The 72,089-nt window shown below is 37.0% G+C and overlaps 2 protein-coding genes and 1 long non-coding RNA gene across 3 annotated transcripts; 1 reads left to right on the forward strand and 2 right to left on the reverse strand.

The window, feature by feature from the left end:
- Positions 1–23,073: 23,073 nt before the first annotated feature.
- Positions 23,074–32,297, reverse strand: LOC147515888 (uncharacterized). Its single transcript, XR_015213546.1, has 3 exons — positions 31,968–32,297; positions 23,311–23,353; positions 23,074–23,125 (listed from the first exon to the last, which is right to left on the reverse strand). It is a non-coding gene; the product is annotated as an uncharacterized LOC147515888 (long non-coding RNA).
- Positions 32,298–37,931: 5,634 nt separating this feature from the next.
- On the reverse strand, positions 37,932–38,447 carry LOC147515889 (uncharacterized). The gene has a single exon (XM_086593089.1). The coding sequence runs from the start codon at positions 38,445–38,447 to the stop codon at positions 37,932–37,934; it is 516 nt and encodes a 171-aa protein (XP_086449215.1).
- A 10,491-nt stretch (positions 38,448–48,938) lies between these two features.
- On the forward strand, positions 48,939–49,747 carry LOC147515890 (uncharacterized). Its single transcript, XM_086593090.1, has 2 exons — positions 48,939–49,079; positions 49,196–49,747. Exons 1-2 carry the CDS (start codon positions 48,939–48,941, stop codon positions 49,745–49,747), a joined length of 693 nt encoding a protein of 230 aa, XP_086449216.1.
- Positions 49,748–72,089: the final 22,342 nt, after the last annotated feature.

Here is a 72,089-nt window from a genome sequence, read left to right on the forward strand (position 1 = left end):
ACCACAGTAAGTCAAAAAAAAAGAGTGCAAACAGAGAAAACAAGGAAAAATGACGATTTCTATAGATTGGGCTTTAACTGCCCTTAACGCCCATAAAGCTTGGATAGTTCAATCTCAATTTTCAGGATTTCAACAGATTTTAATCAATTTTAATAACAATAGTTTTACCAATGACAGGACGAATATTAATAACATAATAATTAACATATTTCGTGAAATAGAAAACTAATCTACTCACCTGTATTAAAACCTGACAGGACGAATATTAATAACAAGTTTCTAGCTCTGCCTCCATTTTCATTATTTTTTATTATCTTAAAAACCCTATTCTCTAGAACAATGTGTTTATATACTTGGGTTCGAAACCCAAGCCCAACACAGACTCGGGCCCAAAAACCAGGCCCACGTATCACAAATCCAATCCAGCGAATTTTTAAATAAATAAATAATAAATATGTATTTTAAATACGGGCGTTACATCATTTGTGACACGTTGTGGTTCCTATTCTTATACAATTGGTACTGAAGTAGTTTAATGTCTCTCCTCTCAATACTTCTAGAATAATATTACTCTGGGTAAAATTTAATGCACTGTGGGTGGAATAAGATTAATGATGTATAAATTGCCTTCTAATGTACCAGAACAGATAAAAAGTTTATTTTTCTTAATGACAATCTTGTCATTTAAAAGAAACAGAATATCCATCCTTAATTAACATAGAAACTGAAATCATGTTCTTTCTAAAATTAGGCACATAAAGACAATTCTTTAACACCTTAGTCTTATTTCTACCAAAAGATAAACAAACATCTCCCACTGCAACAACTACTACTCTAGTAGCATCCCCAAAGATAAGGAAATCTTTCCAGCACTAAGTTTTCTGGTTTCTTGGAACCTCTGCAACGAAATGCAGACATGGTTAGTGGTTCCCGTATCTACACACCAGGTTCTGGTAGATAACACCGCTAAACATGTTTAAACTACTAGTGCATGAGACATACCTCCATTATTCTGTTTGTTGATAAGAGTATAATCTGGCTTCTAGTGTCCTGACTGCTTGCATTTGCCCTTAGGCTTTTTCACAGCTCCTTGAGGTCCCATGCCCTTCTTTTCCATATTCTTATGCTTCTGAACATTATTCTTCTTCTTTCCACTATTAGGCGTAGAAGTAGAAACCTTCTCAGTAGCATAAACCTGAACATAACTCTACTTAAAGAGACTCTCAGCTGATTGAAGTTCTATCATCAGTTTCGCCAAAGAATACAACCTTTTGTTCATGTTGTAGTTAAGGCGGAACGGTTCAAACCTCTCAGGCAGCGTCGTGAGAATGATATCGACCTGCGTTTCCGCATCGATATCAGGTCCAAGGATCTCCAACTCATTCAGATAAGCCATCATCCTGAGTATATGATCCCTTACAGGAGTCCCTTCAGTCATAGTTGTGGTTATCAAGTTTTTCGTGGCAGTTTGCCTAGCAGCCCTATTCTGGTGTCCGAAGAGTTCCTTGAGATGGAGCATCATATCATAAGCCGTGGTCATGGCCTGATGCTGATGTTGCAGCACACCTGACATAGATGCCAGAATGTAACACCGCGACATCCCATCTGCCTTGTTCCACTTCTTATATGCTTCTTTCTCCTCTTCTCCAGCAATATCTTCAGGCTTAGGTGGGCATTCTTCATTGAGTACATATTTGTACTCTTCAGCAGTAAACACAATATCCAAGTTGCGTTTCCAGTCTATGTAATTAGGGCCAAGAAGTTTGTTTTCCTTAAGAATAGTTGCTAGTGGGTTGAAAGTAACTATTTTGAAAACCTGAGAATCACATAAAATAACTATTATGTAGGGCAAAAACTTCTTGAGTTAATAACAAAAATTAATTAATTAATAAACCATCACTTGCACCTTCCACACCGAGAAGTAATAACCTATGATAGTGTGGACGTTTACCATTCTACATTCATGGAAATACTTATGGAGTTAACTTAAAAATCAATTAATTAATCTGTCAGCACCCTACACACCGAGATGTAGTAAGCCACGATAGTGTGGACGTTTACCCTATCTACATTCGTGTAGAGAGGTTTTTCCTATTAGTTATACTTCTCGTCAACTTAACAGCACACCACTCGTTAGAGTGGACACATGCCATCTAGACAAGTAAAATTAAAATGCTGACCTTCTTTGGTCCTACAAATAATAGCAGTGACTCCGATGGGGAGGATACCATTACTTGCATCTAAGTGTATTCCCTTACTCAACTTCTTAGTCCATTATTTGTAATGAATCCCTTCAGATGGAGAAGTGAATCCATACATTAATAACTTCATATAGTTGTCCTTTAGAAGTTTGTTCTGGTAATCCGTAATTAGACTCATCCGATATGGAGGAAGGCACTAAAACCGACGCGCAAGTATAATTATATTACCAACAAACTAGTAATGGAGACTGTGGGATTTATACGAAACTAAATTCCCGCTCCCACTTAGTTATTTAGAACTGAAGATCTTTCTGTTTACTGGTCAGGCCTATGTCAATGTTATCTATTATTCATGTGGGCTTAGTTTTTAACAAACATCAACAAATAAAAATATGCAAATAGAATAAGCAAATATGAACAATAAAATGGAAAACAAATTCCCAATTGTTATGGGCCATATTCATTGCTCCATCATGTTCACCGAACTCTTTTAGTTGCCTGCGCAAAGTCCGACAGGGTTCGGGGCAGCGCCCCAATTTTTTTATTTTTTTTTTAGAAATCGTGACCTGTTTCCTTCACTGGAAACCTTACGAAATCAGTTCATAGACCCCCGAACAGCAAACAAAAATCATCTCATCTTAGAGAAAAAAAAAATTCTCTTTTCGCCTTTGAAGGAATGACGACCGGCCCAAATATACAGATAGAGGCGGGCGGCGCTCATACCTTCAGCGACTTCAAAGATCATCAGACGCGACCAGCTCCACTTTTGCTCGTCCAAGGTGCGTGGCGGCGCTCACTTCAATTTCTCTCTTTGGTTAAAGGGCATAACTGGCTCGGTTATTGCTTTTGCATAGAGGCGACTGCCCCCCCCGCGCTCTAGTGGAAAAAATTCAGATCTAGATTTGACCAATCCAAATCTTGATCTTTTTAATCTTTTGATCTTTACAATAGATTACATCAATGATAAAAACAATAAAACGATACATACGGTGATTTAAATTACATCCATTGATAATTAAAACTTGTAAAAACGATCAATTTTTCATAAAATAAAAAACGATGCATTTCTTTCCAAAAATCATTCTGACCATAACAGTTTGTCTAGATGCCTACAAAAACATGTTGGAACAGTTCTACATCTACCAATAAATCAACCTGGCTCCGATACCAATTGTAGGAACTGTTATTTTCAGAATGAATATTTCTACAAACCGCGAGAACCACCCGCAGCGAAATTAATGGGTTCTCACGATTTTGGATTTGAGAATATACCTTTTAGAATCGGCTAAAATGTAATCTCTGAGAATCAAAGCTTTATCAAATCCGAAATCAACCCCTTGATCTTCTGTTGTATTCCTTTAGAACAGATTGGACATTTTGTGGGCACCGATCTACCAATCCCCTTCTTTCTCACAAAGCTAGATCCAATTTTGGATCTATCTTTCCTTGCCTCTTTTTCTAATACAGTGAATAGTGATTTTCGGCAAGGGAGAGAGTATTCGATTTATAGGCTACAACAGGGACCATGAGGAGAAATTAGGGTTGGGCCTCCTAACGGACTTGGGCTTCCCATGTTCGCCCAAAACACACAACCCAAGTCCGTCAACAAATGGCTTATTCCACTAAAGGCCATTGTTGCACTACCGCCCTAATCCCAAATTACGTGTCAGCATTTATGGGCACCATATTATATACTCGTTGATCTCCCAGTGTTTAAGATATCGAATGTCCGTTGATTAAGTTAAGTTACTGACAACTACATTAATCAACTTCTTATGTCATTGAGTAGTACCACTCAACCTCATTGTCATGTCGGAATAAATCCACCTGCAGGGTTTACATGACAATCTTTTTGAGCTCCTCAAGGGGACATCATCAACCCGACTTCTTGCGGGACACGAATTCCTTCTATAATCAACAACACACCTTACATACAATGTCATTACCCAATCCATCGAGTTTGTTGATTCACAAATGAATCTCACTCATTGATGATTTAAAGCAATGTACAATGCATGTAAGTGCCCGTTATTATATCCGGATTAGGAGGACAGACATCCATACTAACAGAGGCGTTTGTTCTCTTATACAGTCAGTATAAAGAAAAATAACCTCACTTGGTCCTGTTCAATACACACAAAGTGTACTAGTGTAATCCTATAGTCAAGATAGACTAATACCAGATTATACTACAACCGTACTAATGATGATATGATCTTCTATTTGTTCACACTATATCATCTACAACATAAAGTATTAGACACATGCATATAACTAATAACATATATAATATGCATAACATTTGCCCATATGCTTCTCATTCAAAATATAAAGAATTAAAGTTAATACAAAAGTAATGCTTTTAGTATATAACCCTATCAATCACAGTTCAGGAAATGCTTTTGTAGGACCATACCAGCGAATGCTACATATGGAAAATGTTGTACCTGGATTAGGAATCAGAAAAGTGAAGGACAGAACGAACAGGAACTACCAAGGTGTGTTAGACACTGTCCTTAAAGAGAGATTCGCCCCCCTCAGATGGTGCAAAAAGGCTTCAACAGACGTCTCCTCTCACAGGATTCAATAGTAGAAGTAGGCTGATATGCACTCAAATAGACTACTCTTCTAGAACGACAACACAACACTCTCTGGCGGCTAAAAGGAGAAGAGAAAAAATAGGGTTTAGGGTTTGTAAGAAACTGTAATTACATTTGGACGTAAGTCCTGCTTTTATAGGGAACAAGTCTGTGTAGTTTCTAAAATAGTATTATAAACCTACAGCTAATAGAAGACTAAAAACGTGGTGGAGAAGCAAAAATTAGTTTAGGGAATTGGCCAAGCCCACTAACATATCACACACAAGAAGCCTAAGCCCGACATGACTCGGCTCAGCTCGGTTCGGTGCGGGCGCGCGCGTGTGTGGATTTGTGTGTGGTCCCCCCTCCTAACACAAAAACATTTGTACCCTAAAAGCTCGCCCTTAGACTAAGCATAGTCTAGATATACTTACAAAGTTAGTGGTAGTTTACCAATGTGGGACTATCACAAAAGCACAAAGTGAAGAGAAACACTCAATGTTCTTCTTCTCCACTTTGCACACACAAGTAATTTGAAATATAACACAAGGAATTCCAACAATCCCCAAGTATTTCAAAATACTTATAGCCCCTCACTATTTTGGAATATGATATTACAAAAAGGGTTTACGAAGTGCCAGAGAGAAACGAATTGACAGTGCATCGGATAATGGTGCCTTGCGGGCTTGAACCAGTCTTAGGGTAACACATCTTATCTCACGTGAAAGTGGTAGATAGAATATTTGAACCAACTTCCCTTATAGTGAAATAGATGACATGCACCCACATTACTCTTTCATTATGTTGCATATATGTTTTGCGGTGTTGTGCTTTTTGGCCCTACGCTACCTATGATTCATGAATGCTTTAGAATACATACCCAAATATCCATAAGAACAACCCAGTTCTACATTCATATAGGTGGATTTCCATCAAGTGTATATTGCAGTTTAAATACACCATCTCATAATAAAATGGACTATAGAATCCAATAAGAGTAATTAACTCATCCTTACTCACTACAATTCTAGTTATACAATGTATACAATTGTACCATCTCGCCATAGGGTGGGACGTCTCAAATAAAATTAAAAAGACGATAGTATATCAGGACGACGAGGTGACTTGTATGTTTTTCCCTTTGAACCTACTTCATGGGATCACCAATGACATAGGTAGGGTTGCCATCAATGTCACCATATATATTAGGCAAAAGTCCCATCCCCCTCGACGTTTCAACCACTTGCCTCATTCTAAGCGGTTTTGTTAGAGGATTGACCAAATTTAACTCCGACCTCACATAATCTAGAGCCACAACTCTAGATTTCAACAATCTAACAGCTGCTTTATAGAATTGTGTCTCAAACGCATATGTTTGCTTTTTCCCATTGTATAGTTTGCTCTTTACCTTTGCTATTGCGGCCTGACAGTCACAATGCATAGGTACAACTGGAGGTAGTTTTGAACCAAAAGGAAGATCTGCGAAGAGGTTTCTAAGCCACTCAACCTCATCACATGTTTTATCTAAAGCAATAACCTCGGACTCCATGGTTGAACGAGCTATCAAGGTTTGCTTAGAAGATTTCCAAGGGACTGCACCTCCACCAAGAGTGAAAATATAGCCAATAGTGGACTTGATATCAAGAGAATCAGGTATCCAGTTTGTATCACAACAACCTTCTATCACAGGTGGAGTTCATCTAAAGTGTATGTCATAATCCATTGTTCCTCTTGGCTACTTGGCTAGTCTCTCTAAGGCACTTCAATGTTCTTGACTGGGACAATGAGTGTATCTATTTAACATGCTAATTGTATAAGCAATGTCAGGTCTAGTGAAATTCATCAAGTACATGAGACTACCAATAATTTGGGTATATTTAGACCGAGAGACATTATGTTGATTATTTTTCTTAAGTTCAATATTTGCCTCATAAGGTGTCGACACAAGCTTACTATCATAATAATTAAACTTTTTAAAAAAATTCTCAACATAATGCTTTTGTGAAAGCGTATAGTTATCACTATTTCTGATGATTTTGATTCCAAGAATCACATCAGTTTCTCCCAAATCCTTCATCTCAAATTGGGAGGATAAGAATATTTTGGATGGTGTTTATCACAAGATCAAGGCTAGGAATCATGATGAGCATGTCATCCACATATAAACAGATAATCACATATGCATTCACATCAAAAGATTTAAAGTAATACATTTATCAGCATCATTAATTTGATATCCATTGGACATCATCATTACACTGTCAAATTTTTCATGCCATTGTTTCGGTGCATGTTTCAACCCATATAAGGACTCAACCAATTTGCATATCTTATGCTCATTCACTGGTACAATAGTATCCTCAGGTTGAATCATATATATTTTTTCATCAATATCACCGTTAAAAAATACAGTTTTCACATCCATTTGATGAATAAATAAATTATGAATAACAACTAGAGCCTTTAGAATTCTTATAGAAGAAATTCTAGTTATAAGAGCATAAGTATCAAAATAGTCAATGCCCTTTTTTATGGAAAAATCCCTTGACTACTAATCTAGCCTTGTACTTACCAATGGAACAATTTGTTTTAGTTTCTTTATGAAGATCCACTTGTAAAGTATAGGTTTCTCCCCAAGAGGTAGATCAACTATCTCTCATGTATGATTAGATATAATCAAATCTAGTTTTTAGTTGATTGCATCTTTCTAGAGAGGTGCATCTCTAGAATTGATTGCCTCATTATACATTACAGGATCATCATCAACAAGAAACATATAAAAGACATCACCAAATTAAATTGGTGGATTTTATATCTCTTTTACTATTATGAATTTCTTGTTTAGAAATTTCAGGATATGTTGATTGTTGTCCATTAGGAGCAACCAACCTCTCAATGCCAATTTTTAAAGGAAACACATTTTCAAAGAAATAAATATTTTTACTCTATATAATAGTGTTAGCATCCACAAGGTTATTATTAGATTTTATAACTAAAAATCTATATGCAGCATTATCAAGAGCATAACTAGTGAACATACAATCAACAGTTCTAGGCAGTATTCTAAAAAATGCTAGGCGGTAGTCGGGGTGGTGGGAGAGCGCATAGGCCTTCTAGGCAGTGCCTAGACGAGCTAGGCACTAGGCGTTTTTTTTTAATTATTATATATATATATATATATATATATATAATAAAATCAACTTTATATACTTTTTAAAAATGGATATTAGTAATCCAACCACAAAAGTTAAGTAAAATCATAACATGTCTCCTAACGTCATAACTCAAACAAAATGGCATAAGAGTTTCAACAAACCAAACGTGTCTCATAAAGTCATAATCATCTAAATAAACATACAAAAAGATAACATTATGACTTATGAACGGATCAACTCCCAAATGTGTGTTTGATTACTCTTACATTACTACATGATAGCCCTTCTTACGGATAATGAGAATACAACTCATAGCTTTTATTGTCTTTTTCAGGTTACAGAGCAATTCAGACCACTTGTCATAAAAGTTGCGTCTTAGCACCTAAAGGAGCCTTATTTACGCTTATTATGAAGACTCGAAGCTACTATGAAAAAGTTAAAGTCAAAGGTCAAGGACTCCACACCAGAGAGCTGAAAGTCAAGTCCTTCACTCATAAGACCAGAGATAGATGTCCTTGACACAAAAGAAGGCTTTCTCTAAACCTAGCTTGATCAAGAAGATATCAAAAGCAAAAGGAAAAAAGCAAAAAGCAACCTTAGTGAGGTGTCTCAAATGTAATGGAAGAGGGCAAATCAGTTATTTGCATAAAGTAGGGGTATAAGAACTAAAAGTTAGGGAGAGAGAATGCACCTAGACTTATTCTAGTGTCATGTAGGATTTATTTTCTAGTCATTTTTCATTTATAGTTATTTACTTTTTGTTATTCATTTTCAATCCTGTTATTTACTTTATGTTCTTCAATCAATCAATCATTTCTTATTTGTTGTTCTTTCTTCCAATCAAACGTTTTATTTCTTTCTTTCAAGTTTGTGTTCTTTCAATCACTTAAACAAGTTAAGCTTTTTCAAGTTTGTTCAATACGAATAGAGTAAACCAATACAAGTCCTAAACTAAAGAAAACTACCTTCTTTTCTTCTAAAACTCCCAATCATTCAAGCTCCAAACAATTTATGGTGAACCACATTAACAACTTTGAGATACTTAACACTACATCTACTTCAAATGGTACCGCCATCATTGATTGGAGGAGCATGAACTTTGGTTGAGTATCTAAGGAGGGAAGCATCACTCTTACCATTTCATTTTTTTTTTTCATTATTTTTCGTTACTGACTTACTTTCTTGCAAATCTAGGTTCGAGATTGAACAGATGGAGATGAACTGAAGCTGCTGACGGAAGTCGGTCGAACTTGGTCAGAATCAGACGGGCGACCGTGCGCGCGACTGCGCCACCCTAGAGTGCGACCACCCAGCCACCTCAGCAGACCAGCATCCCATTTTTTCACAGTTCAGTTGTTTGGTAATGTTTAGTTGATCTATAGATATGGATTTTGTAATAGAGTAGGACAAATCAGTGGACCTTGTTTGTATAGATAGAGATAAAGAAAAAAAAGAAGAAAAAAAAACGATAAACAAAGAAAAAATGAGTTTTTTGATTGATTATGTCGATGAACATGAGTGAGCACTTGTTTGAAGTTCTAAACTTACCAAGAGATTGAAGTTTTCATTTCCTTAGGAAGCTCAAGTGTACGAGGCGAGTCGTGAATCATACGCTCGCACACTTTGAATAAACTTGGTAATCAACACTCAAACTAAGTTTAACTCTAGTTAATCTAGGTAATCCATCTAAACTAGTTAATCTATTAGATTAGTTTTAGTGTTAGTTTACTTTTAAGTTTTGGGCTCTTGAAGGCAAAGTTGTTTAATTATAAAAAAAGGTAGGATTGTGAACTTTTTTAAGTGGACTTTAATTGTAACATAAAAAAGGGAAAAACTCAAATGGTTGGGCCTGATTATCAGATCACGCATAAACCAACGTTGCCTTCTCCTCAAGAAAAGTGTAAGTATGGCTTGATAAGTAAATTCTAAACCTCTTCGAAGCCGAAGTAAGTGGATACCTTGTGTGTTCAAGCATGCTTACGTGATTATTTGAAATTTAATTTCCGCACTGTAATTTACATTCACACATAAGGTTGAACCCGAGCCAAATAACAACCAATGGGAAGTCATTACCCAATGTAGATAAATTGGACGTTGCTTCATTTTTGAAGCACTAGACCAAAAAAATGAATTAAAATCAACCAACTAGATCCTAAAGTAGTCACACTCCTCTAGAAAAGGACAAAAATATAACCACGAGGATTTATAGTAATCAGTTACCAGATTCTGGTGGACCAACTACCTTCCTCACTCCCCTCTGCCATATTCGTTGTGAGTGAGATTCTTGGTAGCACACTTATCAGCTCCTAAATGTGCATTTTATTACCCTTACATTACTACATTACAACCATTTTTACGTTTGATGAAAAGATAACTCATAGCTTTTATTGCCTTTTTCAAGATACAGAGAAATTCAGACCACTTATCATAAACGCTGCATCTTAGTACCAATACAAGCCTTAATCACGCTTATTATGAAGACTAGAAGCTGCTATGAAAAAGTCAAAGTCAAAGGTCAAAGTCAAAGTCAAAGGTCAAAAGTCAAGGACTCATAACCAAAGAGCTAAAAGTCAAAGTTCTCAACTCAGAAGACTAGAGATAAATGTCCTCAACTCAAAATATGGCTATCTCTAAAACCTATTTTGATCAAGAAGAAAAGAAAAAAGTAAAAGCATAAAACAAGTGGTGAGGTGTCTCAAATATAATGGAGAAAGGCAAATCAGTCATTGGCATAAAGTAAGGGTATATAAACTAAAAGCGAGGGAGAGAGAATGCACCTAGATTTAATCTAGTGTCACGTAGGATTTATTTTTCTAGTCTATTTTCATTCAAGTCATTTTACTTTATTGTTTTTCATTTCAATCTTGTTATTTTTCTTTGTTATTCAATTAATCAATCTTTTTTTTTTATTCTTTGTTACAATATTTTGTTTCAATGTTTGTGTTATTTCAATCATTTACAACTTAAGCTTTCAATGTTTTTCATTACTAGCAAACCAATACAAGTCCTAAACTAAGAGTCTACCTTCCTTTCTTCAACTCCCACATTCAAACTCTAAACAATCTATGGTGAACCACATCAAAATCTTTGAGATACTTAAAACTAAACTACTTCAAATTGCGCCACTGTCGTGGATTGAAGGAGCAAGAATGCTTGGTTGAGCATCTAAGGAGGAAGCACCATTCTCACCCTTTCAGTTCTGTTTTCCTAATTTTCATTCATTTATTTCGTTGTTTTTCGTTATTGATTTACTTTTTTGCAAATCCAGGTTCAAGATCAACATACTAAAGAGGGGCTGAAGCTATGGCTGAAAACCGACACAACTTGGACAGAATCCGACGGGTGACCGCGAGGCCACCTCATCATTCTAGTGTCCAGTTTTTCCAATTTCAGTTGTTTTGTGATGTGTAGTTGAATACCATATCTGGATTTTGTAATAAAGTAGTATAAGTCAATGGAACTTGTTTGTAATAGATAGAGATATAAGAAAAAAAAAAGAAAAACGAAAAAATCGAAAAAAAAAAATATAGAAAATATGAGTTTTGATTGATTGTATGGATGAACTTAGGTGAACACTTGGTTAAAGTTCTAAACTTACCAAGAGATTAGAGTTTTCATTACCTTGAGAAGTTCAAGTGTGCGAGGCGAGTCGTGAATCATACGCTCACACACTTTGAATCAACTTGGTAATTAACACTCTAACTAAGTTTAGCTCTAAGTTAATCTAGATGATCTATCTTAACTAGTTAATCTATTAGATTAGTATAGTATTAGTTTCGTTTTATGTTTGGGCCCTTGAAGGCAAAGTTGTTTAATTATCAAAAACCCAAATTGTGGACTTTTTAAGTAGACCTTTATTGTAACATAAAACAGGAAAAAGCTCGAAAGGTTAGGCCTGATTCTCAGATCATGCGCCAACCAACGTCGATTTCTCCTCAAGTAGCATGTAAGCATGGCTTGAGAAGTAAATTCTAAACCTCCTCGAAGCCGAAGTAAGTGGATACCTTGTGTGTTCAAGCATGCTTACGTGATTGTTTGAAATTTAATTTCCGCACTCCAATTTACATTCACAAATAAGGCTGAACCCGAGCCAAATAACAACCAATGGGAAGTCATTACCCAATGTAGATAAATTGGACGTTGCTTGATTCTTGAAGCACTAGACTAAAAAAATGAATTAAAATCAACCAACTAGAGCCTAAAGTAGTCACACTCCTCTAGAAAAGGACAAAAATATAGGCATGAAGATTTAGAGTAATCAGTTACCAAATTCTGGTGGACCAACTACCTTCCTCACTCCCCTCCCCCAGATTCATTGTGAGTGAGATTCTTGCTAGCACACCACTTGGTGAAGTGATTGCCTACTCGTTTGAGCCATGTAGTAGATCCATCCTAGTCTCGCGCCCAATTGTTCCTTTGAATAGGGCATAGTAATTTATAGACTATACAGATATTTTCGAAAATCTAAAAAATGAATTTCTACCGTTTGTGCATCATCATTGAGTAAGCATTCATGTCTTATCAGTATGCATCACAACCATCATGGAATTATAATGCAAACCCAGAACCTTGTTCTTTTTTGTGTTAGTTCTTATCACTGGTTATCGATCTCATTGTCCATCATATACCAAATTTGAGTCTACTACGTGAATCCTTATGATTATGAATCTCAATTTTCAAACTGCCCGAGTACCCAATACACTCAAGAGTTTTCCAGTCATGTCGACAATTCATTGAATTCCACTACAAATAATCAACTACCATTCATATATCCACCTGGTCAGTCAGAGTATGGTTTCAACCAAAACCAATTATCATTCACATCACCATCCATATCAAATTCATATCCTACTCCACCATCCATCACAGACCAACTCTACTAGGAAATGGCCAAGCATATAATACTAACTTAGCAAATAGCAACTACCTTATATTTTCTCCAATCCGATTCAAATGATGTCACATCTGAGACTAATATTCTTCCCACCAATCTAGAACCCAACCGAAAAGAGAAACAGGTGTTACTTAACAAAGCCAATTGCTAAAGCGCCTCCTGATACACGTGACCAGTTAAATCCCCATCATCCTCCATCTAACTATCGTGTGAATTCCAGATCTTATGATAATGACTATATGCCCAAAGTCATAGTTTCTTTCACATGCCTTAATGCATCATTACCTATAAATGAGAAAACTCCAGCAAAAGAAACTCAAGACCATGTATTAGACTCAGCACATTTAGAAAATGGCATTGAGAAAGTTTATGAAAATCTAGGCAGAGAGGATAAAGAAATTGAAGTGCTTAGAAAAGAGGAAATTAAATCTATGGTGGAAAAAGGATTTTAATTTAGTTTGGCAGTTAAAGACTTATCGATGGAACAAATTTGTAACATCCTTACTATTACAGATATGAACCACAATCTTGTGGAAATTCCAAAACTAGATGAAGAATTCCCTGAGTCCTCGGGATCATGTGAAGAACCACCACCCAACCATCACCACCCCAATTTAACACCTCTTGAAATCTGTCCTCCATTCATCAAAAATCCACCAAATTCTGAGGACTGCACCATGAAACCATTTCAAAGAAATCTTAAATTTGCACTTAAGCCAATTGCCTTTGAGATCATTCATAAATTTCTAAACCTTCCCAGTAAAGAGACTTTGCCCAACATACAAACTCAAGAATCCATCAATTCAGTAGTCGAGAAACCTGGTATATCCTATTCCCCACCATTTGAGTCTCATGAAGGACATCTACTACAAACCTCTCACTCTTTTGGACAACTCAAACATGATGGATTATTGCATAAGTTCTATAATGTGTTACATAAGCATTCTTTTATCATTCTGCATCTTACACTGATTATTAGTATATAGTTAATAACATATCATCTATCTCATATGCATAGTCTTGGGGAATCTGAATAGTCTTGACTATAAAAGACACATCGTGTTTTCTCGATGCATTCCATAGGAGTGCATCCTTAAGGTAACTGGGCTGTCCTCTTGGAGTGTGTGGTTGTAAGTGTTGGAACCTTAGTCCACATATATCTTGCATATTCATTGTAAAATACCTTTTTACTCATAATTTAAGTAAGTGCATGTGAACCTGTGGAGCGAGTATACAATTTTCTTTTTCTTTGTTTTACAATTCTTTTTCAAAATAGTTGTTTTTCTCCATTCTCATAATAGATGATTCTCGATACATCAATAGTGATGTGATTTTCCAAAAATAAAATAGACAATGGATTCCACATAGACCAACCTTTAGAAGTACGCAATCTCCATTCTTCTAAGGGTGGTTTGAGAATCAATTATGTGTTACTAAGGGTTGCCCATATCACCATGCACTTTCTGTCTCAGCTTAAACCATATAGATACCAATTGTCCTTTGCTCACCAATATATCATCATGTCAACCATCAATACATTCAGACAAGGACAAGGTACCTACAACAATCAGAACAGAGCATTGGTTCTCATCCTATTTTAGCCAGAACTATCAAAATCCACCAAAGAGACCTAGTTCCACCACCCACTAGTGACCAATCAGCTAAACCCTTCCATTATGTCTTGCACAGTATACCCCCCAACACACATAACTGAAGCCATAATATGACTAGATTAGGTTCAATAAAGAGTCGACACAAAGGTTGCATGAGATTACTTGTTATGATTTGTTTTCAAAAGCTTAGCGTTTAGAATCACGGCTTTTGAGTACGAGTATCTTAAAACATCTCTCCATGGTTTTCAAAACTAGAGGATATAAAAATAAAAATTATATGCCCCAAATTAACCAAATGATACTAGATCAACATATAATTTTCTCTTACTGTCAAAACCCTCTATATGGTTAGAGATACATTTTAATTGAGAAAAACAATTACTCTAAAAAAAAAAAAAAAAAACACTCACACACATTTCATGTGTCTGTATAGATAGTTTATAGTCTATGTTTTATCTTTAGTTGTTGTTTAATTTTCTTTTTATTATGATGTTTAATTTGATGTTTAATATTATATATGCTTGTTTTATTTGTTTTCTTGTGGAATTTGGTATATGAGTAGAAGGTAATACAAATACATCATATCATGCAAAAAAAATTCCATTTTTCTTTCATGCATTTTATATATGTTTTCAAAAATACAAAAACCCAAAAAGATTTAATAGTAGAATAATTATCCCTAGTATAATAAACCATGATTTCTCGTTCTATATTGAACAACCCTTGCCCAAACTTATTTGGGGGTGGTAATAAGACTCCAAAACTGTAGTTTTAACCCTTTAACAATATTGCTTTTTGACCAATTATGTGATTAATAAGTAAGAGTGAATACTGTTATCGTGTTCTTATGTATTTCAGGTATTGGAGTCGAATATGTGTAGAAATGTCCTTTTTTTGCGAGATAATAGAGCAAAAGTTGGTTGTTAAGAAGTTCTTTGATTAAAGGCCAAGTTCCAAGGAGAAAAAGCCCATTTAAAGCCCGATTAAAGCTAAAAAGTCAAAGTCAACGCGAGCAGAAATAGCGCACAAAAGTCAGTAGAACTTCCAGAAGCCGTATCTTTGGACTCAAACCTCGGAATTGTGCTACCTTATGTCAAAACGACCGGATCAAAACGAGCTTTCTAATGGTCTAAGTCTTGACCCAATCAGAGGAGTAGAAGTGGACAAAAAGGCTGTCAAAGTCAAATCCAGTTGAAAACCCCTTTGTGGACTGAATAAATTGGGTTTTGGGATCGATTTTTCAGTCCAAAACATAGCTCCTCAGCCCATGCACGAAAAAGTGGATCTTGTCTCCTCCATTTGTAGACACAAGACTTAGCTCTTAACCATCTAGTTTTTTTTTTTTTTTTTTTTACTTTGGAATTATCCAAGAACTTGTTTTTTAGATCTAGTTTTTACTTCATAGAATTAGTTTTCCATTCTAATAGATTAGTTAGAACAAGGAATGAATATTATTTAGAATCAGATTTAGTTTTATAATAAATTATTAGTTTTTCATTTCAATTTAGTTTATTGATTCAATCTTTATTTTGTTTTAGTTGTCTTAAATTCATAATTAGGTTGTCTTAATTTGACAATTAGTTAATCATCATCTTAGTTCTAGATTAGGTTTAAATCTTGTTTTAATTCATTTGGAATGATTATTATTATTGTTCAATTAGATTTATGAGTTTAATCATTTATTCAATAATGGGTTGTTTTATGTGTCTTGTGTTAGAAATGATACTGTAATGATTCAAGGCTAAAACCTCCATTAGAGGGGTTTGAGGAAGCTTTGATGAAACTTAATTTCGATTAGCGTATAATAGATCGTAATATTCTATTCCATTCTAGAAAGTAATTAGTTCACCATGAGAATGAGTTTGATTGCTTCACATGCTAGTTGTTAGTTACTAGAGATTACCATGAACAATTAGGGATTAGAATGACCCAATTGTTATGTGAAAGCATTGCAATTCGGATTACAACAATTCTTCGTTAGTAAATTAAGTCGAGTTAAGGTGGAATCAAATTCCCCTAATTCTTTATCTAGATTCGAACCTTAGTATTTTAATTGCCATCTTATTATTTAGAATATTTCAATTACGTTATTTCCCATCGTTGTTAGCATAATTATATAATCCGTACTCTCAATGACTTTGATAGAATTGATAATCTTAGTTAACGTGAATTCTAAAGAACTAGGAGTGGAACGAATTTTCTATTCCAACTATATTGCAATAACATCAAGAGTAGAGAACTTTTATAATTAAGCAGAAATTAGTTTTAGTTTTACTTACGTTTGAGTTTCATCGCTTATTCGTAGGTAGAACCGCTACCATCTTAGCTCCGTTTAGAATTGTTTTCAATAGTATTGTTAGTCTTCCCAAAGTCCCATTAAACCCACCCACCCTTGTTTGGTTCTAACAGTGATTGTTTGGTTCAGATTTTTTTTTTCCAAGAACAAGCCTGAGTGCACCCCGCCCCCATACAAGGCAAAGTTTGAGTGCCACCTGTGCTGAAACGCCTGTAACTCGAGCTAGGAAGAAGCGCGACCCGCGCCCGTACAAGGCAAAGTTTGAGCGCCACCTACACTTAAAACACTGTAAGTCGAGTTCCACCTGAGCGCGATCCGCGCCTTACCTAGGCTATTTCTGAGCGCGACCCACGCCCTCTTCTGGAGCAGCCTGATTTTAATAGGTCAGTTCAAAATTCTATTTCTTCAAGTTATTCAGTGTTTATAACTTGTTAAATACACTGAGCTCGCGTATACAAGATGATATTCATAAGCGAAGCAAGGAGGCATTCAGGTACTTCTTTCTTCCACTCCTCGCATCTCCTGTTAGAAGATTTATACTAGCATATTAGGGTAGTTTCGACTATTGTCATGTTTATTTAATATTGGACTTAGCCTTGTATGAGATTAAGGTCAGGTAGAGAAAAAATGACTAACATAATCTATCGTGAACGTCAACACACACACCTATCTAGTATACCACACACCACACCTGAAATAATGGCTGAAGAAAGAGAGTCTCCTCTCTCTGACTTTTACAAAGCCTTGAACGATAGCCCAAAATCTTGCATCGTTCTTGCAGACCCAGTGGGGGATTTTCGAATCCCCCCAAATATATTTAATTTGTTACCCGTCTTTCATTGGTTAGACCATGAAAAACCTTATTAGCATATGCGTAGGATTAAACAAGTCCTTACCACATCCTATCATCCTACAGTTGGTGTAGAACAAATTAAACTAAGGGTGTTTCCTTTCACCCTAGCTGACAAGGCGGCGTCTTGGTTAACTTCCCAAACGCCTAATTCTACGGACTCATAGGCCAAACTTGTTCAACTATTTATGGAACATTTTTACCCACCACTGAAGACAGATGAAATGCTTTCCAAGATTCACTTTTTTTGACAAAATCCTCATGAATCCTTTTCAGAGACTTGGAATTGTTTCACTGACCTTCTTACAGAGTGTCCACATCATAACCTTGCGAAAGACACGTTAGTTCGTGCCTTTTTCAAAGGACTTTTATACCACCATAAAGAGGTCCTAGATATAATGAATGGGGGTAGTTTCCTCAGTAAAGGAGCCTCAGAGGCTTATAAGTTTTTAGAAGATCAAACAAAGCGTAATTAGCGTAATAATAACATGGGGGGGTAGTGACGATATTTCCCGCTCCATTAGTTCTTCTTCAACTATTAAAGCTACCAGTATGTTCAAGGTTAAATCCGATCCTGAGCTTAAAACTCTAATTGAATCCCTCACTAAAAAGGTAGAAGCTATTTTTGTTCAACAAAAGCCTACCCCTGTCATGAATATCAACTCTATTCCATGTAATTTCTATTTGAGTCCTGCGCATCCCGACTCCTATTATTCTCTAGCCTATGAACAACCATCCACATAGTCAGACAATGTTTGTTCCATTAATAGCGAACCTAACGCACCTTGGCGCCAAAACCCCAACTACGGTTGGCGAAATAATCAACAAGTTACACCTCCAGGGTATAATAATCAAAATGTTAGGCCAGCAAACAATTATAATCAAGCTCCACCAAGACAAGGACAAGGACAAGGTAATTATAATAATTATAACAATAATAATTATAATGCTAATAGAGGTATCGTTCAGGTTAATCATAACTATCTCAACCCACTTGTTAATAATCAACGTGACATAGTTCCTATCACACAACCTATAGCAAACACTCCTCCACAACCGGATCATTTTGACGCATTTATGCACACCCAACATCAAATTTTACAGTCCATCCAACTTTCCTTACAGCAGTTAGCCCAAGAGAAAGTACAACCCAAAGGTGTGTTTCCAGGTTAAGCAATACCTAATCCTAAAACAACAAACACAGCCTTTGAGGTAAACGGTAATACTAGTAAGGACAATGCAAACGTAGGTGAGCTAAATGCCATCACCACTCTCTGTTCTGGCAGAGTGGTTGATAATGTCGTAACTATGCCTGTAGTTACCCCACCAGTAGCCCCTACACCGGATATTGTATTAGATAATGAAATAATAACTGAAGATCCTGCCCTAGCAGAGGTACCAGTTAAACCACAACCTAAGAAATAGAAAGCCAAGGTTAGACATCCTATTGATCCATATGCTAAATATAAAGAGAAACCACCATTTCCACAGAGATTAGAAATGTTAAACAAGGATACAAACTTTGATGAGATTAGGGAAGTTTTCAAAAATCTAACGATAAACCTACCCTTTCTTGAAGCAATTAAAAAGTTACTTTACCATGCTAAGTTTCTTAAAGAGTTGTGCACTACTAGGCATAAGACAAATATTCCTAAAGACGCCTTTTTAACTTAACAGTTTCCAACTTTATCAGAACATAATGGAATCGTTAAGTACAAGGACCCTAGTCATCCTACTGTACAATGCACCTTAGGAGATTCCCACATGATGACCGCTTTATTAGACCTGGGGGCAAGTGTTAACTTACTCCCTTATTATCTCTATAAACAAATAGGTCTACAAGAGATGCAACCTACTAAAATGACGTTGCAATTAGCTGATCGGTCTATTAAGTATCCTAAGGGTGTGGTTGAAAAAGTGCTTGTTAAGGTTCATGATTTCTACTATCTTGCTGATTTTGTTATCCTCAATACAGAAGTCGCTAACAACTCTATTCCGATCATTTTATGGAGTCCTTTCTTGGCTATGGCCAACGCACTCATAAACTGCCGTGATGGTTGATGTCCATGTCTTTTGGCCATCTTTCTATTGAGGTAAATGTTTTTAAAACGACGAAAAAGTTCGCAGATATGACTTCGAATGGAGAGGTTAGCATGATCAAGAGCTTGACCCAAGGTTATTTTAAAACCACGTTTCCTGATAATCAGATGCACAAATTTCTTTCCTTTGGAAGTTCCAACTTCGACGAGAACTCCCTGGAAGTCGAGGAAGATTTCCTTCGACTCTTTTGCAACTCTTCCTTGCCACCTCGCGAGTCTCTCCCTGTCAACATCCATTCATCCCTTGACGCTATGATGGAAAATGAATTTTTCAACCTCTATCCCAGTGATTCTTTTGACCCACCTATTGAGGAATGTCTTGCATATCTCGAGGCTTCTGATGATCTAGACCTGAGAGCTCTAGCCGAGCCTCATTCATCCACCTCACATCATCTTGTCACTCATTCATCTTCCATCACCAATTTTTTCCACCTTCCACCTTTTCAAAGGAACCTTGAGTTTGCAATTGACCCTCTTGTTTCTCCTGCGCTTCATGATTTTCTAAATCCTCCTAATACGGAAATAATTCCCAAGGAAAAGGCACTTGACACCTTCATTTTCAGAATTGAGACAGTTCCTACCTACACCATGAATGAGTTTTGTGCTAAACCTACATTCCCATTTTTTCCATTATTTCCTTCTAAAACTTATACATATATAATATATCTTCCACAAACATTCATTTTCTCACGATTATTCACTTGGACACCCTTTTGTTCAAAGATGAAGAAGAAGGTATATGCTCGGTTACGTTCTAGGTCTATCAGACTTCGCTTTCATTTCACTAAGTTGCGTCGTAGAAAATCTTGGTGCTTGATTCTGTTTGGGGGCGCATTCCATGTTAATTATTTATGGCAAGATCCACAACTATTTCGGTTGTTGATATATAGTCAACTGCATGTTCATTATATACATATGTTAGAGATGAAGTCTCGGGAATCTGACTTTAAAAGACCCACGTTTAAAACAAATTTTCTAAACTCTATTCTATAAAATTTGTTTGGGGGTGGGGTGTTGGTATTTCCATCCTAAACTCTGTTCTATAAATTTGTTATTTTGATGTTATTTTTATTGTGTTTAGTAGATTGGATGTTAAGTTGTTAAATTTAGTAGTTAAATTTGAATTATGCAGTTAATTGTTTTTTGAATTTCTATTTTAATTTAACTTAGGTTTTGTCTAAGCATGCGATGATTTTTGCGTAAATCCCACCTTCCCGAATTGTTTGGGGGTGGTATTATTATTTTTAGCATTACCTTTATCTGATCCACCATTTTAGAAGTAATTTTGCAATGAGTTAGTCGGGAATGTTGCTATTATTGGTGTGGCTATGATTAGATATTGTGGTAGGATGAAATTTCAATGAGTTAGGAAGTTGCTATTCTAAATTTAATCTAAAAGATATTAGGTTGGTTTTGGAATAATGAATCTGGGTTGTTTCTGTTTTAGGTTTTGGAAAATTTTTGTTTCCGGCAATTGCCTTAAAATTTTTGGGTAACTTGTTAATTTGTTTTAGAAACTAAAACCCTATATATACTTGATTCATTCTACACACAAAACCCACACATCTCACTTTCATCTCTCACCCTGAACCTCTACATTTTTCCTTTTACTTTTCACTTCATCCTGCTCTTCACACACGGGGCCCCTCAGCTCCTACACATAGGTTATACGAAGGCCTTAGGCTGAAGCGCTGGAACCGTGTTCTGAGAGGAGTGTGACCAGCATCAACCTTGGCTATTTCTGAGCACAACCCTTCGCCCTGACCTCCGTGGCCCCTGAAATTTTTGATTTTTTGTGAGTTGTTCCAGGGTTGTTTGCAGCAGTTAAAGAGAGTAGTTATTGTGATGACATCTCCTATAGTCATACCTGAGTACCTGAGCAGTCTTTTGAAGACTTGTTGGGAAGCGACACCTATGGTGCTTGGTTCCGCGAGGTGATCATACACGTAGGCTGGGAACCGCTAATGGTTGCTCCTTACACCCCATCAGACCGAGTAACACTAGATAGGTTAGCACGGGTGGACGACACATGGCAAAGGGCTTGGCAAGTTATCATAGTGTGGCAGGGCGCAAAAGAGCCTTGGTCCTATGAAGAGGAGGAGGATGATGCTTAAACGATGCAGTTAAGGTAAGTTTTTAGTTTCAGTTCGTGTCTGCTTACATCCCAAGCACTTTACTTCTTGTAACCCCATAACGGGTGGAACTCATATAGAGTTGCGTTTGTTTTTCTTTATCTATATTAGTATGTTTTAACTTGGTTTTGCAGATGTTCCAAAATTTCACGCATTTCCATGGTATTTTTCTACCATTTTTATTTCAATACTTTGAGGACAAAGCATGCTTCTTGTTTGGGGGTAGCATAGAAACACGTATAATTTAAGGCATCTGTTAGGATATAGATATGTACAATATGCACTTGTTTTCTATAAAAAATTCAAAAATTCAAAAATAAATAAATAAAATAAATAAAAAGTGATGCTGTACACTTAGGAATATTGGTATTATTTTCTTTCTCTCTGCTCTTAATAATCTAGAAGTTTCACCTTAGCTTTTGCTTTAGAATAATTTTTAGAAACTTAGGTTAATATGTAGGTAATAATTTTTGCATCTTTCTATAAATATATTACATGAGTATCTATGATTGTTTGGCAGTAAGTTTATGAAATTTAGGCTAGAGTACTTATTCTACAAATCCTGTGAGAGTATAGCCTAAACACTACAAGAAAAAACGCTTTATATCACTGTTAAAAACAGTGACAAAAAGTCTTTTGTCACTGTTTTTTTTTTCCCAAGTGAGAGTCATTTTTTTCCCCAAAACCATCACAAACACTCTTTGAAGAACAGTCACAAAAAAGTTAGAAACAGTCATAATATAACAACCTTTTAGTAACTGTTTTTACTGAATAGTGATAAATATTATGCATAACCATCGTCAAAAGTAACCCTTTTATACTTGTTTTCACAAAACCGTGACAAATGGTTAAAATTTTACCAAAAAAAAATAGAAATTCACTGAATTGGTTCTGCACTCCATATCTATACTGAATGCTTATACACCTTAAAAAAATCTTAACAAACATAATCCATTAAATTTCCAAATATCATTCACAAATACTAATTCCATTGAACCAACCAAATCCAAACTAGACTTAGATAATTGTTACATGTATTTAAATCAAAATCAAAATGAAACATTTCAATAGTTAAAAAAATAAATCATCCTAGCCCGTCGGAGTTGTCACATGAATTTAAACACAGTTATCGTTCGTTTTGAGCATAGTCCTCAACACGTTCTTGGACGAAGCCAACAAACTCGTATCCTTGCTTCTTAGCATAGTACACTTCTAACACAACTACAATATTCTAGAGTACCTCACAAGGTGGGAACTACTCTTAGTATAGTTCCCTCCATAACTGACTTATGATATTCAATCCCTCCTGTAAGTAAAACAATTAGTGAGCGCAAATCAAAACTTCTATTGTGTAGAAATTACAAGGCAATATCTTGAACCATTTTATAAGATTCTTGTTTGAATCAAATAGATTCACAAGTGTGAATTTCAAAATATAGAGAAAACAACGAATAATCTCAATGGACTAAGAAAAGGTTAAAGAAAATATACCTTCAGCAAGTCACCGGCCACAAGCATTATAACGGTTCTCATCCTGAAAAAGCACCATGTCAATGAGGCGAAAAACAGGAAAAAATAAAAAATTATTCATAGCCTAGTTATCGCAAGATAGAAAACTTAATATTGCAACAATGAACTCACCACCTAAGTCATAATGAAAACGTGTTCCTGTAAGAACCAACCGAACTCCAAAAATCATAATGGGTGTCTTAAGATTTACTAAACAAGTGTGGTCAGGGATAAAGAGAACCATGGGACTCATCACAACAGTAATGAACTCTAATAACTTTTAATGTTTTGGCTACTTAGGGCAACAAGGAAAACTCAAGCTAAGCAGATTCTGAGATCACATGGTGTGTGCAAGTGTATAATATAAGGAATGAAAGGAACTGCCGAGTGTTTGAAGGAGGAGGGCATAGTGTTGATGTAGTGTGTACTGACATTCTTACAAAAAGCTATACAGGAACCGACTCGTACTAGTGCTGCAAGAAACATTATTATCTCCCAACACAATGTACATGGAACAAACCACCTGTAGGCACTATGAAAATAAATGCAGTCGAATATATGAAATAAAATGGAACAGGTTATGGTGACCTAATTGGAATCCATAATGGTGAGACTATCTTAATGTTTTGTGTAAGCTAAGATGCAAGATGTTGACAATTTTAATCACTACACCATAACAGCTTTTTTGTGTGATGCCTATTTGGAGTCACAAATAATTTTTGTGACACCAGGCTTGGTGTTGGCCCTAGTGATATGGCATATAAGTGACTTGGATGCAACCTGACATGGCCTAATACGGCCTGGTGTTGGCCTAGTGCGGCCTGGCAAGTGGCTTTTATGACCTGGTAATGTGGCTTGACGCGGCCTGTTGATATGGCTTGACACGGCCTTGTTGCGGCTTGATAGCAGCCTTATTGTGGCCAGACAGCAACCTGGTGGTCGACCTGGCACAGTTTGACAGTTTGTTCGATCATAATAACTTGTATATATATAAGCTAATAATTAATAATCAACTTAATGTGAAATAATATATTTCGCAAAACACCATCTCCATATATTCTAATATCTAATATACAAATTTCTTATAAAATTAATATTAGAAACGGTATTGCTTATACTAGCACAAACAATTAAATTAAAATATAATGGACTTAGCTATTACTGTTCAGAAAAAGATAATGTAAATGGAAACACAATTCACTTACTTGATGACTAGTGTATGTGCCACCATATCTGCACCCTTATAAACAACCATCGTTGGGTACCATTATAGTGCCACTCACTACTAGGCACGATGCCCAAGATTATGGCATGCCAGCGCCGCCCAAAATTATGGCGTGTCTGCACTACCCAAAATTATGGCGTGCCTGTCCTGCCCAAAATTATGGCGTGCTAGCCCTGCCCAAAATTATGGCATGCCTGCCCTGCCCAAAATTATGGTGTGCCTGCGCTGCCCAAAATTATGGCGTGCCTGCCCTACCCAAAATTATGGCGTGCCTGCCCTACCTAAAATTACGGCGCCATAAGCTAGATATTGCAGGTTTAGATTTAGAAAACATATTTGTCAAGATATGCTTCCATATTAAGATTTTACATAATTACATAAGATTTTCTAGCAATTAAGGAAATGATATTTCTCATTATTATCCTATAAATACCCCATTCCTTTGAAACAAAGAACTACGTTCATTTGAGAGACTTGATTCCAGAGAACGATTTGGATACGTAGGCAGCCATTGAAGGTACAGTCTCAACAATTCATTGCAACAACCTCCCTTACGAAACCATTGGTGTGTTTGGGCGAGTTTCTACCCAAAACATAATTGGCGCCGTCTGTGGTTCTTACCAACGAACTTTCATCCACGTTTTTTCTTCCAAGATCAGGTAATGGCAAAAACAACAAGATCTCAAGTGAGCAAGAACGCAAGATTAAAACAAGAAGAAAAAACAACTTACCGAATCCTGAAGTTCTGACTAATTAGACCTTGATGAATCAACCAGTCGCTCCAGATCTGCAAGCTCAGCCTTCAAACCTCCAAGTGCCACGACAACACAGATCTAGACGTACACGACTTCAGGCTCCAATAACTCATTCTCAAGATCTAGAGGCAAGCAAAGCGGATTCAGAGAATATGGAGATAGGAGATGAAGATGTGCCTTTAGAAGTATTACATCAGAGGTTCATAAGAGAGAAAGAACATAACAACTACTTGCAGAAGCAACTGGACAAAGGGAAGCAAGTACAAAGGGATGACGCTGATGCTGCATCTTCCACACTGACAAGAGCCCCCAGATCTGGTGAACAACGGAGTGTATTCAACCGACTATAATTTAAGTACGGTAAATCCCATCCATTGGAACCTATCCCTGAGCATCATCAGAATCACTCAAGGTCAAGCAGACATTCATCCCATTCAAGAAGGCGATCCAAATCTCAAAATACCAACAACACTAGGCGTAGCAGTGGTCATAACATGACAAGATCATTGAGGGTTGATCATAGCGCATCAGAAAGGTGGACAACATCCACCATAAGACACAATGATAGATGCCAAGATCAGGACCTTAGAGACTAATTGCAACATGACCTTAGACATGGCTTGAATGCAGCAAACCGATACAGACAGGTTAACGAAGGTCAGCCCAGAGTACGATGTCACCAAAGAAGCGGCTCCCCAGTTCAACAGCCTAGCCCTTTTTATCAGCATAGGTCTCGTAGCCCAAGGAACCAGCCAAATATAGAAGCAAGCAATAGTTGGGGGTGACAACACCATGAGATGCAACGTGGTGAAAGTACTCCTCAAATCGGAAATCTAGAAGTCACAGGAGCATCATTCACGGAACAACAAATCGAAGACATTGTCAAGAAAACAATAACTAATGTGGGTGTCGCTGACGCATGATGGAAAGACCTTGCAGTGAACGAAGATGTCGTTGGGAGATTTTCTCTAAAGATACAAAATACAGAGCATCAGGAAGGATTCAAACAACTAGACCTTCCTACGTTCAAAGAAGGAGGAGGTGACCCGAACGATCATGTTATGGAATTTAAAAGTAGGCTAATTCTCTGGCGCAGAGATGACCCCCTCTTATGCAAACTTTTTCCGTCTACGTTAAAAGGAGAAGCTTTACGTTGGCTTTCCAGCTTGCCAGCTCAATCTATCGTGTCATTCCAGGAATTAGCAAACCAGTTCACAGATCGGTTTAGGCATAATTGGACACGTCCTAAGGACGTCAACATCTTGCTTAACACCAAGCATCAAAAGGATGAAGCACTAGCAAAGTTCGTAATTCGTTTCTGCCAAGTACAAGCAGAGGTCACCGATGTCCCTGACGTAATGATCATTCATGCATTCAAGGAAGGAGTTTATTTTGATAAAAACGGAATCTATAACTCCCTTGTATGGGACCCCCCATAATCAAAGTCCGATTTGTTTGCACGAACGCAATAGTTCATTAATGTGGAAGAAGATGTTAGATCAAAAGATTCCAGAGATAAAGACTTTCAGAGTAAAGACTCAAATGAAGGTAAATGAAAACATAAGCAAAACATATCGGAAGGGCAACAACAGAAATTTGAAAAGGTTAATACAGTTCGTGAGGAAATGAAGCTCACTCCATTAAATACCAAGTATGATGCGATATATGAGAAGATCAAGGGACGCAACTTAATTTTTCCTCCGATGCCCTTACCTGAACACACTAAGTTTAAACGTGACAAAAATTTTTGGTGTCACTTCCACAATGATTTCGGCCATGAAACAGAAGAGTGCAGATCCCTCAAGGGAAAAATACAGAGACTAGTCGACAAGGGACAATTAGACGAGTTTTTTCTTTCAAAAACTGGGAAGCAAAATTTAGCAATGACTAGCCACAATGTCATACTAGTTGGTCATGCCAAAATCAAGGACATTTCACAAGCAAGGCAAAAGTGTGAACAATGAGCCAAGTTCGGTTTCTTATGTGAATTTTATCACGTCAATAACATTGATTTTGTTGAAGGAATTCGTTCAGAAACTACAGAGCCTAGTCCCCTATGTTTTAGTGATAAATATCTAATTGGTGACCATCATCCTCATTATGATGTTGTCGTCATCTCAGCTTTCGTTGGATTATGGTGAGTTCAGCGCATCATGATAGATATTGGAAGTTCTATCAGCGTCGTTTTTGCAGATTGCTACAAGAACATGCAGCTGTCAGAAAATTTAATTATTACAGAAAATAATCCAATCATTGGGTTTGACGGAACAACAACAACCCTAATAGGAAGAGTCTTTTTACCAGTCATGCTAATGGACAAGTCAATCGACATTGAATTCCTTTTGATGAATTGCAAATCCCCTTACAATGCAATCCTAGGAAAGGACTGGCTCCACAGTATGGGCGCAGTAGTCTCTACATTTCACCAGGCAGTAAAGTTCCCATCTCTTGACAAAATTTGTAAGGTGCGCGGCGACCAGATGGCTTCCCACAGCTGTCACGAAAAGGTCTTGGAGGAATATCGTCAGTTGGATATGCCGGGAAATACAATTCTCAGTAATTCGCAAGAAGTATGTAAATTAGATTCAGTCCCACACAGTATTTACACTGCTAGTTCAAGAAATAAAGGACTGCCGACCATAGACCGCCTCTTAGAAGTTCAGATTGGGAATTTAGGCGGAGAAACAACTTTCATATAGGCAGAACTTATGGAAATTGAACAAAAGGAAATGGTAGCACTCCTCAGAAAGAACAAAAAGATCTTTGCTTGGTCAGTCAAGCAGATGCCAGGAATTAGCTCAGAAGTTGCATGCCACACAATTGACATTGATCCTACCATCAAGCCAGTTCGGCAGAAGCCTAGGCGCATGGCCCCAAAAAGAAAACTCAAAATCAGAGAGGAAATTGATCGTTTACTCTCAACTAAGTTTATTCGACCAGTTTCATATCCGCAGTGGTTGTCTAATGTGGTTGTAGTACCTAAGAAAGAGGGTAAAATGAGAGTGTGCATTGATTTCACGAACCTTAATAAAGCTTGCCCGATTCATCCCTACCGATTCATCCCTACCCTTTCCCATGAATATCGGAATTGGTGGATGCCACGTCTGGCTACCCACGATTATCATTTATGGATGCGTATTCGGGTTACCACCATATCCCATTAGCTGTAAAGGACCAAGAAGCAACTACATTCATAACTGACTAAGGGATTTTTTGTTACCAAGTTATGCCTTTCTGTTTAAAAAACACAGGGGCTACGTACTAGAGGATGATCGACACCATATTCGGAGATATGTTGGGCAAGACAATGGAGGCTTATATTGATGACATGGTTGTAAAATCCAAACATAGTGGAGATCACATCTCTGACTTACAATCAATTTTGGACAGAATTGATGAATTCAACATGCGGCTAAATCCTTTGAAATGTGCTTTCAGACTTGTATCAGGGAAATTTCTAGGGCATTTGATGACTCGTCGAGGCATCAAAGCTAACCCAGAACAGATCCGATCCATTCAAGCCATGCCCTCTCCAAAAACAAAAAAGGAGATTCAATAGCTCACAGGGCACTTAGCAGCACTAAATCGTTTCATCTCTAAGTACTTGGACCGGTGTCGTCCTTTCTTTCAGACGTTAAAAGACTCAACAAGGTGGAATGATGATTATGAAAATGCCTTTCAATCAATCAAGAACTACCTGGTCTCGCCAGCAATCTTGGCGGCCCAAATTTCTGAGGCAACTTTGTTGGAGCTTATTTGCCGCTACGATAATCGCAGTAAGTGCAGTCCTGTTCATTGATGGAGAAGATGGTCGTCCAATCTTCTTCATTAGTAAAATAGTAACGGGGGCGGAAAGCAGATATTCAAAAATTGAAAAAATTGCTCTAGCGTTGGTTCATGCTGCCAGACGCCTCAAGCCATATTTCCAAGGAAGACTGGTCAAAGTATACACGAAATATCTTCTACGCAAAGTTTTTCGAATTGCCCAGGAATCAAGTAGACTCGCAAAATGGGACATCTACTTAAGTGGTTATAGCATCAATTTTGAACCTCGCATTTCAGAAAAGGGTCATGCACTAGCATCCCAAATGGCAGATTTCCCTATCGACGATTTCGTCTCTGAAGTCAACCAAGACGAAGGCATCTCTAGTGAAGCACCAATAGTTGGGGGCGAGGAAGGCCTAACAAATCTTACGGGGGCCCGATTCATGGATGATTTACACAGATGACTCAGACAACAAATCTGGCTCTGGATTAGGATTTGTTTTTATCAAGCCAGACAATTAGTAGTTTGGGTCAACAGTTTCTTAGAACTGGTCCTTGAAGTAATCTTCTTTTGTTTTTCAGATTAGCAATCATCAATAAAATGCATTATTCCATAGTTCTTTATTTTCATTCAGTTAGTTAGTCAAAAATAATATATATCAATTACTCAGTTACCATTCTTAAAGACAAACAGTTGATATGAAGGCTCAACTATACAAAACATATATAAATTCAAAAGTCATGGAGTTTGCATTTGCAGCACCTCTCTCCATGCACCAAAAAGTCATGGAGTTTGCATTTTCAATACCTCTTTCCATGCACCAAAAAGTCATGGAGTTTGCATTTTCAATACCTCTCTCCATGCACCAAAAAGTCATGGAGTTTGCATTTTCAATACCTCTCTCCATGCACCAAAAAGTCATGGAGTTTGGAGTTTGCATTTTTAATACCTCTCTCCATGCACCAAAAAGTAGTGGAGTTTGCGTTTTCAACACCTCTCTCCATGCACCAAAAAGTCATGGAGTTTGCGTTTGCAACACCTTACTCCGTGCATCACCAAGCCATGGAGTTTGCATTTTCAACATCTCTTTCCATGCACCAAAAACTCCGTGCATCACCAAGCCATGGAGTTTGCATTTTTCAACATCTCTCTCCATGCACCAAAAAGTCCGTGCATCACCAAGTCATGGAGTTTGCGTTTACAACACCTCTCTCAATGTACAAAAAAGTCATGGAGTTTGCGTTTGCAACACCTCTTTCTCCATGCGCCACAAAGTCGTGGAGTTTGCATTTGCAATCCATGCACCAGAAAGCTCAAGTTTTACAACAAAGCTCAAGTTTCACCAATATTTTATGCACAACTTAAAACTTCGGGTAAGCATTGGTTGACATTGAATAGTTGGAATATCTATCCAACTGCCATAGAACATGGTTGTTTCAACAGTGAAATGCCAACAATTGGGGGCGACTGCAATACGTTTAACACCCAAAAGTTTCTCCATCTCATTAGTATTGAGTGTTTTCATACCACTGGTGTTGCCTGAACTAAGTAGTGAACAAAAACAACGATAAATTTCATGGCCGTACAAACAGCCTTAGGCAATCATGCCAAGCAAACAACCTTTGGTTGCTTTCTTTTCACAATCATCACCTCTATCTATAACTTCCACTATCGCATCCTTTTTGAACCAGTTTTTGTTATTATTCTTCACCACAAGGAACTAGTTCCATCCGGGAAAGAGGGGGTGGTGTATGTGCCACCATATCTACACCCTTATAAACAACCATCGTTGGGTACCATTATAGTGCCACTCACTACTAGGCACGATGCCCAAGATTATGGCATGCCAGCGCCGCCTAAAATTATAACGTGCTTGCGCTGCCCAAAATTATGGCGTGCCTATCCTGCCCAAAATTATGGCGTGCCGGCCCTGCCCAAAATTATGGCATGCCTGCCCTACCCAAAATTATGGCGTGCCTGCGCTGTCTAAAATTATGGCGTTCCTGCCCTGCCCAAAATTATGGAGTGCCTGCCCTGCCCAAAATTATGGCGTCATAAGCTAGATATAGTAGATTTAGAATTAGAAAACATATTTGTCAAGATATGCTTCCATATGAAGACTTTACATAATTACATAAGATTTTCTAGCAATTAAGGAAATGATATTTCTCATTATTATCCTATAAATACCCCATTCCTTTGAAACAAAGAACTACGTTCATTTGAGAGACTTGATTCCAGAGAACGATTTGGATACGTAGGCAGCCATTGAAGGTACAGTCTCAACAATTCATTGCAACAACCTCCCTTACGAAACCATTGGTGTGTTTGGGCGAGTTTCTACCCAAACAACTGGTATACATATGCCTTGGAAATACATACTTAATAATTCCAATTTTTAAAGCTGCCATCACCTTACCATACATATTAAAGCACTACTCCACCTGATCTTCCCTTTTACCTAAGAAATTGTTATCTCTCCTTATATGTGACCCCTTAACTTAATGACTTTCATATTCAAATGAGCTCCAATAATGACACCCTAACAAATCTATTTTCATCAAATTCATGGACCAATAAAAACAACTCAATCCAACATATAAGTATAACTAGCATTATTTAAACAACCTAAACTCTTGAATTCAATAAAAAATTGCAACAACCATACCAATCCCAAGCTTTAATCAAAATTACAAAACCGAACGAAACAAAGTAACATACTTGAAATATGATAAACTTGTTCAGGAGTAAGCTTAGCAGAAAATCCACTAGCAACAGCCTTATAACTGTAAATTATAGCATCTTTTGCAGCTTCCTCACTATTTTAACCAAAATAAAAATAGCTCATCGTCAATTAAACAACCAAAAATGCAAAAACAACAAAAAAACTAACCTTCAAAAAAATCTTACTTGCCAAGAACAGAAGCAAGAGTTCAAATATGATAAGCTTCAGATTCTTCTCCTTCAGGTTTTGAACAATAAACAATAGAAGGGGTTGTAGAAACTATGTCACCCACCATATCAGAGCCTCTTCTTCATCGAAAGTGGAAAGGTATTTACAGATGAAATCGATAGCACGTGTAGTAGGTAAAGAGAGACGAGTTTTGCTATCTGCAGCTATAGAAATGGGTATGGACTTTGATGGTTCAGATTTAATGAGGTTTTTCAATGAGCAAAATGCTATTGCTTAGTTCATTTTCGCAGGAACTTCTCCCACTCAATAACTCTAATCTCACCACTCCCCTCCCCCCCCCCCCCCACACACACACACAATAAAAAAAAAAAACTTTCCCACACTAAAGAGTTATGAAAAGTTCCCACAAAACCTATCAAGATTGGAAGCGGTTTCAATAAACGTCAATTAAGTTAACCAAATCAAACAACCCAATCTCTAATTCCTCTTTTATTGTTCAAAACATGGTATAAGTGACGACTTTATTTAATAAATGAAAAGGGAGAAAAAGCTTGAACCTTGGAAGTAAAAGAGATCTTTGACGTTGCTCAAAGCTCGAAATTCGCAACAAAATGGCGTATAGAAGATAGAAAAATCATTTGTTGTGAGAAGAGATGAGAGAGATAAGCTTGTAGGAAATTGATTCGGAAGGGAGAGCTTGAGTTTGTAGGATTTTCCATTTGCAGGATTGGGGGGAGAGAGTAAAGGTGAGAGAGATGAAGTCTATGTTTGCTTGCTCGTGTTAAATGAAAGCGATGAACGTATTCAGAAGCCTTGATGCTGTAGGAACCGTTATTTCAGAATGAATATTTCTACAAACTGTGAAAAACACGCGCAGCGGAATTAATGGTTCTCATGATTTTGGATTTGGAAAACATACCTATAAATCCGGTTGAGATAACTCTGAGAAACCAATAGCTATGAAATCTGAAATCAACCTCTTGATCTTTAGTTGTATTCCTTTCAATAGATTGGACGTTGTGTGGGCAACGATCTACTAACCCCTTTCTTTCTCACAAAGCTAGAACCGATTTGGATCTATCTTTTCTTGCCTCTCTTTTCAATCTGAAAGAATAGTGAATTTTGGCCAAGAAGAAAGGTTTCTATTTATAGGCTACAACAAGGACCATGAGGAGAAATTAGGGTTGGGCTTCCTAACGGGCTTGGGCTTCCCATGTTCGCCCAGAACACACGGCCCAGGTCCGTCAATAAATGGCTTATTCCACTAAAGGCCATTGTTGCACTACCGCCCTAATCCCAAATTACATGTTAGCATTTATTGGCTCCATATTATATGCTCGTTAATCTCCCCGTGTTTAAGATATCGAATGTCCGTTGATTAAGTCAAGTTACTGACAACTATATTAATCAACTTCTTATGTCCTTGAGTAGTACCACTCAACCTCATTGTCATGTCAGATCAAATCCACCTGCAGGGTACATGACAATCCTTATGAGCTCCTCAAGGGGACATCATCAACCCGACTTCTTGTGGGACACGGATTCCTTCTATAATCAACAACACACCTTACATACAATGTCATTATCCAATCTATCGAGTTTGTTGATTCATAAATGAATCTCACTAATTGATGATTTAAAACAATGTACAATGCACGTAAATGCCAGTTATTATATCCGGATTAGGAGGACAAACATCCATAATAACAGAGGTGTTTGTTCTCTTATATAGTCAGTATAAAGAGAAACAACCTCACTTGGTCCTGTTCAATACACACAAAGTATACTAGTGTAATCCTATAGTCAAGATAGACTAATACCAGATTATACTACAATCGTACCAATGGTTTGTCCAAATCCATCTAGGTTGTGAACGATTACTTGTACTTTATAAGGTACTAATGATATGATCTTCTGTGTGTTCACACCATATCATCTACAACATAAAGTATTAGACACATGCATATAACTAATAACATATATAATATGCATAACATTTGCCCATATGATTCTCATTCAAAATATAAAGGATTAGAGTTAATACAAAAGTAATGCTTTTAGTATATAACCCTATCAGATGCTGGTCTGCCGTCACTTTATTTTTTAAAATTTTAACATAATTCCTGCAATTATCTAATTATTAGTTACGACAATTAGAAAGAAAAGCTACAGTGAGAGAGAAGAGAATGAAACCTAGTTGTGGGAGATCAAAAATTTGATTTGTGTGTAGAGGATTACGTACCTGGAAATGTTTGAAGGAAGTGGGCTGTGTTTCTAAGCAGTTACTTTTTAGTGGGGTTGTGGTGCGCGAGGAGTACCCAAAATTCAATGGATCTTCTGTATTATCTAAGACGTCACATAAAGTCCGGTAGTATGTAATTGTTGTGGGGGAATAGTCACAAATAATCCTCCACACATGTGTCCTTCTCTAGATAAAAAGATTTGTGATAGTTCTAGAGTAGACAGTCACAAAAAATATTTCAAAACAACCACAAAAACCCTTTTTTACCATTTGTGACCGTTCCGAACAGAACAGTCACAAATAGCATTTTAAAACAGTCACAAAAGCCCTTTTTTATATTAGTGAAAACCTTATATGAGTTTTTTTTTTGCTTAGTAAGTTTAAATTTATTACAAAATTTAAATGAAACTACAAAATTTTCCTTTTCCTTAAATGAAAAGGAAAGTACAAAATTATGTGGGCGACTGTGGAAATAGCTCCCTTCAGACTAAATGAGACTAGAGTTCATTCCTTTCAAGGCTGTGAAACTCTTTACAACAAGTATTTTAACAAAATCTATAGTAAACTTGAAATGGTACTTCCCAATTGTGCAACCAACTTGGTTTACCCACATGAATCTCACTATGACCTGATGGCATGGATGCGCCCATCTTAGGTGCACAGTCTGCGAAAACATTTGCTTCCCTGAAGACATGTGTGATGGTCATATACAGAACTGAGTGTTGTATATCTATCCATCTCGCATGAAGAGCCCAAGGTATGGAGCTGTTAGCAAAGGCAGTTACCGCAGCAAGGGAGTCAGATCGATTCCAACCAAATGTGCTTCCAACCTCTTGTAATTGCTGTTTCTACACCCTCAATGATTGCCACGCATTCGGCATTGTAGTTATTATCCACTCCTATACTCTTGCAGAGGACAAGAAGGAATTCACTATCTGCGTTTCGAAATGTTACCCCAATTCCAGACGGACCAGGGTTACCAAATGAAGCTCCATCAGTGTTTATCTTGATGATATCGTTGTCTGGTGGAATCTAAGTACAATCCTTTATTCTTGGAGCTTGTTTTGGCCTCACTGCTATATTCCAAGAGTCTAGGATGATTGTATCATGAGCATTGCTATTTGAGTGTCCTTTCGAGAGTCTTGCAGTGCAAGCCACTTGTAGTTTAATAAAGTACTTACATTTGTTCAGATTGGGTATCTTGTCATCATATGTTGCCCTGTTTCGTTGTTTCCAAATTGCCACCATACCTGCAACCAGTGCCGCATTCCAGATATGTCGAACAATGGGACTCCAATATTTTGCTTGTCTTATACCACTCATCAATGAAGAGATCGGCTGTTGAGTTCTGAAAGCTTCTAAGATCCATTCCCAAAGTTGTACTGCGAAAGGGCATTCCCACAATATGTGATCCAACGTCTCACTATTGTTATTGCACATTCTACAGTTCGAGGCTAGCTTGACCCCCACCCGTTGCACTCTGTCATCGGTGGCTGCATTATTTTGTGATAGCTTCCATGCAATAGCTGAAATTCTTGGGTGTAGGTAGGGCCTCCAAATACTTGTAGCCCAGTTTACATGTTGTCTCCTATTTCTGATGGCATCAAAAGCTGATTTAGTCGAAAAGCGACCTTTACTGTCATGACACCACACTTGATAGTCCTGATCACCAGACTTGGCTCGCATAACTAAACTTAAGTCCACCCCCACTTGATTCAGAATTTGCTAGAGTTGTTGTGGAATACTTAGTTCATTATTAACAATCAGCTGGTTTACCTTTGCAGTACAACCTTTTAGGTCCTTTGAAGTGAGCTGCATCAAGTCCTGAAGAGAATGATTGCGAAGCCAATTATCTCTCCAAAAATCAATGGAGGCTCCCGTACCTACAATCCATTGACTTCTTGCTTTGACCTCAGTTAAAGCTTCTCTAATACATGTCCATATCAAGGTCACCTTATAGTAATTTATCAGATTCCCTTCCTTTGTAAGGTATTTGTGTCTCATGAAGAGAGAGAAATCATCAGTTCCAGTAAGAATTGATCAAGCTAGTTTCATGAGCATTGAAAGATTAATCTCCCTAAGCTTTAGGATGCCAAGTCCACCCTCCTCCAAGGGTTTACATGTTTTTTCCCAACTGGTCGTGATAGTTTTTCTAATCGAAGGATCTCCAGACCAGAGAAAGTTTCGAATGATACATTCAGCCTCTTTAATGATCACATAAGGCCATTTGTATATAGCCATATTGTATATGGGAATACTGTAAAGAACGAATTTCACCAAAATAGCCCTCCCTTGGAATGATAACATTTTACCTTTCCAGCTAGTAAGTCTCTTCTTGATCTTGTCCAACACCGGAGAGAGAAGGGATCTTGAGACCTTGCCACAAGAAATTGGAACACCTAGGTACTTTTCAGGTAGAGATCCTTGAGTAATCTCCAGTGCTTGGAGTGTTCTCAACCTTCTGTTCAAACTGAATTTGCCCATGAATATCTTGCTTTTCGCCTTGTTGAGGTTATGCCCTGAGACAGATTGATATCTCTCAAGCAAGGAGTTGATGTGAGTAATATTTCTAATGTCTCCATTAGAAAAAATGATGATGTCGTCTGCAAATAGTCGATTGCTTGGAGTGTCAAAACCTCGGACAGTGACCATAGGTTGAATGAATCTTTGTTGTCGCAAGTAGTGTAGACCCCTACTAAGTGTGTCCTCGGCAATGGCAAAAAGGAGAGGAGATAAAGGATCTCCCTGTTTGAGTCCTCTCTCCATGCAAAAGTACCCAACAAGCCCTCCATTGAAGAGAATTGAGATATATGCCGACTTCATAATTATTTTGATCCAGTTGATCCAAATATTGCAAAAACCCAATTTTGCTAGGACTTCATATAGGAATTCCCCACTCATAGTGTCATAGGCTTGTGATATGTCGAGCTTGATAGCTACATTACCTCCATCCCTCTTAATCTTCAACTCATTGATCAATTCCGAAGCTAGTGCAATGCTAGACTGTGATGATCTCGAGGGCACGAAACTAGTTTGTTCCATGGTGATTATTCTTGAGGCAATCTTGCTTAGTCTGAGCTGTAACAACTTGGAAATAATCTTCATCAAAAAGTTCCCCATACATATAGGTCTAAAATGACTGAGTTTTTTAGCACATTTATTCTTGGGGATGAGAGTGATAAAGTTTGAATTAAGCCCTTGAGGAATGAAAGACTATATAAAAAAAGATTGGACAGCAGCACATACCTCCACCTTTATTATACTCCAACAGCTATGATAGAAATGGCCTTGGAAACCATCGGGACCAGGACTACTATCAACTTTCATATTGAGCACCACATTCTGAATTTCGTCATAATCCGGGATCACTGATAGCATGTAGTTATCCTCTTCATGAATAAGCTTTGGAATGAGAGACATAAGTTCTTCATCTGTGTTCACTAGAGATTGCTTGAATTTGGCTTCATAGAAACTCACTATATGTTCTTTCATTTCTTCCTGTTCAGACAGTACGGTTCCATCCTCCTTTATGAGTTCAGTGATTAGGGCTGCTCCTTGTCTAATCTTATATGTATTCTGAAAAAAAAAAGCCGTGTTTCTATCCATTTCCTCATCAAAATTCAACCTGCTTTTTTGTTTGAATAAGCTAGCTCTATTGTTTCTTGCGGTATCGAGCTCATTCTCCATATCTACCACCATTGCTATGGATGTACTGTCATTTGGACTCTAATCAGCTTGTGCTTGAGTATTGCATAAAGCAGCTTTAGCTTTTCTAATGTTGCTTGAACACTACCCTCATCTATATGACCAAATACATCAATATTCCATTTCTTCAAGTCTCGTTTAAGTCTCTGAAGCCTCTTCATTACTCTTATAATTGGACCTCCCGTGATGTCTTCATTCCAACTGTTGTGCACTAATTCCATGAAGGTGGAGTGACTTAACCAGACCTTATTAAACCTGAAAGGAGTGTCACATGGTTTAGGAACATGAGGGTGGAAGCCCATAAGGGGAGAGTGGTCTGATGCTTGCCTCGATCCCACTTTGTACTTCCAACCCAAGAATTTCATATTCCAAGCACTGTTATAGAAAGCTCTATCAATCTTCGAGAGAACTCTGCAAGGACCCTTTCGATTGTTACACCAAGTGAAATCATTTCCCTCGTAGAAGCTTTCAATGAGATTGTAAGAATTAACAAACTCATTGAAGTCTTGCATAGCCCCTCTAACAGGGGGCAAGACACCTTTTTTTCACCATATCTGAGGACTATATTAAAATCCCCAATAATAAGCCAGGGAGATTTATTGACAAAAATACCCATCTCACTCCATAGCCTTCTCCTCTGCATATATAATGAATTTGCATGGACAAAAGATAGGATGCATTCTTCAAAAAGTACAGTAGTTTGTTGATCAGGTGCGTGGATTAAAGAGATTGATGTTCCAAGTTTATGGAAGATCCAAATGTTTCCCATTCTGACAGAAGTGTCATTATGAATAACCGTAGGATAAAAAAAATCCATGCAGATATTACTTAAAGAAGTAAGTTCAGGTTTGATCATAGGCTCCACTAAACAAAAAATGTCAGGCTTCTGACAATTCACCAATTCTCGTAGTCTATCGACAGCCGAATTCTTCTTCACACCTCTCACATTCCAAAAGACGACCTTCATTGAGATTGGTTAGAAGAAACTTGAGCCCTAATATGGGACCTTGTTAAAAGAGGTGGGGTGGTTTTACCCTTTCTCTTTTTATTTTGTTTTTTGTGCTGGGGGTTAGGAGATGTTCTAGTGTGTTTCTGCTCTTCCTCCTTTTCTTTCAGACTTGACCATTTCTCTTTGATAGATTATATTTCTTGTACTAGTTGTTGTTGTGTATCCACCTCATCAGCTAGGACAGAGTAATTGTTGCTAATAGGTACTTAGTCATTAACGGTAGTACCATAAGGATTATCTAAAAACCTGACCACCCAGTGCCCACCATCCGGTAGTTGGTTGGTCATAAAGCCTCCATCCACCTTATATGAGTGAAACATTTGAGAAATGACACAAGGGAGAAGTAAAATCCAGATAGAGAAATCACATGTCCACTTGCTTAATCACTATACCATATCCTAAGCGAGAATTTAGGCCCTCTTTGGATCGATATAGCTAGAAATTCAAACCTTATGAAATTATTTGCCGCTAATCCCCCCTCTGAGCCATTCCTTAGCCTTTCATGAACCGCAAATCCTGCACCCTTTTACAAAACAAAATAAAAATAAAAGTCAGCCTACCCAATCTTTGAATGAGTCTGAGAATAGAGATGAATAATATAAAAGGGAAAGACCTTTGAAATCAAGAATTTGTTAGTCGCTTCAAATAAGAAAAGAAAGTTTCCATCCAAATTAAAAAAAATAAAAAATAAAAAAAATAAAGAGATAGAACTCCAAAAACAGAATCAAAGGAGTCAAAAGCCAAAGAAAAAGAAAAAATGGCTAAGGATGGAAACAAAGTGTAGAAGCAAAAGTAAAGAACAAGGTTTTCTCTAGTTACATAATATGAAGACTCTATTATTTCAGACTGGTTCTTTTTGAATATCCATTTCCTTCATTCTTAAACCATCACCTAATCCCCGCAACACCTAAATAAAACCTCTAGCTCTATTAGGAATAGGTTAGTGTGATAGTAAGTGGCAGATGTGTTTGATCGACTTCGGCTTCCTTATGTTTCATTGAGATTATAAGGTAAAGTGTGTAGGAACCGTTATTTCAGAATGCAAATTTCTACAAACCGCGAAAACCCACGCGCAGCGGAATTAATGGGGTTCACGGTTTTGGATAGGAAAACATACATGTAAATCTGGTTCTTGATAACTCTGAGAATCCAATAGCTATGAATCCGAATCAACAATCAACCCCTTGATCTTCTGTTGTATTCCTTTCAATAGATTGGACGTTGTGTGGGCAACGATCTACCAACCCCCTTCTCTCTTACAAAGTTATAACCAATTTTGGATCTATCTTTTCTTGCCTCTCTTTTCAATCAAGATGAATAGTGAATTTCAGCTAGGAGAAAAGGGATTCTATTTAAAGGCTATAACAGGGACCATGAGGAGAAATTAGGGTTGGGCCTCCTGACGGGCTTGGGCTTCCCATGTTCGCCCAGAACACACGGCCCAAGTCTGTCAACAAATGGCTTATTTCACTAAAGGCCATTGTTGCACTACCTCCCTAATCCCAAATTACATGTCAGCGTTTATGGGCTCCATATTATATGCTCGTGGATCTCATCGTGTTCAAGATATCGAATGTCCGTTGATTAAGTCAAGTTACTGACAACTACATTAATCAACTTCTTATGTCCTTGAGTCGTACCACTCAACCTCATTATCATGTCGGAATAAATCCACCTACAGGGTTTACATGACAATCTTTTTGAGCTCCTCAAGGGGACATCATCAACCCGACTTCCTGTGGGTCACGGATTCCTTTTATAATCAACAACACACTTTATATATAATGTCATTACCCAATCCATCGAGTTTGTTGATTCAAAAATGAATCTCACTCATTGATGATTTAAAGCAATGTACAATGCACGTAAGTGCCCATTATTATATCCGGATTAAGAGGATAAACATCCATAATAATAGAGGCGTTTGCTATCTTATATAGTCAGTATAAAGAGAAACAACCTCACTTGGTCTTATTCAATACACTCAAAGTATACTAGTGTAATCCTATAGTCAAGATAAACTAATACGAGATTATACTACAACTGTACCAATGGTTTGTCCAAATCCATCTAGGTTGTGAACGATTACTTATACTTTATAAGGTACTAATGATATGATATTATGTGTGTTCACACCATATCATCTACAACATAAAGTATTAGACACATGCATATAACTAATAATATATATAATATGCATAACATTTGCCCATATAATTCTGATTCAAAATAGAAAGAATTAGAGTTAATACAAAAGTAATGCTTTTAGTATATAACCCTATCAAAGTGTGCCCACTGCACACTGGAGTAGCGAAACTTGGGCGGTAAAATCAAAGTGTTTTTGTCTTGACATTTATGTGAGGACCTACTTAAGGACGTTATTCCAAAGTTTCAGAAACGGACCTGTTAGTGCATTTCATAGTATTACTCATTGTATATATGTTTATTCGTAGATGATTGATTATTATGCATATATTAGCTTAGGTTTCAACTTGATTATTCTGTATTCAATACTAGTGAGATGTATAGATAATTGAGACAATAAATAAGGAAACAATAGTTTTATTTCTTAGTTATAGTAGTATAGATGAAGTTTGTGAAGACCTTCACTAGAAAACTCTCACGAGGCTATAACTCGCCCACTAGGGAATTCCTAGTGGTTTAAGACCTTGTTGTATATGGTTAATACAATTGCACTCAGCGAAACGAGATTAGTTAGAACTCTATTTTTGGTCACTTATTCTAATTTCTCATATTTGCTTGAGGATAAGCAAAATACTATTTGGGGGTGGTTTGATAAGAGCCCAAAACAGCAGTTTTAACCCTTTAACAATATTGCTTTTTGACCAATTATGTGATTAATAAGTAAGAGTTAGTACTGTTATGATGTTCTTATGTATTTCAGGCATTGGAGTCGAATATGTGCAGAAATGCGCCCTTTTTTGCGAGATAATAGAGCAACGGTTGGTTGTTAAGAAGTTCTTTGATTAAAGGCCAAGATCCAAGGAGAAAAAGCCCATTTAAAGACCAGTAAAAGCTAAAAAGTCAAAGTCAACGCGGGCAAAAATAGCGTACAAAAGTTAGCAGAACTTCCGAAAGCTGTATCTTTGGACTCATACCTCAGAATTATGCCTACCTTATGTCAAAACGACCGGATTTGAACGAACTTTCTAATGGTCCAAGGCTTGACCCAAACAAAGTAGCAGAAGTGGACGAAAAGGCTGTTGCAGTCAAATCCAACTGAAAATCGCTCTATGGACTGAAGAAATTGGGTTTTGGGATTGATTTTTCGGCCCAAAACATGGCTCTCAACCCATGGACGAAGAAGTGGATCTTGTCTCCTCTATTTGAAGACACAAGACTTAGCTCTTAAGCATCTATTTTTTTTTACTTGGGAATTGTCCAAGAACTTGTTTTTTAGATCTAGTTTTTACTTCATAAAAATAGTTTTCCGTTCCAATAGATTAGTTAGAACAAAGAATGAATATTATTTAGAATCAGATTTAGTTTTATAATAAATTATTAGTTTTTTATTTCAATTTAGTTTATTGATTCAATCTTTATTTAGTTTTCGCTGTCTTAAATTCATAATTAGGTTGTCTTAATTTGATAATTAGTTAATCATCATCTTAGTTCTAGATTAGGTTTAAATCTTGTTTTAATTCATTTGGAATCAATATTATTATTGTTCAATTAGATTTATGAGTTTAATCATTTATTCAATAATGGGTTGTTCTATGTGTTCTTGTGTTAGAAATAATAGTGTAATGATTCAAGACTAAAACCTCCATTAGAGGGGTTTGAGGAAGCCTTGATGAAACTTGATATCGATTAGTGTAGAATAGATCATAATATTCTATTCCCATTCTAGAAAGTGATTAGATCACCTGAGAATGAGTTTGATTGGTTCACATGCTAGTTGTTAGTTGGTAGAGATTACCATGAACAATTAGGGATTAGAAAGACCCAATTGTTATGCGAAAGCATTGCAATTCGGATTACGACAAATCTTCGTTAGTAAATTAAGTCGAGTTAAGGTGCAATAAAATCAAATTCCCCTAATTCTTTATCTAGATTCGAACCTTAGTATTTTAATTGCCATCTTATTATTTAGAACATTTCGATTACGTTATTTCCCATCGTTGTTAGCATAATTATATAATCTGTACTCTCATTGACTTTGATAGAACTGATAATCTTAGTTAACGTGAATTCTAAAGAACTAGAAGTAGAACGAATTTTCTATTCCAACTATATTGCAATAACATTGAGAGTAGAGAACTTTGATAATTAAGCAGAAATTAGTTTTAGTTTTACTTACATTTGAGTTTCATCGCTGATTCGTAGGTAAAACTATCATTTTTACTTTTATCAGGTGGTGTATTTTCATCATGAACAATAGAATACAGGTGTATTGCAGTTTTTGCTCATGTTTTTATGGTAATCTCTTTCCTTATCTCTTCATACTTTGAGGACAAAACATATTTCTATTTGGGGGTGGTATAGTAACATTTTGCAAAAGCTAGACATTTTCTATATAGTAGATATAATAGTATATTTCTTCCTTTCTAAATTTTTTTTCGAAAAAGACCAAAAATATTTTTCTGTTTAGTATTAAAAAGTCTTGTTTCCCTATAATGAATAAAAAGTTTAGAAGTCTCGCTATAGCAATAGAGTAAGGACTTGTTCTTCGAACTTATACTAATATACGTACAATAGTTTATGCATATTTTCATAAATGACATGCATCAACGTTTATTTGTATATAACAGTGAGTTTCCAAGACTAAGATTAGAATAATTAAGTTATATATCCTGTGAGAATCTAGCCAAAAGCATCATCTGAATGATTATTGAGTGATGACACAAAGGATGTCCGGATAGAAATACCACACGTCCACTTGCTTGATTACCACGCCATATCCAAAGAGAGAATTTAGGCCATTTTTGGATCGATATAGCCAAATAAATGTTAAAAACCTAAAAAGATAGTTTTTCCTCTAGTTACCCCCTTTTGAGCCTTCACCATTTTTTAAAAGCCTTTTTATTCTTCGCCAAAAATTCCTAACCCATTATAACACACAATAAAAAGCTTACCCAGCTGACGAGTTAAGAACTAGATGGATATCAGAAAAAGAGAAGAGAGGACCTTGTACAAAAATAGAGTAGTTAGTTGCTTCAAAAAAAAAAAAAAAAAAAAAAAAAAAAAAAAAAAAAACCAAAACCAAAAAAAAAAAAAAAAAAAAAAAAAAAAAAAAAATCAAAGGAGTCAAAAATCGAATCTCCCAAAAGTTCAATATCAAAAACAAAAACAAAAAAAAAACAAAAGAAAAGTTAGAACTCCCAAAAATTCAAAATCATATATACTCACAAAGCCAAAGGGCTAAACGAATGTCTCACAATTCGGAAGAAAAGAACAAAACAAGGTTTTTCTCTAGTTACAAGTATCTTGAAGACCCAGTTTCTCAACTTATCACATTTTGTTTTTTCCCATCCTTTTTCTTTCTAGACCATCACCCTAGCCCCGTAACTCATAATAAAAGTCCTCTAGCTCAATTAGGAATATGATGGTGTGATAATAAGTGGCAAATGTGATCAATCGACCCTAGTTCTTTTGGACGTCATTTGAGTATGTGAGGAATATAAGTGCCCACTGCACTTGAGAGAATGAACCTTGAGTGAATCTATCAGAGAGTTGTGATTGCAACAACCCTGTGAGAACCCACCTTAAGGACTCTTTCCAAAAGTCTCGTAAATGACTATGATTTTGCATTTCATTGCTCATGTTTTGCACATTTATCTTTAGGTGATTAAATTACTATATATATGTTATTCTAAGTTCAAAGGAGCTTGTCATTATTTCTCGCTAATAAGATGTATGGACTTCTGAGAATATATAAGGAAACAAGACCCTTTGTACTAAATAGAAGAAGTTTGTGAGTACCTTCGCTAAAAAAGTCTCACGAGGCTTAAAGCTTGTCCACTAGCGAATTCCTAGTGGTTTAAAGCCTTATTGCAAATGGTCAATGCAATCACACTCTGTGAAACGAGATTAATATAACTTATAATAATAACTCACTCAATTGTGATCTTAATTTTTTTTCTCTCATCTTTGCTTGAGGACAAGCAAGATGCTATTTAGGGGTGAACAACTCCCAAATGTGCATTTTATTACACTTACATTACTGTATTACAACCCTTCTTATGTTTGATGAAAAGACAACTCATAGCTTTTATTGCCTTTTGCAGGATACAAAGAAATTTAGACCACTTATCATAAAAGTTGTGTCTTACTACCGAAAGGAGACTTAATCACACTTATTATTAAGACTAGAAGCTGCTATGAAAAAGTTTTAAAAAGTCAAAGGTCAAAGATTCATAACTAAAGAGCTGGAAGTCAAAGTCCTCAACTCAGAAGACTAGAGATAAATGTCCTCAACTCAAAAAATGGCTTTCTCTAAAACCTATCTTGATCAAGAAGAAAAGGAAAAAGCAAAAGCATAAAGCAAGTGGTGAGGTGTCGTAAATGTAATGGAGAAGGGCAAATCAGTTATTAGCATAAAGTAAGGGTATATAAACTAAAAGCTAGGGAGAGAGAATACACCTAGACTTAATCTAGTGTCATGTAGGATTTATTTTTCTAGTCTTATTTCATTCAAGTCATTTTACTTTATTGTTCTTCATTTTAATCTTGTTATTTTGCTTTGTTATTCAATCAATCAATATTCTTTTTGTTGTTCTTTGTTCCAATCTTTCATTTCAATCATTTCTTTCAATGTTTGTGTTATTTCAATCATTTACAACTTAAGCTTTCAATGTTTTTCATTACTAGCAAACCAATACAAGTCCTAAACTAAGAGTCTATCTTCTTTTCTCCAACTCCCACATTCAAACTCTATACAATCTATGGTGAACCACTTCAAAATCTTTAAGATACTTAAAACTAAACTACTTCACACACCACTTGGTGAAGTGATTTCTTACTTTTTTGAGCCATTTAGTATATCCATCCTAGTCTTGTGCCTAATTGTTCCTTCGAACAGGGAATAGTAATTTATAGACCAAACAAATATTTTCAAAAATCCAAAAAAATGAATTTCTACTGTTTGCGTATGATCATTGATTGAGCATTCATGTCTTATCAATAAGCATCACAACTGTCATGGAATTACAATGCAAACCCAGAACCTTGTTCTTTTTGCAGTAGTCCTTACCACTGGTTATCCTACTGTCCAACATATACCAAATTCGAGTCTACTACGGGAATTCCTTACGATTACGAACCTCATTTTTCAAACTTCCCGAGTACCCAATACACTCAAGAGTTTTCTATTCATGGAGTACCACCACAAATAGTCAACTACTATTCATGTATCCATATGGTTAGTCAGAGTGCAGTTTCACCCAAAGCCCATTACCATTCACATCACCACTTTTATCAAATTTGTATTCCACTCCACCATCCATCACAGACCAGCTCTACTATGAAATGGCCAAGCAAACAATACTAAATCAACAAATAACAACTACCTTATATTTTCTCCAATCCGATTCAATTGATGCCACATCTGAGACTAATATTCTTCCCACCAGTTCAGAACCCAACTGAAAAGAGAAACAAGGTGTTACTATAACAAAGCCAATTGCTAAAGTCCATCCTGATACTCATGACCAATCAAATCCCCATCAACCTCTACTTGACTATAGTTGGAATTCCAAATCTTATGATGATGACTATATGCCCGAAGTCACACTTTCTCTCACATGCCTTAATGTACCATCACCAATAAATGAGAAAACTCCAGCAGAAGAAACTCAAGAGCATGTATTGGAATCGACACACTTGGAAAATGGTATTGAGAAAATATATGAAGATATAGGCAGAGAGGACAAAGAAAATGAAGTGCTTGAAAAATAGGGAATAAAATCTATGGTGGAAAGTGGATTTCAATTTAGTTTGGCCGTTAAATACTTATCGATGGAGAACCTGAGCCACATAACAACCATTGGGAAGTCATTCCCCAATGTTGATAAATCGAACGATGCTTGATTCTTGAAGCCCTAGACCAAACAACTAAATTAAAATCAATAAACTAGAGCCTAAAGTAGTCACGATCCTCTAGAAAATGACAAAAAATATAGCCACGAGGATTTAAAGTAATCAGTTACCGGTGGACCAACTACCTTCCTCACTCTCTACCCAGAGATTCATCGTGAGTGAGATTCTTGGTAGCATACCACTTGGTGAAGTGATTGCTTACTCTTCTGAGCCGTGTAGTAGATCCATTCTAGTCTCATGCCCAATTGTTCCTTTGAACATGACATAGTAATTTAAAGACCAAGCAAATATTTTCAAAAATCTAAAAAATTGAATTTCTACTGTTTTCTTATCATCATTTATTAGGCATTCATGTCTTACCAATATTCATCGCAACAGTAATGGAATTACAATGCAAACCTAGAACCTTGTTCCTTTTGAAATAGTACTTACCACTGGTTATCCCATTGTCCATCATATAACGAATTTGAGTCTACTACGAGAATTCCTTACGATTAGGAACCTCAATTTTCAAACTTTCCGAGTACCCAATACATTCAAGAGTTTTCTAATCATGCTGACAATTAATAGAGTTCCACCACAAATAGTCAACCACTATACATGTATCCATATGGTCAGTCAGAGTGCAGTTTCACCCAAAGCCCATTACCATTCAAATCACCACCTATATCAAATTTGTATTCCACTCCACCATCCATCACAGACCAGCTCTACCAGAAAATAGCCAAGCAAACAATACTAAATCAGCAAATAGCAACTACCTTATATTTTCTCCAATCCGATTCAATTGATGCCACATCTGAGACTAATATTCTTTCCACCAGTCCAGAACCCAACTGAAAAGAGAAACAAGGTGTTACAATAAAGAAACAAATTGTTAAAGCCCATCTTGATATGCCTGACCAATGGAATCCCCATCAACCTCTACCTGACTATAGTTGGAATTCCAAATCTTATGATGATGACTATCTGTCTGAAATCACAGTTCCTCTCACATGCCTTAATGTATCATCACCAATAAATGAGAAAACTCCGGCAGAAGAAATTGAAGAGCATGTATTGGACTCGACACACTTGGAAAATAGTATTGAGATAATTTATGAAGATATAGGCAGAGAGGACAAAGAAAATAAAGTGCTTGAAAAAGAGGGAATAAAATCTATGGTGGAAAGTGGATTTCAATTTAGTTTGGCCGTTAAAGACTTGTCGATGGAGAACCCGAGCCACATAACAACCATTGGGAAGTCATTCACCAATATAGATAAATCAAAAGATGTTTGATTCTTGAAACCCTAGACCAAAAAACTAAATTAAAATCAATCAACTAGAGCCTAAAGTATTCACGATCCTCTAGAAAAGGACAAAAATATGGCCACGAGGACTTAGAGTAATCAGTTACCTGTAGACCAACTACCTTCCTCACTCCCTTCTCCCAGATTCATCATGAGTGAGATTCTTGTTAGCACACCACTTAGTGAAGTGATTGCTTACTTTTCTACACCGTGTAGTAGATCCATCCTAGTCTTGGGCCCAATTGTTCCTTTAAGCAAGGCATAATAATTTATAGACAAAGCAAATATTTTCAAAAATCCAATAAAATGAATTTCTTCTGTTTACGTATCATCATTGATTGTGCATTCATGTATTATCAATATGTATCGCAACTATCATGGAATTACAATGCAAACCCAGAACGTTGTTCTTTTTATGGTAGTCCTTACAACTGGTTATCCCATTGTCCATCATATACCGAATTTAAGTCTACTACAAGAATTTTTTATGATTACTAATTTCAATTTTCAAACTTCCCGAATACCCAATACACTTAAGAGTTTTCTAATCCTACCGACAATTCATGGAGTTCTGATAAGAGCCCAAAACTGTAGTTTTAACCCTTTAACAATATTACTTTTAACCCAAAACTGCATTATAACGGATGTTAGAAGTTCAAATAGGGAGTGGTCATCGCTGCTGCGGTTATGTAGAGGATCCAGCTTCGTGGCAGATACTTATAAGGTCTATATATGTGCGGCAGTTGATGGGATATGGAAAGAAAGGAACGGGAGAAGGTTCAAGAGTAGGGAGAGACCAGCGAAAATAGTCCTGAGGAAAATCAGCAGAGAAACAAAGAGGTATGTTTAGACGCAAACAACTGAGATTGAAGATTCGCTGGAAGCAAGACAACTTTGTCAGACATTAGGAATTCGAGTAAAGTTCAGAGAAAGGAAGAGGCGAGAGTGCAAGTGGCTTCCTTCGGAGGAAGGCAGAGTAAAGCTAAACGCAGATGGTGCTTTGACGGCAGAGGGGTCCGGCCATGGAGGTATAATCAGGAACAGTCAAGGAGAGGTGGTCGCAGCCTATACGGGAAGCGGTGATGTACAAGCTGTTCTCTATCAGGAGCTGAAAGCAATCGCGATTGGACTTGAGCTATGCACTGAATTAGGATATAAAAAGGTGGAAGTTGAAGCTGATTCCCTTATAGCAGTGAATATCATCACAAAAATTGCAAAACCACCATGGACGTGTTCGAATTTGGAGGCCATGATATCAAAGCTAGCTGCCACATTCAGCTACTGCTCTTTTGCACATATCTTCAGGGAAGCTAACAAGCCGGCAGATTTGCTTGCAGGGCTTAAGATTTCTGATTGTAATGACTTAGTAAAGTTTACTCCTCCCCTAGATAGAGAATTGTATAGACTCATAGAGGAGGATGCTATAGGTACAATCTATGTAAGACTTGGTTGATTTATACAGGTGAGGGTCAGCCTAACCCTAGCTTATCTTTAAAAAAAAAATTACTTTTAGACTAATTATGTGATTAATAAGTAAGAGTTAGTACTGTTATCGTGTTCTTGTGTATTTCAGGCATTGGAGTCGAATATGTGAAGAAATGCGTCCCTTTTGCGAGATAAAAGAGCAAAGGTTGGTTGTTAAGAAGTTCTATGATTAAAGGCCAAGATTCAAGGAGAAAAAGCCTTTTTAAAGCCCGGTCAAAGCTAAAAAGTCAAAGTCAACACAAGCAGAAATAGCGCATAAAAGTCAACATAACTTCTACAGGTTGTATCTTTGGACTCAGACCTTGGAATTAGGCCTACCATATGTCACAACGACTGGCTCGGAACGAACTTTCTAATGGTCTAGGCCTTGATCAAATCGGAGAAGTAGAAGTGGATGAAAACATTGTTGAATCCATTTCCAGCGGAAAACCCCTTTGTAGACTGAAATAACGATGTTTTGGGCTCGATTTTATGGCCCAAAACATGGCTCCAAAGCTTATGCACGATTTTGTAGACCTAGCCTATTCTATATAAAGAGGACTAAGGCCAAACTCTTAAGAACTCTTGGATTAGATAGATAATATATATTAGATCCATAATATAGTTAGTTATCCATAAACTTAGTTTTAAGTTAGTTTTAATTCAGTTTTTTTTACAGTTTGAATTCTTAGAATCTTTCAATTAGATTAATAAAGAAATTATTATCCTTTCAATAATGTCTTGTTCTTATTGTTCTTATTCTATGAATGATGGTTTGATGAATCAAGGCTAAAACCTCCATTATAGGGCTTTGAGGAAGCTTTGATGAAGACTTGATTGTGTTATTATAGATATAGTTGTGATAATCTATTCCACTCTAGAAAGTAATTAGTTCACCATGAAAATGGGTTTAATTGCTTCACATGCTAATTATTAGTTGGTAGAGATTACCATGAATAATTAGGGATTAGAAATACCCAACCTTTATGTGAAAACGTAAAGATTAGGATTACAACAAATTTCATACTAGTTTATTAAGTCAAATCAAGGTGGAATCAAATTCCCCTAATTCCTTCCCATATTCACATCATAGTTTGAATTGTTGTAGTTTAAATCATAACATCTAAATTAGTTAAATCACCGTCTTAACATAATTTCATTTCGTTACTCTCATCGATTTTGTTAGAATTAATTAACTAGGAAATCTTACGTTTAAACAAACTAGGAGTGAACGAATTCTCTACTCCACATATTGCATTAATAACGAGAGTAGAATTTTGATACATTAGAGTAAAATTTAATCGTTTTACTTATTCTTGAGTTTAATTAGTTAAGTCTAGGTAAAACTATATATTTACGGTTATCAAGTTCCACCACAAATAGTCAATCACTATACATGTATCCATATAGTTAGTCAGAGTGCGGTTTCACCTAAAGCCCATTACCATTCACATCACAACCCATATCAAATTTGTATTCCACTCCACCATCCATCACATACCAACTCTACCAGGAAATGGCCAAGCAAACAATACTAAATCAGCAAATAGCAACTTCCTTATATTTTTTCCAATCCGATTAAATTGATGCCATATCTGAGACTAATATTCTACCCACCAGTCCAGAACCCAACCGAAAAGAGAAATAAGGTGTTACTAAAACAAAGCCAATTGCTAAAGCCCATTCTGGTACTCATGACCAATCAAATCCCCATCAACCTCTACCTGACTATAGTTGGAATTCCAAATCTTATGATGATGACTATATTCCCAAAATCACAGTTTCTCTCACATGCCTTAATGCATCAACACCAATAAATGAGAAAACTCCAACAGAAGACACTCAAGAGCATGTATTGGACATGACACACTTTGAAAATGGCATTGAGAAAACATATGAAGATATAGGCAGAGAGGACAGAGAAAATGAAGTGCTTGAAAAAGAGGGAATAAAATCTATGGTGGAAAGTGGATTTCAATTTAGTTTGGCCATTAAAGACTTATCGATGGATTTCTTCTATTTGCGTATCATCATTGATTGAGCATTCATGTCTTATCAATATTGATAGGCACATAAATATTACATTATTCATGCCCAATTTTATATTAGTTAGTTTGTTTAATTAATTTTTTTTATTTAGTTAGTATGTTTTAGTGATTTTGCAGGAATTGGAGATAAATTGATTAAATGTGTCGAAACTGGCTAGATACGTGAGGGGTTATTTAGACTTTGGTCCTACTATTAATAGCGAAATTAGGCTTTGGTCATACTTTTCAAATTTATTAGGTTTTGGTCCTACTTTTTTCTTTGACTGTGAGTCAATATAGTTGACTTTAGTTAACCTAATTGTTATTTCAAAATGGCCAGAATACCCCTCCTGCATTTTGAAAACTGTCGTCCTGTAGATGACTTCTGGAATGAGATCTTCTATCTCTCATGAATAGGAGACCTTGTTCTCTTACTAACATGGCGATCTTCATGGTATCTATCATGATATGGAGAGTGCACAACAGTTGCGTACTTGTCTTCCCCTCTGTCCTCAGGAGACATTGATTTCCTTCGATGTCCAACACTGTTTCTTTCAATGTCCACTAGTTCTGAATGCTTCCTCAAGCTACGTCTCGCTAACTCAAGGTCTTTAACATCAACATCTTTTCCATAAATTGGAGACCTCAACCTACCATGAGCAGATTCTGATTGTATTTCCAAATGAGGAGAAGAGTCCAAGCCTCCTTCTGTCCTCAGAAGATCTTTACGAGATTTGTATTCGATGTCCCCATTGACACGGCTAGATGTTCTATCTTTGTGATGCTTCTCCCGTTTCTTCTCCTTAAGCTCCACTGACTCATAATCCCTGTCATCAGCTTCGTCAGTTTCATAATAATCCTTATCACCAGATTCCAAGTCTCTCCTATTAGTAGGTGATTTAAACACGATATCATTTTCCACTAAAACATATGATTTAAACACCATATCAAACCAATCATCACAAACATAAATTTATATCCTTTTTATTTAAACATGCCTCAAACTCATTCTCCCAACAATTGAATTACAATTCAACCGATAAAGCGGATTGAATTGTTCTCCAGGCTTAATTTCACCAGATTTAGCATCAGATTCCACTTTATTATCTTCTTCTTCAAGAATCTCTCCTTCCTCTTTATCATAATTATCATCAATAACAACCGGTACAATTTTTCTTCTTCTTTCTCATGTTCACATGAACATCTTAACAAAAAAACTACCACCATTCCAGCGAGATTCAAAAATGAGTCTCTTATTACAGGTGACTCAACTTATATTAACATAAGTAAGTTTAAATAGTTAATATTTTTTGGAGTTTTGTTCAACAGCGATGTGAAGTCAGTTTGAAAGAATTAGGGCATTATGTTTGTTTTGGTTGATCGGGAGTTGTAAACATGACTAGAGCAGTTGGTTCTAGATTTATTAAAGATGATAATGGTGGCTGGTGGAAAACTTGAGATTTCTGTGTCTCGTGACAAGCACACTGAAGGGTAATGTTGTCATTTTGAATATACAAACAGATTGACCAGGGTTAACTATATTGACTCACAGTCAACAAACAGATGTAGGACCAAAGCCTAATAAATTTGAAAAGTATGACTAAAGCCTAATTTCGCTATTAATAGTAGGACCAAAGTCTAAATAACCCATATGTGAGTTCCTTGTTTGGTTGGTCTGCCATTGGTTTTACTGTTCACTTGAAGTGTCCAATACTGGTGAATAGATTATTTGTTTGCGTTAGATGGCTTGATTTATTGGTTTGGGCTTTGTAATATTGGGCTAAGGAAAAGAGGAAAAAATGAAATAAATGGAAAGGGGCCATGAACTTAAGTGGCACGTGACCAGCCTATAACCAAACATAAAAGCCCACACTTCCAAGCCCATACTAACATATAACCCACCAAGCCATATTATAACTATGCTGCACCTTGGACCACTTGATCAAAACAATAGTTTCCTTCTCCATATCCATTTCTCACGAACCAGAAACTGATCCCTCTAATTCCGGCGATACAAATCGAACCAATAAACCCAACCAATGAAAGTCCACACCATCATAATCCATCAATCATTTCTTTCATTTAGCCTAAACCACCAAATCATATAAACCTACCCATTCCATGTTCAGTTCGATTGAACATCGATACCAACAGCCTTTCCAATTTGGTGGGATTGAATCCCGAAAATCTCGAGACCGAAAGAGAAGCTCCTAATTCTATTCTACCACTTTCATGACTTAAACAAAAGCATATAAATACTGAGGAAAAAGGCAGTTTGCAGGTCTCTCCAAAACACAGAAAAGAAAAATCATAGAAAAGAGAATAAAGACAGAGAGAAAGGAGAAAGAGAGCTCGAGAATAGAGAGACAGAGAGAGGTCGAAACTAAAGCAGGTTATATCTTTTTGAGGCCGGATTTTGAGCAGACCAGGAATCGAAAGAGGAGAACAGTGACTAAAGCAAGTAGACAACAAATTCACTGTGACAATGAGTTCTTCTATCTTTGTTTTATTTACTGTTCGATTATTATGTGTAGCTAAATCCAAGCTAGAGCTTAGAGGAAGCCATAGACTTGCGTGGGTTTATACTATTTAATTGATTCATTATTCTCGGAACTTAAAGATTCATTGATTGTTTTCATATTGATATTAGTGGTTTACCTTCATTGATTATATCTTGCATGTTATGCCATGACTTGACTAGTTAATAGTTGGATTAATATTCTATATTTATCAAAGCATCATTTTTATCGTTTACGTAAACTTATGAGAAGTTGTGCTGTAAGAAGACGATTTTTGCTAGGAGTTTATTTTCTCATTTGCTGAATTTCAATCAAACCAATATATAGATTTATATAAGAGCTCAACGTTCACATCTTCGAGAAAGCTAGGGTTACCTTTCCCTCGTGCTACTCATCATAGAAGGAGAACTTTGAATTAATTTAATTATGACAACTTACAACAGTCTAAGGTGGATTCGAATGCCTTAGTGTTCTCTCCATTAATAGTTTTAATATTAGTTTTATTATTTTCATAGTTTAACTAACTTTAGTTAATAATTACTTTTCCTACAAACCAATATAGTTCGGATTAGATTAAGTAGTATTTTAATATTCAATTGTACCCAACACGCATTCTCTGTGGGATCGACCCCGTATTTGCACACCTACTATAATAGACCTCGTGCGCTTGCGAGTATTATTATAAGTAAAATAGGATTTAATTAGCCTGTTAATTTAGGTCGGTTAAATCTCTATCAAGTTTTTGGCGTCGCTGCCGGGGATTCTGGTACAATTGAGTTTTAAAGTTTTATTTATCGTGATTCATAGTTTAAGTTTAGTCGTAATTTTATTATTTCTTAGTTTCCGTCTATAATTTTGATTTTCGCAGGCAGTAAGCAAATATTTCTTCTTACAAAACTGAGAGTTGTGATTTTCCTGAGGACTTTTGTGGAGTTGCTTGCTTGTCATCACTTGATAAGAGTAAAATTGATAAATGTAATGAATATGATAAAAATGAATAGTCTACCTACGAAATGAACGATGAATTCACAACGTAAGTAAACTAGAACTAAACTTTTACGTGGTTGATTATCAAAGTTTCCTACTCTCAAGTCTATCGAAATAGAATGGAGTAACGAATTCGTTCCACTCCTAGTGCTCTAGCATGGATGTTTTCTAATCTAACTAGTCGTTTTTAAGTCTATGAGAGTTTTACGAAGGGAATTATACTACGATGCAACTACCCACAAGATGCAACTAGTCGGTTATCAGAATACTAAGGGAATGCTACGTTGATTCTATGATAAGGAGTTAGAGGGGGATTGATTCCACCTTAACTCAACTTAATCCACTAACCATTTAATAAATCGAATCCGAATTGAATCGCTTCGTGAGAACAATTGGTTATTCCTAATCCCTAATTATACATGGCATTTCTACCAATTCATAACTAGCATGTGAACAATTAAACCCATTCTCATGGTGAACTAATCGCTCTCGAGTGGAATAGAAAATATGGCGACTCTACGATAATCGAATCAAGCTTTCATCAAGGCTTCACAACCCCCCTCTAATGGAGGTTTAGCCTTGAATCATTCGCAATCATTTCCATTTAGATTAAGACTAAACATAATATAAAGCATTGAAATTTACTTAATTTAACAATAATGAAATCTAATTTAATGACTAAATTGAAATAAGGACGGGGAATTGAAATTAGATCTAGAATTGGAATTGACAAAATCGAAATGGGTAAAGAATACTACTTTATTGATCTAATCAAATGAAGAACAAGATTCAAGGTTTAATCTAATGAAATGAATTAGATTTGAAACTATACTTAATCAAAAACAATTAAATAAAACTAGATCTAGAAGCTATTTTAATGGCTACTTTCTATTCTAAGCTATCTACTATTTTCTAACCATCACTCGACTGCCATTAACACCGAGTCAAGCTTTTGTTTTTATACATCCAGATCCAAAATCGTGCATGGGCTTGGAGCCATGTTTTGGGCGAGAATCAGGCCCAAAACCCAATTCTTTCAGTCCAAAAAGGCCTCTTCAGCTGCAGTTGGCTTCCACAGACTTTTCGTCCACTTCTGCTCCTCTGATTGGGTCAAGGCTTGGACCATTGCAAAGCTCTTTCCGAGCCGGTCGTTTTGACATAAGGTAGGCCTCATTCGAGGTCTGAGTCCAAAGATATGGCATTCGGAAGTTCTGCTGACTTTTGCTCCTTTATCTCGCTAAAATGGCACATTTCTGCACATAATGGACTTTGAAGCCTGAAATGCATAAAAAACACTTAATCAGTATTAACTCTTACTTATTATTCACATAATTGGTCTAACAGTATGATTATTAAGGGGTTAAAACTACAGTTTTGGGCTCTTATCAAACCACCCAAAACAAGCATTTTGCTTGTCCTCAAGCAAAGATGAGAAATTAGAATAAGTGACCAAAATGGAGTTCTACCTAATCTCGTTTATTTGAGTGCGATTGCATTGACCATATGCAACAAGGCCTTAAACCACTAGGAATTCCCTAGTGGACGAGTTATAGCCCTCGTGAGAGTTTTCCAAATGAAGGTACTCACAAACTTCATCTATACTACAAACGACTAAGAAAATAAAACTATTGTTTCCTTATTCATGCTCAACTATCTATACATCTCTCTAGCAATTACATAAGAATAACCAGTCAAAACCCTAAGTTAATATATGCATAATAATCAATCATCTACAATAAACATATATACAATGAGTAGTACTATCAAATGTTTAGCGGGTTTGTTTTCGAGAACTTCGGAATAAGCGTCCTTAAGTAGGTTCTCACAATAATAGTCAAGAAACAACACTCGATTTTTCCACTCAAGTTTAAGCTACTCCGATTAATGCAGTGGGCACACTTTACCTTACAATCTCAATGACAACAAGGAAGCCGGGTCGATCAAACACATCGCCACTTACTATCACACTAACCTATTCCTAATCGAGCTAGAGGTCTTTATTAGGTGTTACGGGATTAGGAGGTGGTTTAAGAAGGAAGGAAATGGATATTCAAAAGGACAAGTCCTGAGATAATAGAGTCTTCAGATTATGTAACTTAGAGAAAACCTTGTTATTTTCTTTTGCTTCTATACTTTGTTTCCATCGTTAGCCATTTTTTTCTTTTCTTTTTCTTTGGCTTTTGACTCCCCTTTTATTCTATTTTTTTTTTTTGGAGTTTTTATTTTATTTCTATTTTTCTTTTCTTTGGATGGAAACTTCTTTTCTTTATTTTTACAAGCAACTAACAATTTTTGTTTACACGTGTTTTTCTCTTCTTCTTTCTTCACTCATTCTATTCTTAGACTTATTCTAAATTGGGTAGGTTGATTTATTCTCTTTTTTTTTTTTTTTTATTTTGTTTTTTTTTTTGTAACAGGGTAAAAGAATTGTGGTTTATGGAAGGGCTAATGAAAGACTCGAGTGGCGACTAGCGGAAAATAATTCATAGGTTTGAATTTCGGCAATATCGATCCAAAGAGCGCCTAAATTCTCACTAGGATATGGTTTAGTGATCAAGCAAGTGGACGTGTGATTTCTCTATCCGATTTTACTTCTCCCTTGTGTCATTTCTCAAATGTTTGTTTCATATAAGGCTTTTAGGCTATATTCTCTCACAGGATTTGTAGAATAAGTACTCTAGCCTAGATTTCAGAAACTTATCGCTAACAATCATAGATACTCATGTAATATATTTATAGATAGATGCAAAGATTATTACCTACACGATTAACCTAAGTTTCTAACAATTATTCGATGCAAATGACTATGTGAGACTTCTAGATTGTTAAAAGCATGGAGAAAGAAACAATACCAATATTCCTAAGTGTATAGCATGACTTATTTATTTATATTTTTAAATTTTTGAAATTTTAACTAGAAAACAAATGCATATTATGTCTATCTATATCGTAACAGATGTCTTAATTACACGTGTTTCTATGCCCCCCAAACAAAAAGCATGCTTTGTCCTCAAAGCATTTAAATAAAGAGAGTAGGAAAAATACCATTGAAACGCGTGAAATTCAGGAACATCTGCAAAACAAAGTTAGAACGTACTAATATAGGAAATAAAAACTGACACAACTCTATAAGAGTTCTACCCATTATGGGGTTAACATAATTAAATTGCTTGGGACATAAGCAGACACTAACAGAACTAAAACTTACCTCCACTCCCGTTGTTATTCGTCATCTTCGTCATCCTCTACTTCTATAAAGAAGTGAGGTTCCTTCGCGTCCTGCCATGCTATGATAATTTGCCAGGCTTCACGCCATTTATCATCTATGGTTGCTAACCTATTAAGTGCCACTTGGTCGACGATGGGGTGTAGGGTGCAACCTGGTGAGGTTGTATCCGCCACCCATGCCAAGTCATTGCACGGAAAGATCGAATAATACTATTGGTGGGTCGCACCGTGTCTACCTTTTAATCCAATCCGTGAAACGTGTACAAAAACAGGAAAGAAACATAGCATAATAATGGAATTAGAACGGGCATAAGAAGGTACTTATGCCTCATGGTATGGGCTCGTGCTAAACTAGACATCAAAGTCCCGGGAAGGTCATAGAACCGGCGCCCATTGGCTAAAGCAAGGAAAACGCTGCAAGTGGCGCCATTCACGTAAGAAAACGCCATTCCCTAAAATGTTTAGCATAATCCAAAACATAACAGTTCCTATGTTCATGGACGCTACCTACCGGCAACGCGTTATAGTCCCCTTGGTCCTCAATACGGAAAATGCACGCCCCATAAGCCTCGTGCAAAGACTCATAAGTATAGACATGCATATTATCGACCCAATAGCACCATGGGTCTTGTATCTCGGCAGGCATAGCAAGTCCAAGAACAAATGCTAGCAAGAACCGGTAATTTCCATTGGTTCATCGTCAATGGTGATGGAGAACACTTGTTCTCCATCCGTCTCTCAAAGAAAATGCAGTTATTATAAAAATAAGATGCAAGTCCGGAGAATAAAGTTCAGCCGGTCTTACCATAAGAGGTTCCCAGCCAACGATGTGATCACCTCATGAAACCAAGCACCGTAAGTAGTGCTTTGGAACAAATCTTCAAAGACTGTTCGGTATTATTATGGGAGATGTCATCTCAAAACTACGTTCTGGAATAGTTGCAAAAGGACCGGGCACAACGCGGCGAAAAACTGGGAATTTTTCTGGTCAGAGAAGTCAGTATGGCTGGCGCTCAAATAAAGGCTGGCGCTGGGCTTTGTATTTTAGAATTCCAAGAACTTAGCTGGTCGCTTTGACTTGGGCGTGAAGCCTCGAGCAAATTTTTCTCGACAGTGTAGGTAGCTGAAAGGCCAACTAACTAAGCGTGGCGCTGGCCCGAATTTGATTTTGTGAAAATGGAGACTAAACGTGGGAATCGCTGGTGTGAAGGGTGAGTGATGGGGTTTAGGTGTAGTGTGAGTTGTGAGGGTAGATTGTATCAAGTTTATATAGGTTTTTAAAGTTGCTAGAATGGATCGGAAAGTTGCCAAAACTAATTACGACGGTTTCGGAAATCCTAAAATTTCCAAACTCGAAAACGGAAACAACTCACATCCCGGATTCGATTCAAACCCAAGATTCTTATTTGGATTTTATGATTGAATGTACCTATTTAATCTAGATTTCATCCTACAATGATTCTCAATCATAGATAGGCCTAAACTCCATATTTTCACCTTACTCCCATGAAGAAATTCTAACACTAGGGTTTTATAAAAATACGACTTTGAAATGATAAAACCACCCCCAAACAAGTTGGGAAGGTGGGATCAATATGAAACAAGCACACATACTGAAAATAACCCTTTATATTATAATTTTCATTCGGAGGTCCTTTTTCACTTACAAAATTCAAATTACGAGAATAAAAATTACATTACAATAAAAACAACAAAAATAAATAAAACAACAACTTATAAAACAAAAATAACTACGACTATCACTCCTCATCCTCTCTAAACACCTCGCCCGGTGGTGGTGAGAGGGCACAGTCTCTAGTGGTGGCTCACGGGCTCCGAAGGTCCAAAGAAGGCCGTCCTTCGCCGACGACGCTCATGTCTCGTCGAAGTGTCCTCGAGGCAGAGTCTCAGTATGAGGTGGGAAGCGCGCTAGCATATCCACTCTAAACCGGCTACGGGCTTCCATCTCCACCGCTTTGCTCCCATCTCTCATCCTCCTCCGGGTGCGGATCTCGGTTGTGATGAATGGTCTTTGTCGAGTCCGGAGGTCTGCACGAGAGTGTTGAGTGAGCGATGCCCCTATGAAGCATAGCCATGCGCCAAAGATCAGACCAACACCTCCGGAAGGCATCCGTATCAAAGCAAGTCCCATCCTCCTCATCCTCCTCCAAATCATCCTGGCGTTGTCCCCGGCTCCACCATCCTCTTCTTCTTCCTCTCTATCCTCAGCCCTCCTCCAAACTTGTTGGACACACTCCCTATAGATACGCGGGTTACGTGCGCGGGGTAATGTAAATCCTCTCGGATGCAGGAGTTGCTTTCATCTTCAAAGATGATCTTAGTAATAAGCGCGAGGGGGGAGAGGTGCCAAAGACCTTCGAACCCCTAATAATGTTCAGCCAAAAACTCCGGGATGCAGAAATCATACTTCGCTCTGGAGTACCCATAGCGATGGAGGCAGGTCAGACCGATGTCACTGACCTTGTCCTTGCCTAGGACATTCCGACCAATCCACTGAGCTGTAGCCAGTTGGTTGGTCCTGAGGGATGCCTGGCGAACACAATGGGAGTTTGGATTGTAACTCCCATTGATGACAGTAACGCCCATCAACGCGGCTCTACCCGATCAAACCGAGGATCCTATAAAGTGGCATCAGATTGATTCTAGGCGGAATGCCTAGAATCTCCAACAGATCCGTAGTCAACTCCCTCCTCTTCTTCTTCACCAACACAAAAATCCTACTCCCTTCCAACTCCCTGGTGTTGTAGAACCGTCGGACCAAGTCTTCATGGTAGAAGTCTTCGGTCGAGTACCAGAGACTATTCCAGTCTCTACTAGCCATTTCATTTCACCGTAAAACTTAAAAATGGCGAAATGGTCGGCGATGAAAACTTGCTCGGTATGATTGGCGTTGTTGAGCCATTTGAAATTTGAATACGGTTTGGGGTTTGTAGAGGTGTGGTAGTGGTGGTTTAACTTGACCGATGAAGGAACAGTGGTGGTGGTGGTGGTGTGGTGGCGGTAGAAGACCACCGAAATTTTGAATTTTTGGTGGTTTTGTTGGGTTAAATTGGTGGAGGTGGTTTTGATTGGTGTTTGAAGTCGATTGGGGTTGGGATTTGATTTTTTTTGGCGTGGGTTGTTTTAGTTTTCTTTTTATTTGATTTTTGTTTTAGGTTTAAGCTTTAAGCTTGGCGTTAATGGCGGTGGAAGATGAAGAACGCGATGAACTGTTCGCGGAGAAGGTAAGAGCGCCTTGGCCTCTCCATGGGCTGGTGGGCTGGTTGGGCCCAAGCCCAAAATCGAAATTTTTATTTTTCGATTTTTTTGCTTAATTTCAAATCAAAATTCCCGCTTCGTTACCGGTCCGATTTTTGCGAATGAGATATGGAAATGATCAGGAGAGAATTTCCTATCCAATTATCCATAAAACACTCTATTCCGACTTCAGATGACATACGTGATAGTGGAAAACGCCTCGAAATGCGTGCATGACGTAAGTTATGCGAATGAATGAAATCTAAATTAATAGATTATGTCAATCCGAATCGTAATACAATAAAACGCCTAAGCAACTCTAATGGGACATAAAACATTTTAGTACGAAACATTTAACACCCCACCCCAAACAAATTTTTACAACGAAGCTTAGAAAATTTGTTTTAGCGATGGGTCTTTTAAAGTCGATTCGAGACTTCCTAGATTACTCTGTTTATTTTTATTTTTTATTTTTTATTTTATTTTTAGAAGGAAAAACAATAAGCAATAAAGACATAATTCACAAAGATAGAGAAACATGACTCAAAAATCCGAGAAAAACATGCAAGAGTGGAAAACGTGAACTATGTGAACCGTGGACTTAGGATCCAAGTATTACAGCCACACACTCCATAGGGAGGGCCCGGTTACCTTAATGGTGCACTCACCAATATATTGGAATGAAAGAAAATGCACCAACACAGAAATTTGAGTCGTTTATAGTCGATACTCAAGACTTTATCTAAAACATATGTATGAACATGCAGGTTGATCATATATCAACAACCGAAATAGTTGTGGATCATTCCATAAATAAATATCAGAGAAAACATATCCAAACACAATGAAGCACCAAGATTTCCCTACGATTACGACCTAGTGGAATCCAAACGAAGTCGGATTACCCTATTGTGTAACCTATCATGCACCTTCTTTTTTCATTTTTGAATGCGTGGGTGTTTTAGTAAATAAGTGTGGAAAAGTGAATGGTTGTGGAGGATATGGTGGATATGGATAAGTTTTAGAAAGACAGCCTGTGCACAATGAGGATGTGGTTTTAGCACTGAACTCATTCATTGTGTGTGTGTAGGACTGCCTCAATTCTGAAAATGAAGGTGTCAAATAGTTTGTCCTTCCAAGTATCCGTTTGCTAGGAGGATTTAAAAATTATGAAGCACGGGGAGAAACAAAAGGATCGAAAGTGCAAACTCGAGATTCCTTTGAAAGGGTGGAAGGAGGGGAATCGAGGTGGATGTTGTGCAAGTTAGTTCTTGATAGGGTGAAATTTCACCTACTCGAAAAAACTCATCAAATTCCTCATCTAGATTGGTCATATCCACATTACTATGGTAGTCCTCTACATCTTTGAGAAAGTCATCTATCCCTTCCTCATCAATAATACGTGTATCGACTAGTGTAGGAATGAAAATGTTGGAGTCTGACTTTCCAAAGGAAAGAATTTTCGGCATATGACTATCAGGGAACGTGTTGTTGAAATAATCTCGAGCAAAGCTCTCGATCATGCTAACCTCTCCATCCATAGACGAATCGGGTAATTGTGTCCTTGTTTTAAAAACATTGACTTCAACAGCAAGATGGCCAAAAGACATGGACATTGAACCATCACGGCAATTAATGAGCGCATTGGCAGTTGCCAGGAAAGGACGCCCTAAAATAATCGGGACAGAGTCGTTAGCGACTTCTGTATCGAGGACTACAAAATCAGCCGGATAGTAGAAATCCTGAACTTTTACCAACACATTTTCGACTACACCCTTAGGATACTTAATAGACCGATCAGCTAATTGCAACGTCATTTTAGTGGGTTGCATCTTGTCTAGACCTATTTGTCTATACAAATAAAATGGGAGTAAGTTAACACTAGCCCCCAGGTCTAATAACGCGGTCGTCGTATAGGAATCTCCTAAGGTGCATTGACTGATAGGGGCTAACCGGGGTCCTTGTACTTAACAATTCCATTATGTTCAGATAAGGTTGGGAATTGTTCGTTAAAAGCGTCTTTTGGTATATTTGTCTTACGCCCTAGTAGTACACAATTCCTTAAGAAACTTAGCATGGTGTGGTAGCTTTTTATACCTTCGAGGAAAGGAAGGTTTATAGTTAGATTCTTGAAAACGTCCCTAATCTCCTCGTAATTTGTATCTCTAGTTAACATGGCTAATTTTTGTGGAAACGGTGGTTTCTGTCTATATTTAGCAATGATATCACCTGGATGTTTAACCGTGGCTTTCTGTTTCTTAGGTTGTGTTGTAACTGGTACCTCTACAGTGGTAGGCTCTTCAGTTTCTATTTCGGTATCTAGTAATATAGCAGGTGTAGGGGCTACTGGTGGGGTAACTATAGGCATAGTTACTTTGTTATCAACCACTCTGCCAGAACGGAGAGTGGTGATGGCATTTATCTCACCTACATTTTCATATTCATTACTAGTATTATCGGTGACCTCAAAGGCTGTGTTTGTTGTTTTAGGATTAGGTATTGCGTTACCTGGAAACACACCTTTGGGTTGGGCTTTATCTTGAGCCAATTGTTGGGTTAAATTATTTACGGATTGTAGAAGCTGTTGGTTGGATTGAGCCATGGTTTGGAAAAGTTTTTGGCTCACTTGTATAAAGGTGTCAAGACGATCCGGTTGTGTGGGTGTAGTGGTCACGGGTGGTGTTAATTGGAACTATTTCCCGTGAATTATTTATTGGTGGATTTTGATAGTTATTATTTACCGGAACGATACCTCTATTAGCATTATAATTATTATAATTACCTTGACCTTGTGCTTGACCTTGTGCTTGACCTTGTCGAGGTTGCACTTGGTTGTTATAATTATTAAAATTACCCTGACCCTGTCCTTGTCGTAGTGGAGCTTGGTTAAAGCTCTGCGTTGGCCTAACATATTGATGATTGTACCCTTGAGGTGTGACGTTTTGGTTATTCCGCCAACCGAAGTTGGGATTTTGTCTCCAAGGGGCGTTAGGTTCACTATTAATGGAACAAGCCTGTTCATAGGCTATAGGACAGTGGGAATCGGGATGCTCAGGGCTCCAACAGAAACTACATGGGTTTGAATTTACATTCATGACGGGGATAGGCTTTTGTTGTACAGAAATGGCCTCTACCTTTTTAGTGAGTGATTCGATTAGAGTTTTAAGCTCGGAATCGTGTTTAATTTCAAACATACCGGCGGCCTTAACTGTTGAAGAAGAACTAGCTGAGCGGGGGATATCATCACTACCCCCCCAATTATTATTTCGCTTAGTTTGGTCTTCTAAAAATTTATAAGCCTCCGAGGCTCCTTTACTTAAGAAACTACCCCATTCATAATGTCAAGGACTTCTTTATGGTGATGTTGAAGTCCTTTGAAAAGGCACCTAACTAACGTGTCTTTTGCTAGGTTATGGTGTGGACACTCTATAAGCGGATCGGTGAAAACGATTCCAAGCCTCTGAAAATGATTCATGAGGATTTTGTCGAAAAGAAATGAATCTTGGAAAGCATCTCATCCGTCTTTAGGGGTGGGTAAAATGTTCCATAAACAAATTTGAACAAGTTTAGCCCACGAGTCCACATTTAGCGCTTTGGGCAGTTAACCAAGACGCCTTTATCGCCTAAGGTGAAAGGGAATACCCTTAATTTAATTTGTTCGAACCAACCGTAGGATGGTGGAATGTTGTTAGGACTTGTTCAATCCTACGATGTGGCTGTGGTAAGGTTTTTCATGGTCTAAACCATGAAAAACGGGTAACAAATTAAAAATATTTGGAGGGATTCTGAAATCCCCCGGTGGGTCTGCTAGAACGATGCAAGATTTGGGGCTATCGCTCAAGGCTTTGTAGAAGTCCGAGAGAGGAGTCTCTCTTTCTTCCCCCATTATATTAGGTGGTGTGTGTGGAATAGTAGCTAGAGGTGTAGTTTGTGGTATACTAGATAGACTTGTTTGTTGATGTTGTTGTGTATTTACGTTAGGTGTTTTTGTTCGGCCAGACCTTAATCTCATGCAAGACTAAGTCGAGCTTAACTAAACATGCAACAGTCCAAACAATTCTGATGTACTAGTATAAACCTCTAACAGGAGATGCGAGGTGTGGAAGAAAGGAATACGACAAGGCCCTTGCTTCGCTTTATGAATAGCATCTTGTGTACGCGTGTTCAGTGTATATAAGAGAATAGAACACTGAAAAACTTGACAACTCGAAGTTCGAATCAAACTGTGGAAATCCGGAAATTTCAGCTAAGGGCGCGGGCGCGCTCTATCTTGGGCGCGGGCGCGCTCTTTGTAAATTCGAAAGTCCAGTAACTTAGCGCGGGTTAAGCTCTCTTGAAGCTGGCGCTATGTGAGTGTATTGATCAAATTCCAAGAACATACATGGCGGTCGCTCTTTTTTTAGTGCTGGCGCCATTGAGTGTATTTCCTCGCGAATTTTTCCAAAACTGAAACGGCAACCACAAGTATGAATCAAACAAGGGTGGGTGGGTGAAATGGGACTTAAAAAATTACTAATTCTATTATGAAAACAATGCTAAAGTGCAACTAAAGATGGCAGTGGCCATTTGATAAGAGTAAAATTGATAAATGTAATGAATATGATAAAATGAATAGTCTACCTACTTAAAATGAGCGATGAATTCACAACGTAAGTAAACTATAACTAAACTTTTACGTGGTTGATTATCAAAGTTTCCTACTCTCAAGTCTATCGAAATAGAATGGAGTAACTAATTGTTCCACTCCTAGTGCTCTAGCATGGATGTTTTCTAATCTAACTAGTCGTTTTTAAGTCTATGAGAGTTTTACGAAGGGAATTATACTACGATGCAACTACCCACAAGATGCAACTAGTCGGTTATCAGAATACTAAGGGAATGCTACGTTGATTCTATGATAAGGAGTTAGAGGGGGATTGATTCCACCTTAACTCAACTTAATCCACTAACCATTTAATCGTCAGTAATCCGAATTGAACTGCTTCGCAGAACAATTGGTTATTCCTAATCCCTAATTATACATGGCATTTCTACCAATTCATAACTAGCATGTGAACAATTAAACCCATTCTCATGGTGAACTAATCGTCTCTAGAGTGGAATAGAAAATACGACGACTCTACGATAATCGGAATCAAGCTTTCATCAAGGCTTCACAACCCCTCTAATGGAGGTTTAGCCTTGAATCATTCATAATCATTTCCATTTAGATTAAGACTAAACATAATATAAAGCATTGAAATTTACTTAATTTAACAATAATGAAATCTAATTTAATGACTAAATTGAAATAAGGACAGGAATTGAAATTAGATCTAGAATTGGAATTGACAAAATCGAAATGGGTAAAGAATACTACTTTATTGATCTAATCAAATGAAGAATAAGATTCAAGGTTTAATCTAATGAAATGAATTAGATTTGAAACTATACTTAATCAAAAACAATTAAATAAAACTAGATCTAGAAGCTATTTTAATGACTACTTTCTATTCTAAGCTATCTACTATTTTCTAACTACTGGCTACTGACTGCCATTAACACTGAGTCAAGCTTTTGTTTTTATACATCCAGATCCAAAAATCGTGCATGGGCTTGGAGCCATGTTTTGGGCGGAGAATCGGGCCCAAAACCCAATTCTTCAATCCAAAAGGCCTCTTCAGCTGCAGTTGGCTTCCACAGACTTTTCGTCCACTTCTGCTCCTCTGATTGGGTCAAGGCTTAGACCATTGCAAAGCTCTTTCCGAGCTGGTCGTTTTGACATAAGGTAGGCCTCATTCTGAGGTCTGAGTCCAAAGATATGGCATTCGGAAGTTCTGCTGACTTTTGCTCCTTTATCTCGCTAAAATGGCACATTTCTGCACATAATGGACTTTGAAGCCTGAAATGCATAAAAAACACTTAATCAGTATTAACTCTTACTTATTATTCACATAATTGGTCTAACAGTATGATTATTAAGGGGTTAAAACTACAGTTTTGGGCTCTTATCATCACCCGGCGTCGCAAGTAGCCCTCGAAGGTTCACGCCAAAGGTACGTCTCTTTCCTTTGTGGGGTTGAACGTTGTTTGCTTTGTGTGTTTTGCTTGTTTTCAATGTTTCTTGCATCTAGGAAGGTTAAATCACCTTGACCAGCCTTAGGCGTCATGCATTAGGACAGGTTAAGCCCGCTCATTAGGAAAACCTTTTTGACACGTGGATCGAGTGACGGTGCTTTTGCACAAGAACTGGGAATCGTGTTATTTGGGTATAGGAGCAACAATATTCAAACATATTATTTTTAAATTGGAATTGATATAGTTGTTTGATATTGTTTGTGTGGATTGTCGTTTTTAGATTTTTTAAAAAAAATGTGGAGTTATAATACATACAATCCTCCTGCACTTTCATCTTCTTTAGCACACTCTCTTGCTCAAATGGAGAAATATACATTGAACATGCAAAGTTTATTGAAAATGCAAGAGGACCAAAGAGAGGCACTAGCTACCTATGAGGCAACCCAACTACCTACTCATGTCAATCAGTTAGTAAACTCTATGGAGGAATATAATAAGAACGAACTCCATAACCAGGTAGAACCCAATGTTTTTGAAGAAAACAACCAACTTGGGGAGTCAGAAAATTTACGTGAGCTTAATTTGGTTGAGACTAATAACCAACTGTTGGGTGATGACCCTGATGATGATTTTTGTTTGCCTGTTTCTTCTGAGTTCTTAAATGTTAGAACAACCCACTTTAGTGATAGTGATGATGAGGAACAAAGAGAGGTAGTGAATCCTATATCTCAGGACTTTTCTTTTAGGGATACTCTTGATGTTACTCCTTCATGTCCTATTTCTAATCCTTGTCTAAGTATTAGCAGTGATAGTTTGTTGCGTAATTCGCATGAAAATTTTCATGAGCTGTATGTTGCACTTTTAAAGAAAAATCATGAATTGCTTAATGATAATGAGAGGTTGACTAAGAGAGTAATATCTCTTGAAAGTGAAAACACTATTTTGAGTTCCAAAGTTAATGAAAATATGTGTATTGCAAACAAGTTACAGGCAGAGAATGAATCTCTTAGGGATAAGAATAATTCTTTGAAATGTGAGTTTGACATCATTCAAGAAACTCAAAAGGATATTGAAACTGTACTTGATCTTTTAAAGAAGAATATGGACCCCAATATGACATTTCCTGATCTTTGTAGTGGTGCTATAAATTTGAATGTTGAGGAGTGTCCAAGTGCTTGTAGTACTCTTGCTATGTGTTCTAAGTCAGTTTCATCTTCTTTAGAACCAGGGTGTATACCAATTAATGTCCCTTCCACCTCCCATGTTGACCGCACTAGACATCCTATCATTTGTTATTATTGTGGTGGTGTAGGTCATATTAAGTATCACTGTCATGTTAGAAGAAGCAATTCTCTGGTTTGGTGTAAAACCACTAGTCATGCACACACATTATCATTTTTTAACCAGGTTCCACAATCATGTGCTATGTCTCATAACCATGCTAATGATGTTGTTATATCTAGTCTATCTAATAAACCTATGAGATGTGATTATAATTTGCCTAGGAATCATGGTAAGAAAATAGGATTGAAATATAAATATACACAACCTAGATACCATTTAGCTAAGGTCTGTGCCGTTTGGGTACGAAAAGATGATTTGAAAGGGTTGTCGGATTTATGAAAATCTGATGGCATTATTACTATCTATTAGCTGCATGGTCTCATGTTTACTTACCGTTCCTTGCATTTGCATATTTTATTAAGTGATACATGGTTGGGTGTGTTTTATTTCAGTTTGGGGGTGGCAATTTCTACATTGAACATTGCGTGATCTTTTGCTTGAGATTGGAATACTTGACTATTATCTGGTTGAAATCTGAGTGGTATCTGATGAGTTATGACATGTTTTATATTTATGAAATATTTAAAATACAGAGTAGACTCTGTCAAAAAATTTCCAGAAAAGCCACTTGTCATAGCATTTTTCTTAAACCAACACTGGACTTTTCTTAGAAAATTTTTGTCACAAAAATGTCAAGGGTGTGCGCCCTTAAAGTACTATAAGTTGGTCACGGCATGGGTGAGGGTTGCGCCTTGGGCAAGGCAAAACTGAGCATGTGCGCGCTCAATCTTCTCCATGCAAATTGAACTGATTCCTGTATAACCAACTCATAGCACTAATCCACGAATCAGTTGTGTGAAGCATTCATCTGTTAGAGACGTTAACTGTAGCGCTTGTGGGAGGTAACCCATGTTTGTATTTTTGAGTCGTGTGTACCTTTCGCATATCTCATGCATTCTAATTTAGCACCTTTTCTTCGTGTTTTTGGAGACGTGTAACTCTATGGAATGAGATATGTGCCACAGGTTAGTCGTTGTAGTTATTTGGTTCCTTTTCTATATTATCCCTGTTATATCTTTTGGGAGGGTCTAATTTCTACAGGTGACTCGAGGTTTATTTTTCCTTCATGGAGCTATTGGTAACTTCTTTCCTTATTCTTTTACTTGTCCATGTTTTTAATTTTTGGAATTGAGCATATATGTCAACATTGAGGACAATGTCTAAAATAAGTTTGGGGGTGGGAACAAAATGTTTTGTTTAGCGAAAAATAAAAATTATTTATATGCACTTAGGGATAGCGGTATTGTTTCCTTGTCTATGATGATTATAGTCTAGAAGTCTCAGTTAGCATTTGAATTAAGAGTAGTTATTAGAAACTTAGGTTAATATATAGGTAATAGTCTCTACATCTTTTCATAAAGGTCTTGCATGAACATCATGATTGTATTTGGCAGCATTTTTCTGAGACCTAGGTTAGAGTGCTTAATTTACATATCCTATGAGAATCTAGCCTAAAAGCCTCATATGAGTTGATATCTGAGTGATGACACAAGGGATAAGTTAATTCCGAATAGAAAAATCACACGTCCGCTTGCTTGATCACCATACCATATCCTAAGCGAGAACTTAGGCTCTCTTTGGATCGATATAGTCAGAAATTCAAACCTAAAGAATAATTTTCTACTAGTCGCCCCACTGATCCTTTCATTAGCCTTTTTCATAAACCGCAAATTCCTTACTCTATATAAAATAATAAAAATAGCCTACCCATTTGATAAGTTTGAGAAATAGGATGAAATGAAGAAAAGAAAAGAGAAAGACCTATGGAAAACCAATGTTTGCTAGTTGCTTCAAAAGGAAAATAAAGAAAAGAAAGTTTCCATCCAAAGAAAAGAAAAATGAATAGAAATAAAATAAAAAGTTAGAACTCCAAAAACAGAATCAAAGGAGTCAAAAGCCAACACAAAAGGGCTAAGGATGGAAACAAAGTGTAGAAGCAAAGTCAGAACAAGGCTTTCCCTAGTTACATAATTTGAAGACCTTATTTTCTCATACTTGTCTATTTTGTTTATCAATTTTGTTTATTCTTTAACCATCACCTAACCATCCACAACACCTAATAAAGACCTTTAGCTCAATTAGGAATAGGTAGGTGTGATAGTAAGTGGCAGATGTGTTTGATCGACCTCGGCTCCTTTGGATATCAATAAAATTGAGAGGAAAAGTGTGCCCACTGCACGTTGGAGTGAGCGAAACCTGAGTGGAAAAATCAGAGTATTTTTGTCTTGACACATTTGTGAGGACCTACTTAGGGACGCTATTCCAAAAGTTTCAGAAACGGACCTGCCACTGCATTTCATAGCATTGTTCATTGCATATATGTTTATTTTTAGATGATTTGATTATTATGCATGTATTAACTTAGGTTTTTAAAATGAGTATTCTTTATTCCTTGCTAGTGAGATGTATACACCTGAGATTAAATTAAGGGAACATTGCTGTTATTTCTTAGTCGTTATATTATAGATGAAGTTTGTGAGTATCTTTTCTGAAAACTCTCACGAGACTAAACTTGTCCACTAGGGTAAACCTAGGGGTTTAAAAGGCTTGTTACATATGCTAAGTGTAATCGTGATTCTTACAAAAGTGAGTTAGAATTTTTGTTTTTGTTATTAGTTTAGTTTTAGTTTTGCTCAAGGACTAGCAAAATGTAAGTTTTGGGGTATTTGATAAGCGCATAAATATTACATTATTCACGCCCAATTTTATATTAGTTAGTTCGTTTACTTTATTTGTTTGATTTAGTTAGTATGTTTTAGTGATTTTGTAGGAATTGGAGATAAATTGATTAAATGTGTCGAAACTGGCGAGATACGTGAGTTCCTGTTTTGGTTGGTCTGACATTGGTTTTACTGTTCACTTGAAGTGTCCAATACTGGTGAATAGATTATTTGTTTGCGTTAGATGGCTT

The sequence above is a fragment of the Coptis chinensis genome, chromosome 2, assembly GCF_015680905.1.
Source record: "Coptis chinensis isolate HL-2020 chromosome 2, ASM1568090v1, whole genome shotgun sequence".
Taxonomy (NCBI): domain Eukaryota; kingdom Viridiplantae; phylum Streptophyta; class Magnoliopsida; order Ranunculales; family Ranunculaceae; genus Coptis; species Coptis chinensis.

Coding starts and splice junctions, on each gene's coding strand:
- LOC147515890 (XM_086593090.1), top strand. CDS start 48,939: ATGTTAGAAGTTCAAATAGGGAGTGGTCATCGCTGCTGCGGTTATGTA. Junction 49,080..49,195: donor GAACGGGAGAAGGTTCAAGA/GTAGGGAGAGAC, acceptor CAACTTTGTCAG/ACATTAGGAATTCGAGTAAA.
- LOC147515889 (XM_086593089.1), bottom strand. CDS start 38,447: ATGCAAGACTTCAATGAGTTTGTTAATTCTTACAATCTCATTGAAAGC.